The 57,101-nt window shown below is 41.5% G+C and overlaps 2 protein-coding genes and 1 pseudogene across 2 annotated transcripts; 1 reads left to right on the top strand and 2 right to left on the bottom strand.

Annotated features, from left to right (window-relative positions):
• Nucleotides 1–6,979: 6,979 nt before the first annotated feature.
• On the bottom strand, nucleotides 6,980–7,942 carry LOC117887477 (olfactory receptor 14A16-like). Its single transcript, XM_034790121.1, has one exon. The coding sequence runs from the start codon at nucleotides 7,934–7,936 to the stop codon at nucleotides 6,980–6,982; it is 957 nt and encodes a 318-aa protein (XP_034646012.1). The 5' UTR covers nucleotides 7,937–7,942.
• A 20,349-nt stretch (nucleotides 7,943–28,291) lies between these two features.
• On the top strand, nucleotides 28,292–29,235 carry LOC117887645 (annotated as a pseudogene).
• A 12,823-nt stretch (nucleotides 29,236–42,058) lies between these two features.
• Nucleotides 42,059–42,982, bottom strand: LOC117887391 (olfactory receptor 10A4-like). Its single transcript, XM_034789968.1, has one exon. The coding sequence runs from the start codon at nucleotides 42,980–42,982 to the stop codon at nucleotides 42,059–42,061; it is 924 nt and encodes a 307-aa protein (XP_034645859.1).
• Nucleotides 42,983–57,101: the final 14,119 nt, after the last annotated feature.

Below are 57,101 nucleotides of genomic sequence, written 5' to 3'. Positions count from 1 at the left end.
ACCAATGCAAATCCAAATTAACTCCATGGATGTCAATGCACTTGGGATGATTTACACCAGCAGAAGTTCTGGCTTAATAATGGAGTTAAACTGGTGTGCATTTTGTGGGAGGGAGGAATTGGGCTTTCATTCTGTACCAAAGCAATGCCTATTAAACTGCTTTGCTGCTTATACCCATTTCAGGGTTACTTAAAAACATGGAGCTTCTTTCCCTTGTGTGCTTAAATCAGGAGTGGTGTCAAAGGAGTCAGACTGGTGTAAATCTGGTATATGGGAGAGCAGAGTCTGACCTTAACTCTGACCTCTGCAAACCAGTGTAATGCCATTGACTTTGATAAAGCTTAACCAATTTTCACCACCTGGAGATCTGACCTCTTGACTTCAATGGAATTACATCCATTTAAACCAGGTGGGGACTGGGCTCATTGAGTCCAATGCCATGACGCCAATTGACACAAGCTGTGGATCTAACATCAACATTTTAATATCAAGGAGCTCAATCTATTTAGCTTAATAAAGAGTCGGTTAAGAGGTGACTTGATCACAGTTTACAAGTACAAACACAGAGAACAAATATTTGAAAATGTGCTCTTCAGTCTAGCTGAGAGGGTTGTACCAGAATTCAATGGCTGGAAGTTGAAGACAAATTCAGACTGGAAATAAGGCATACAATTTTAAACTTTATTTTTATTGTATAAAATATAAGCACATAACAAAACAAAACATATAAATACATGCACAAGATGGAAATACAATATGCATAACAAAATTCAGTGTTCATTATTTGTAAAATCCGGAAAAAACAAAACCAAACAAAACAAAAACCCTGAAGCCATAGAGATCATGCTTCTATTATTAAAGTGACTAAATAGATAAATAAATGAGTCATTTTTTCCCATTAACACAGTTGCAGAGAGCTCACCAGAGTAGTCTGTGTATGACGGAGGAATTGCAGATTTCCATTTTCTCAAAAGAACTCTTTTGGACACTAAAATAGTTATTGCAATCCATTTATTAATGTTAACTGGTAATAACAACACATCCAGCACCCCTAAAATACACAAGCTTGGAGAAGGAAAGATAGCAATACAGTTTTTGAGAGAACACTGAATATGGTGTTCAGAACACATGCATTTTTTGATAGGTAGAGACAATGTGTGAAAAGTTGGCATGTGGCTGTTTGTATCTCCAACATTCACTGCATGTTGCCAATCTCAGCTTAAACAAATGTTCTGCAGTCCAGAGGTATCAGTTTACTATCTTTTTCTGGAAGAATCACAAGGATAAAAAACTTGAATTATCTTTCACGTTAAGCTAGATATCCTCCCAGGCTTCTGATGTGATAATAAGGCTAAGTTCTTTTCCCCATTTTTCTTTGAGACTGCAATTGAGAGGGTAATGCAAAACATTAAGCCAACCTGTGGCGGGGTTGGTCTCACCACCGCAGCACCTCCTACTGGTTTTCTCCGGGAATTAGCTCAGTCCAGTGGAGCGCCCTCTCCTGATGGTGTCCCGCCTGATGTCTCGCCCTTGGTTGGCGTCGGAGCCCGCGTTTCTCACCAGCTCGCGGCATTCTCTTCAGGACCACTGCCCTCCAGCAGTGCCCCTTAGTCCATCCACACCCCCTTCCGGGGGGGGGGGTGTTGATCAGCAGTCTCTCTGCACCCCAGCCACTATGTCCAACCGTACACCCCCAAAGTCTAATCCCTCCTGTCAGGGATCTGGCGTAGTCTGTGATGGCTGCTCCCCACGGCTGATGGCTGGGTGTACTGCAAGGGGGGAAAGGCGGGGACCCAGGCCCGCCCTCTACTCTGGGACCCAGCCCAGCGACCCTCTGGCGGCAGCCTCGCTGTCCTCCTTCTCTCCCCTCATCGGGACGCTTCCCCTACGGTCCCTTGCACCCGCTAGGCCCTTCCCTTCAGGGCTTGCAGCCTGGCAGGCTACAGGCTAGAGCTCCCTTGTGCTCCCCGAGCCTGTCCAGCACTGTGCTGTCCACAGTGCTAGTCTCCCAGCTCTGGAGACTGACCTTCCACTGTTGAAGGTCTGGGACAGACTGATTCTTCTCTCCCGGAGCAGCCTTTTATAGGGCTGAGACTGGCCCTGATTGGTTGTCTCCAATCTGTGCCCCGATTGTCTCCCAATAAGCCCTTCTCTAAGTGGCTGCCCATCTGCACAGGCACACTGGCCTGCTGCAGCCCACACTCTCAGGGAGTAGGGCAGCCGCCCCACTACACACCCATATGTAATTCCTACAAAATGACCTTTTCCCCCATATTTCTTAACATGTTCTTCTAGAGGTGAAAGAGTTGAAACAAACTGATCGTCCCCGATCCTAGCATGAATCCTTCATCATAGCCACTGAAGGAAAGAACTGTAATACAGTAGTAGCTGATATTTGTTACACTTGTAATCGAAGTCTATCATCTTGTATTATATCTTCAATTTTTGTTAATCCTTTTTCTATCCAAATTGTCTTAAGCGTGGAATTGACCTTGATCCTGAGGCAGGGGGTATCCCATAGTGGTACAAAAAGAGAATTAGTAAGATCAGATGCTGTAATCATCTTAATGCATTGCAGGATGCCCCATGTAGATACAAAGATTGGATTTTTCCCTAAGGGTGCGGGTAGCCTAAGGTATATGAAAGAAGTGAGGGACCCAAATGGCATGGCTAAGCTTTTTCTGATCTCAAACCAGGCCAGTGTGTATACAGAGCTACTGGAGGAGAACCGACTTACAATAGGATGCATTTGAAATGCTAGATAATATAGATACAAATCTGGCAACCCCATACCTCCAGTTACCCAGGATTTTTTAAGGATCTTCTGTGACAAGTAAGACTGGTTTTTATCCCATCTAAATTGCATGGTAAGCCTATTTATTCCAGCAAAGAGCAAGAGAGAGACCTTGAAAGACAATAAGCTAATGATATAAGTAATTGTTGGCAAGATATTCATTTTGGATATTTCTATTCTCCCCAGCAAGTCTAGAGGTAGGAGACGCCACCTCTCTATAAACTTGGAAATTTCTTTAATATGTAGTCCACATTTATAGAAACAATTCTGGGAAGATTAGGACAAATTTTAACAACTAAATAAGTTATTTCCTTACATATTTGAAATGGAAAATGCCGACATTGAGAAGAATCTGGTCTTTGGATATATCCATTGCCTGTGATTTATTCCAGTTAATGCAAAAACTGGAGATTTTTCCAAAAATATCAACTACATTCAATAATGATGGGATTGATGAGATGGATTCTTCAGTGGTACAAGAATATCAGCATATAAACGGATTTTATATTCTTACCTGTTTATAATCACACCTTCAATGGCTGAGTGCTGATGTATGTACATTGCCAGTGGTTCGAGAGAGAGATTAAAAAGGAGGGGTGTCCTTCTTTCTACATGGACTGGACACTGCAGTGTGTTTGTGGGCTGTGCAGTACTGTGTGTGTTTGTGGGCAGTACAATATTATGCATAACTGTAAGTTAACATCCTGTGTAGACAGTGCTAAAGGACAAAGTGCACAAGCAATAGCAAACTCATAAGCTGCTATACAAAGTCTGACCACTAGAAGGGGACGATGAGGCACATTGTGTTAGGCTGGGTTACCTGTACATGGGGAAGTGTGAGAGACTGAGTGACTGTGTGGGAGGGGAAGGGAGAAAGGGACCAGACAGAGAATAAACTGCAACAGAGGCAGTGGCATTGGATTAGTTCAAATGTCTGTGAGGCCTGTCCTCGTGGCTGAGAGAGGTGACTCCAGTTCAGATAAAGTGGCTGCACAGTGTCACACATACAAATGTCACCCACCAGTCTGTGTGTGTTTCAAATCTCCTCTGTGCCCAATTACAAGAGCTTGTAAGTCTGTCACACCCCTACCAGGGAGCCTGGCTGTTTAGCTCAAGCTGCAGGGACTCAAACCCTTAGCTCTTGGGATCTCTAGTTCAACCACAAGGTGTCACCCAAGATGGTGACCATCATATGAGCTCAACTTAGGCTCTATTTCTGCATTAATGAGGTTCAGCTGTTGGCCTACCACCACGCTGCTGTAGCGCAGGAGTGAGGCCTATCAGGGGAGTGAAACACTAGTGTGATGAAGGGCCAATTTATGCCCACATCATCTCAGACACCCACGTTCCGAGACCCCTGCACGCTCATGACCTAAGATACATTACATGGGTGGTATGTATTGAAACTGAGATTGATAGAGCTGGTCAAGAAAACTCCACCAGGAAATAGTATCCTCAGTGTGTTCATGGCAGATACTTCTACTATTCTAGCTGAGTGAAAATTAATCTGCCCATGGCTTGGAAAAATGTTGTCAAGCTCTACCCTTGACGCACCTTGCTCACTCCTGCCAAACAGCTCCTGCAGAAATTCTTGGGTGTCTCATCTACCTGGAAGCTGTTCCAAGCAGCTGGTTCTCCTGCATTCTCTCCCAGAGGCAATGATGACAGGTTTATTGTCTGACAGTGAACATCATGTCTGGCCCTTGTGGAGCAGGGCCTAATGGAGTGAGAGGGGTCAATCCACGGGAACTTGTGCTTAACTCATTCAGCCTCTTTGAAATCCCAGCCCTCATCCTAGATAAACATCCCCTCTTCTCCCTAGAGGTGGTGCCTCCAGATTCGGTGTCAGATACATTGACTGGGGCAAGGGCACAAATATGTGCTGCCCTGATGGTACTTGGTTTGTGGATGAAAGGAGGATTTCATTCTCTAGGGCTCTCAACCCAGTCATGTGTAATTCAGAGCAGGGCTTTGAACCTGGCTCTCCCACATTTTAGGTAAGTATCCTAACAAGCAGCCTGTAATGAGACTTGTTCTCTCTTTTGGTTTGACCTGTTGGAGCTGTTCCTCTTGATATAAATTATTAAATATACAGTGGGCCAAAGTCAGTGACTCTGGCTCAATGGGTAGGACACTTACCTGGGCTGGGGGAGATGTAGGTTCAAGTCCCTGCTCTGCCTAATTCAGAGCAGCCCAGTTGAGTACCCTAACACCTAGGCTATTTGCTACTCAGAGTCATCACTCTCTCTCTAATTTTGACCAGAAATTCCATCCTGCACCTGAGAAACGTTCTCGATCAAAGTTTAATTGAAACCAACATGTTCCCAGGAAAAGGTACAGTTTCAATGAATCAGCATTTTTGGATGAAAAAAAGTGTCTTTGAAAAATTGCTGATCAGCTTTCCCCAGGCAGCTGCCTCCCTGGGCTACCCAAATCCCAGCTAGCTGGACAGTTGGGCAGTCCAGGGAGGCAGCTGCCTGGTGATCTGTGGTGCCTGGAGGATCCATCTATCAAGCTCCCTAACAGGTGAGCTTCTGAGGAACCGTGAGCCTGGGAACCTGGCAGCCAGCCAGGTAGGCTGCTGTGGGGCCTGGGGTGCCTGCCTGATGGCTAGCTGGCTGGCAGATGGACTGGCAGGATGCCAGGGGGAGACATGCTGGCCAGGCAGTCTGCCTCCCAGCCTGGTTTCCAATGAATGTTTTGACTGAATTGACACATTCCCACAGATAGCTTCAGCTCTGCTGTATCAGCATGATCTGACCACCTCTAATCTGGATATAGGCAATCATGAACAGAAAAATCAGAACAAACTTTCCATGGATTATCTATCTATCTATCTATCTATCTATCTATCTATCTATCTATCTATCTATCCCCATACACACTCATCTATCCAGCGAATGATCAATCGATCTGTCCTAATAATTCACAATCAAACAGAAATCTGTCTTTATGGCAATGTGACATTGTGTGTTAGATAAGCAATGGTCCCATCCATCTGTCTGTCTTTCTAATCATAGTACTCTGCTTGGCCATGTCTAGATTTACACAAGATGGTGGATAGAATGCCAGGTCAATGCATGTACTGGTACTTTGCCACTTACACCAATGTTATACCAAAATGATCTAACACAAGTAAATCAGACCAATGTTTCTGTCACTGCTGCATTCAACCCAGAGTTTTTGGCCAGAAACTCTTCAGAGTTAATCTGCTGATGTCCATGGAGCTACTCTGCATTTGCACTAGTCCAGCTAAAATGACTACAGAACCCTTACATGCATTGCACTCTCTTTCTCCAGGCTGCCTTTAGCCATATTTGGATCCTTGTGTGTGCGTTGACTGTTGGCCAAACCCTGATCCCTTCAAAGTGAAGAGGCAGTGAATGGCATCAACATTTGGTCTCATTTTCATGAGTCTGCTTGTCTTTAGGAAACACTGCAAAACCTTCCCTTCCAAAAAGTCTTTCCTCCACAGCAAGAATGACACAGCATTATGTATTCTGGTATAAAATAATACAAAGATACATATCCACAGCTCTAGGCACCCTTACATATCCTTAATAACACAATAAAATCTTAGCTGCACTAATAATCATTTCAACAGGAGTTCAGCTTTCCAGACACCCTCTTCAGCGCCCCTCTCTCATTGTGGGGAGCAAACCTTCAGCTCCCTCAGAAAACCCCATTCAAGAGATGATACATCAGCACCCCCAAGAGATGACAAAACATTAACTACTGCATGTAACCAAACATTTCCTTCCCCAAATATACCCACCCCCTAAAAAAACAACAAATATCTGGAACAAAGGAACAAACCACCCAACAAAACAAAACAAAGAATGCCAAAAAACTATAAAACTCCAAAATTTCCATTCCTAAGCAGGGCTTTTTTTACCCCAAAAAGGAGAAGGACCAGAGGTTCCAACAGGGACTATGTTATGGCTACTGATTTTGTGTGGAAACTGCTCAGATAGCATGATGAGTGGTAGTACAAAATCCTAAAATAGCTAGCTAGCTAGATTTTGATCTTATGTACACTGGGGTAAAATTAAAGTGGGGTTAGGGCTTTTTTTTACCACTGTAAATACAGTATTTTTCATGAAGACTCTGCACATCATGTTCAGATGGAGCCAATATAGTCATCTGTTGATTAGGTTTATAAAGAAACACAGATTTAAAAGACAATCACGAGATGAAGACAGACATTTTATTCTTGGTCAATAACCTGTGCCAAGTCAGTTTCTTCAGGGCAGCTTTGATCTCCTTGTTTCTCATGCTGTAGATGAGGGGATTCATCATAGGATGGACCACAGAATAGAGAACAGTGAGCAGGAGATCTAGGCCTGATGCTGAGTTGGAGGTGGGTTTCAGGTAGGCAAAGGTGCCAGTGCAAACTAACAATGAGACAACAATGAGGTGAGGAAGGCAGGTGGAGAAGGCTTTTTGCCGACCCTGCCCAGAGGGGATTCTCAGCACCGTGGTGAAGATCTGAATGTATGACACAATTATTAAAACAAAGCAGCTTAAGCCCAAGAACGCATTAAAGGCAATAACCCCAATTTCACTGAGATAGGAGTCAGAGCAGGCAAGCTTGAGTAGCTGAGGGATTTCACAGAAGAATTGATCAACCATGTTACCTCCACAGAAGGTTATTGTAAATGTGTTCCCAGTGTGCAGAGCAGAATTGAGAACACCACTGATCCAGGCACTGGCTGCCATTTGGACACAAGCTCTCCTGTTCATAACTCTCTCATAGTGCAGTGGTTTGCAGATGGCAACGTATCGATCATACGCCATGACTGTGAGTAGGGCAAAGTCAGCCAAAGCAAAGAAGAAGAAGAGAAAGACTTGGGCAATGCATCCAGAATAAGAAATTGACCTGGTGTTCAATAGGGAATTTGCCATGGATTTGGGGACAGTGACGGAGATGAATCCAAGGTCTAGAATGGACAAATTCATCAGGAAGAAGTACATGGGGGTGTGAAGGTGGTGGTCGAGGGCTACTACAGTGATAACGAGAAGATTCCCTGTCAGGGCTGCCAGGTAAATCATTAGAAACATCACAAAGTGCAAAATCTGGAGCTCCCGAACATCAGAGAATCCCAGGAGAAAGAACTCGGTCATGGTGGTTCGATTGGACATTGTCCTTCTCAATACACCATGTGCTGCCTGTGAAGGGAAGGACAAGGCAATGTCAGGATTAGAGTGCTCCTCCCCTCCAACAATCAGACCCCTAATCAGGTGTATTATCACACCACTGTAAATTGCCACATCTCCCTTAAAGTTAATGGATGGCATCTGCTTCCATCATCTGAGGATCTGGTCCAAGATATGGCTTGATAAAATGCAGTGTAAATATGAAACAAATTACAACCCAGACCCAACAATCTTAGGAACGATGCTCATCCTATTGACACAATGGAGGGCTATTTCAACTGGAAACCAAAACAGTTCAGCTTGTTTAGCCTGGAAAAGTGCAGAATGAGCAGGGGTCTGGTCGTTCTTTGTAAATACATCAGGGGGGTAAACATCAGGGAGGGAGGAGAGCTATTGCTGCTAAAGGACCATGTTGGCACAAGAACAAATGGGATATACTGTCTGTGAGTACATTTAGGCTGGAGATGAGAAGAAGGTTTGTCCCCATCAGAGGAGGCAGGATCAGGAACAACCTCCCAATTTGAGAAGTTTGGGACAAACAACTTAACTAGTGTCCACGCAGGGCTGGATCAGTTTTTGATGGGGATTATATAACAGGGTTGCCAATGCGAGCTGGGGATTGGACTTGATGACCTAAGAGGGCCCTTCCAGTCGTATGTTCTTATGACAAACAGCAGGATCACAACTTGGACAGTAAACTAAACTTCTGAAACACCAACACATCCTGATTCCCTCTTCCCAGGGAAACACCAAAGAGACACACCCAGAGCCTTGAGCGCTAGATTGCCTGTGATGATTCCACATTGAATTCTGTGCATATACGGCCTGCTACTTGCTTACAGATTGATTCATGGTACCAAGTCCCAGTTGCAGTGCCATCTCTGTGTGATGATGGACTAGGAGTATCATTCTATTACTTCCATGTTGTATCATTTACCTCTGTGACTTTATGTGTGTGCTGTGCGGGTCAGTGGCAGTCAGAGACTTGGGTTTGTTCTTAGTTCTGCCACTGACATTCTGTGTGACCTTGGGCCAGTCACTTCCCCTCCCTGTGCCTCTGTTTCCCCTCCCTCTCTTTCTCTGCCTTGTCCACTTGATTGTGTGCTCTTTGGGGGACGGACTGTGAGGCCTTTTAAAACTAAGGGCTGGGGGAAAGATAACAGATGTAGAGAAGCACACAGTTCAGGTGGAGACATCCCTTAGGGATGAATTTATTAATGGGGAAACTCTATATCCTAGTATAGAGGATTGGAAAGATATTGGTAAAGTAAAGGCAGGAGCTAGTGAGGAACAGAGTCCCATTTAAACATAACATATAAAGGCAAGCAACATTGACAAAATGTGCTCATATTCAAATGGTAAAACTGCAAATAATAAGATGTGTGAACTCCAGTGCCTGCCATTAAACGAGGATATTGATATAATATGAATTATGGAAACTTGTTGTAATGAGGATAACCAATGGGACACGGTAATACCAAATTACAAAATATATAGAAATGACAGAGTAGGTCACGCTGATCGGGGAGTGGCACTAAACATTAAAAAAAGCATAGAGTCAAATATGATAAAAATCTTAACTGAATCAAACTGTGCCATAGAATCTCCATGGATAGAAATGCCATGCTTGAATAATAAGAGTACAACAGTAGGAATATACTACAGACCACCTGGCCAGGATGGTGGCACTGATTGTGAAATGCCAAGGGAGGCTTGAGAGGCAACAAACTGGGAACACACAAAAATAATATTAACACAGGGTAGCCATGTTAGTCTGAATCTGTAAAAAGTGACAAAGAGCCCTGTGGCATCTTCTGGACTAACAGAAGTATTGGAGCATAAGCTTTCGTGGGTAAATACCCATTTCATCAGTGATCTACAACCCGTCGTGGACAACGATCCCTCGCTTTCACAGGCCCTTGGGAGGCAGGCCAGTCCTCGCCCACAGACAACCCACCAACCTTAAGCATATTCTCACCAGTAACTACACACCGCACCATAGTAACTCTAACTCAGGAACCAATCCATGCAACAAACATCGATGCCAACTCTGCCCACATATTTACACCAGCAACACCATCACAGGACCTAACCAAATCAGCCACAACATCATCGGTTCATTCACTTGCACATCCACCAATGTAATATATGCCATCATGTGCCAGCAATGCCCCTCTTCTATGTACATTGGCCAAACTGGACAATCCCTACGTAAAAGGATAAATGGACACAAGTCAGATATTAGGAATGGTAATATACAAAAACCTGTAGAACACTTCCGCCTCCCTGGACATACAATAGTAGATTTAAAGGTAACCATCCTGCAGCAAAAAAACTTCAGGACCAGACTCCAAATAGAAAATGCTGAACTACACTTCATTTGCAAATTTGACACCATCAGCTTAGGATTAAACAAAGACTGTGAATGTCTAGCCAACTACAAAAACAGTTTCTCCTTCCTTGGTGTCCACACCTCAACTGCTAGAAGAGGGCCTCATCCTCCCTGACTGAAACTAACATCGTTATCTCTAGACTGATTCTTGCCTGTATATTTATACCTGCTGCTGGAAATTTCCACCACATGCGTCTGACGAAGTGGGTATTCACCCATGAAAGCTTATGCTCCAATCCTTCTGGTAGTCTATAAGGTGCCACAGGACTCTTTGTCACAAAAATAATGGGTGATTTCAACTATCCTCATATTGACTGGGTACATGTCACCGCAGGGCGTGATGCAGAGATAAAATTTCTAGACACCATAAATGACTGCTTCTTGGAGCAGCTAGCCTAGGAACCCACAAGTGGAGAGGAAAGTCTTAATTTAGTCTTAAGTGGAGCACAGGATCGGGTCCAAAAGGTAAATATAGCTGAACTGCTCAGTAATAGTGACCATATTTAACATCCTTGTAGGGGGGGAACTATTAAAAAAACCTCATCAAAGAAACATTCAATTTTTTAAAGGGTAATTTACATAAGAATGAAGTGATAGTTAGATGGAAATTTAAAAGGGAAGTCACAAGGGTAAATGCCTGCAAGCAGCATGCAGATTTATTAAAAACATCATAATAAAGGCTCAGAATAAATGTATACCCCAAATCAAAAAAGACAATAGGAAGACCAAAAAATAAATAAATATCACGATGGCTAAAGAGCACAGTAATGGAGGCAGTTAGAGGTAAAAAGGAATGTTTAAAATTTTTGAAATCAAATCCTAGGAACACAAACTCTGACAAATAAAATGTAAAGGTATAATAAGGCAGGCCAAGGAAGAATTTGAGAAGCAACTTGCTAAAGATGCAATAACTAACAGTAATTTTTTAAAAGTCAGAATCAGGATGCCTGCCAAACAGGCAGTGAGGCCACTAGACCACAATGGTGTTTAAGAAGCACTCAAGGAAGACAAGGGAATTGTCAAGGAGCTAAATGAATTCTTTGCATCGGTCTTCACTGCAGAGGATGTGCGGGAGATACACATATCAAAGCTATTTTTTTTAGTGACAAATCTGAACTACTGTCCCAAACTGATGTATCGATAGGAGACGCTTAGAACAAATTGATAAACTAAACAGTAATAAGTCACCAGGACCAGTTGGTATTGACCCAAGAGTTTTTAAAGAACTCAGATATGAAATTGCAGAAATACTAACTGTAATATGTAACCTATCTCTGAAATCAGCCTCTGCACAAGATGACTGAAAGGTAGCTAATGTCATGTCATTTTTTAAAATGACTACTACAGGCTGGGGAGCCTGACTTCAGTACTGGGCAAATAAGTAGAAATTATAGTAAAGAACAGAATTATCAGACACATATGAACACGATTTGATGGGGAAGTGTCAACATGGGTTTTATAAAGGGAAGTCACTCCTCACCAATCTATTAGAATTCTTTCAGGGTCAACAAGCATGTGAATAAGGCGGATCTAGTTGATATGTACTTGGATTTTCAGAAAGCCTTTGACAAAGTCCCTCTCCAAAGGCTCTTAAGGAAACAAGGTAGCCATGGGATTACAGGGAAGATCCTCTTATGGATCAGTAGGATAGAAAGATAGGAATCAAAGGGTAGGAATAAACAGTTAGTTTTCATAATAGAGAGAGGTGAACAGTGGAAACCCCCAAGGATCTGTACTGGGACTAGTGCTGTTCAACATATTCATCAATGATTGAATGGGGAAGTGGCAAAGCTTGCCGATGATACAAAATTATTCAAGACAGTTAAGTCTAAGACAGACTGTGAGGAGTTGCAGAGGGATCTCACAAAACTGGGTGACAGGATAACAAAACGGCAAATGAAATTCAATGTTGATAAGTGCAAAGTAATGCATTTTGGAAAAAATAATTATATATATATAAAATGATGGGTTCTAAATTAACTACTGCCACCCAAGAAAGAAATTCACTATTGCCATCAGGCAAACAGAGCCAGAGGCAAAGGCAGACACAGAGAGTCAGAGCCAGGGGGAGAGGCAAAGAGTGCCAGATCCGGAGGCAGTAAAGGGAAAGAACTGGACTGTGTTCCCCGAAGGGAGCGGGGGGAGTAGGTTGTGTGACTCGGCCGGAGGGCTGGGTCACAGAAGGCCCGGCTGGGAACCATCAGCCAGAGTGGGGGGGTGCACCCCGTTAACAACAACAAAAAGGTTCACACCCCCCAACACAAACAATAGTAAAGGGGGCAGCAGAACCAGGAAAGGGGGCACCCATGGAAGGTAGGTTTGGCCCAGAAGAATGGAGATAGGAAGTTGTGTGCAGGCATGCCGGAGGCGAGCATAGGGCCTCGTAGGCAGATGGGTGCCAGAGGACGCGCGACTTCGCTACAGGGTAGGTTCATGGAGGATATGTCCATCAATGATTAGTAGCTAAGATGGTCAGGGATGCAACCCCATCCTTGCGGCAACCCTAAACCTCTCACTACCAGAAGCCAGGACTGGAAGACAGGAGTGGATCACTCCAAAATTGCCCTGTTCTGTAAACTCCCCTGACACTCTGGTATAGACCACAGTTGGAGACAGGATACTGGGCAAGATGTACCGTGTCCTGACCCAGTCTGCAACTCTTATGTTTTTGTGTTCTTATGTCTTAATATGTGTATGTTCTGTGTGCCCATTTACAGCATTTGTGCTCATCTGGCAGCAATGTTATTCACTAGGTATGGTGCTATATCAGTAAGTCTGGTTTCTAAACCCATTGCACTCTCATATGTCCATGGGTAGTGCCAGGATATATTGGCTGCTTCGTTCATCTCTGACCCTGGGTTTAAAAATGCTAGTCTGTATAAAACATATTATTTGGCTTTCAGCTTTGCTTCTTATTCAGTTTTGCCATCCTGCAGCTATACCTTTGAATCAAAAATAAAAATGGATGCAATAGAGTGAATGGGTTTGAAATTATGGTATCATTGGACAGTATTAGTGTTCCCCAAACTTGCTTAAAGTTAAGTTTGCAATTAGGGGTGGTCAGAAATTTTCTACTTAAATTGTTTTCAGAGAAAAAATGGGTTTTCAATTAAACAAATTTTCATGGGAAAATAGGGGAGACTTTCCATGAAAATTTGTTTAATTGAAACCCAGTTTTTGGGGCAGATTTTCAATGAAAATATTCAGCCTTCAATGGTTTTTAGCTCAAAATTTTTGTTTCTCAGTTGCCAAAAAACCAAACTTGGGGACTTGGGGGACTTCTAAAAAAAGTCATTTTTTCTATTGAAAATACTTTGACTCACTCTAGGTGTTAGATGAAATTGATAGTATAAAGTATTTAACGAGTTCCAATTGCAATTCATATTTATGATCATAAATGTGTCCTGTGCATTAATACTCTAACATAGTTAATTGAAATAGCAAACTTACTGTGTCAGTCTTTGTGGAATTTTTCTCAGCTTGTGATGCATTTGATCTTCCAGTTCTAGGAATCATTGGTCATTATCTATCTATCTATCTATCTATCTATCTATCTATCTATCTATCATGCACCCAACACAGTGTTATCCAACACTCGTTTCCATGTCACTCCACCAGATTTCCTGAGTTATTGAGTCTCTCTGCAGTTCCTGCAGACAGGGATCCACTCCACAGAGGAGCGTTCCCTACTTCTCTCCTTGGGCAGGCTTGGCTGAGAGATGGAACTAAATGGGATCAGGGACTGAAAGTCCCTCCCAGCTCTAGAACTGATCCTCACTTATGCAGGCTTTAAACATGGTCACAGCCCAGGATGTCCCTGATCTGGGGCTAAATAGATGACTCTAGTCTCCAGGTCTGTGAGCCCAGCTCTGTCTTCGCCGCTGGAGCAAACCACCCTGACAACCTACCCTAGCTGACCCTAACCCTACAGAAGGGGAACACGATGCCCCTGGATCTCACACAGTGACAGCATCCCTGGAAAGACCCTTGGCTAAAAGCAAGGCAGGGCTGAGGTTCAAGGGGTGTCCCAAGCTGTTTACGGAATAATATATATATATTTATAGCACAGACATGTGACCTACAATAGCTCAGAGCCTCGTGGCACCAGAAGCTCAGCTGGCCTGGAATAGCCTGTTCCTTCATTAACTCCACATAATTACCTCTGGGTGAACAGAGATGTTTTTTCTCCCGTATTGCATCAGCAGCTCTTTGGATGCAGCCACCAGAGGAACCTACAGCTCAGGCTGCCTTGGGTGTTTGAAGTTGGTCACTAAGAGGAACCCAGAGGCAAAGACTAAAAATGAAGGGCCAGGTCCTGAGCTGGTGTAAATCAATCCAGTTCCTTTGATTTCAGATAGAGTGTAATCTGGGGTGTTGGGGGCAGCAGGAGGCCCCTAGTGGAAGTGAGTGATGGTGGAGCAGCAGGGAGATGGGTGAAAAGGGAGATTAGGAGGAGGGAAGTGGTTTGAAGATGGGGAATTAGGGTGATTCTAAAAGATGGGTTTAATGGGAAATGGAGCTTGGGGTGATGGTGCACAGTGACAGGGAAGGTTTCAGGGATGTGGGGCTTTGGGGAGTGCAGGGGGCAGGGTTTTGGCAGGGTGATTTTTAGAGGGGTGTTTATTTGCATTGTTGTGTGACAAGTGGTTCATTTGGAGAGATGGGTGCCGGTGTGGTAGGGAGGTGGGATGGATGGGGGCTGTGGCAGGAGAACATTTTTAGTTTATTTGGGGTTAGGGATGTTTGGCAGATGTTTATTTGGGGATGTGGTAGCAGGCATTGGATGGGTTTAAGCAAGGACTGGAGGATTATTTGGGGTAGGGTGGTGGCCTTGGGAGGGAGGTTGAAGAGAGTTGGGTGGGACAGAGACCGGCTTGTTCAGTGTGAAACTCCAGAGTGGTCAGACATAAATGAAGATGGAAGGGCAGAAAATAAAGCACACAACCATGGTCTGGGCATGGATGATGAACAGAGCCTTGCCCTTCCTTTCTGTGATGTGCATCCTTATTTTGACCAAGATGATGGTGCACGAGAATATCAAAATAATGAAGATGACTGTGCTGATCAGCCCCTTACTGGAGACCTTCAGAAGCTCCACCATAAAGGTGTCTGTGTAGGCCAGTTTGAGGAATTGAAAAAGATTTGGGGGTTGTGGTCAAAAATCAACTGAACATGACTTCCCAGGGTGATGCTGTGGCCGAAAGAACTAATGCAATCCTGGGATGCATAAACCAGGGAATCTGGAATAGGAGTAGAGAGGTTGTTTTACCTCTATATTTGGCACTGGTGCGACCACTGTTGGAATATTATGTCCAGTTCTGGTGCCCATGAATCAAGAAGGATGTTGATAAATTGCAGCGGATTCAGAGAAGAGACACAAGAATGGTTAAAGCATTAGAAAACATGCCTTTTAGTGATAGACTCAAGGAGCTCAATCTATTTAACTTAACAAAGTGAAGGTTAAGGGGCGACTCCAGTTTGTAAGTATCTACATGGGGAACAAATATTTAATAATTGGCTCTTCAATCTAGCAGAGAAAGACGGAACACAATCCAATGGCTGGAAGTTGTAGCTAGACACATTCAGACTGGAAACAAGGCAGTCCCCCCCCCACCAATTCATTATTGTCAGGTAGCGCATGGGTTTGTTGATGGTCACATATCAGTCAATCACCATCACCACAAGGAAAAAGACCTCCGCAACACAGTGAAAGGGAAGAAGGACATCTGGGCAAAGCAGCTGGCCAAGGAGGTGGCCTTGTGCTCAGAAAGAAACCCTGACAATTTGGAGGGAATGGTGTTGAAGTTATAGGTGACATCTGAAAAGGCCAAGTTGTTCAAGACAAAATATATAACTGTGTGAAGATTAGAGTCAGAGACTACAGTGGCAATGATGGTGATGTTTACCAGTCAGGTCATCATACAGAATAACCAAGAAAAGAAGGAATTGCAAACTATATCTCTGGCAGAGACCCAAGAAGACAAATTCCATCACTGTGGTGGCGAGTCTCTCTTGTTCCGTTCAGTGACTTTACAATGTACCTGCAGAGAGAAGATTAACAACAACATCAGTGCTAGAAATAATATTCAAAGATTTTTTAAAAATAAAAACTTTGTGGCTGCTGTAGTGCAGACAAGTACTACAGGAATGGAAGGGGTTCTTCCATCACTGTAGTAAATCCTCCTCTGCAAGAGGCAGTATCTAAGTCGATGGAAGAATTCTTTGGTCTACCCTGGGGCTTAGTTCGACTTAACTGCATCTCTCACACCCCTGATCTTAGCTCAGTTTAACTACATTTTTCACACTATTGAGTGATGTAGCTAGGCTGACTTAACTTCCTAGTATAGGAAAGCCCAGATACAGAGGAAACATTAATGACATAATATTCTTGGAATTATTGTAACTCTAGATGGGTTTGAACCCCCACTTCTCCTCCCCAAAAACCATGACAATTTTGATAATTTCTAAATAAATTTCTGTCCATTATTTTTCACAAGGAATTGGTTATGTTTTCCATTGTTCAAAATTGTCCACAGATTTTTTTCCTTTTTCCAATTCTTTTTTTGTCATTTAAAGAATATGTTTTTCGAAAACAATTATTTTTAAATTTTGAACATAATCTCAGCATTGGCACAAGGAAATCAATGAAAATTGATAATGCAACCTCGAACATCAAAAGCAAGAACCCAAAGGTGGTGACTGAGCACAGAGAAAGATGAGATTCCCAAAGATGCCTAGAGGATTCAGAAGCCCAATCACTACTCATTTTGGGTGGCCACAGCTAATTTCCTTTATTTCTTTTGTTTTCTTTCTCAGCTTTTCCCTGGGGAGGGGGGGTGAAAGGGCTTGAGGGCACCCCACAGGAAGGAATTCCCAAGTGCTCTTTCCTGGGTTCAAAGGGGGTTTTGTTGCATTTGGGTGGTGGCAGCATTTACAAAGCCAAGGTCAGAGAAAAACTGTAACCTTGGGAGTTTAATACTTGCCACTCCAGGCTACCAGCTAATCAAACAACATGCACAAACCTCTTAGGACACCAAAAATCCAATCCTGTTCTTAAAAAAGGTACATTTTATTAAAACAAACAGAAAGAAAATCTGGAACTTAGGCTTTTGCTAGATTTTAAAAGAGGAATTCCAAAAATCAAGCATCCAAAATAGTTTTATTGGGAGTTCAGTTTAAAGCTTACAAGCAAACAAAAGCATCCGGGGTTAGCACAGAGGAGTCCACAAGCCAATAAGAAATAAAAGAAATAACCCTAATCACATCTAGCTAAAAATTCTGATCTACTTACACATTGGAGTTCAGATAAGTAGTTCTAGGCATGATCTGATGACTTATAATCATACCTGGCTTAGCTGCTTATAGCATGGCTGCCCTGTCCCTTCAGCCCAGAGAGACAAAGGGAAAGTTTCTTTCCCAATTTTAAAAAGTTCTACCTTCCCATTAGCTCTTTTGGTTAGGCGCCCACTTTTTTTTCTTTATGTGGGAGACTTTTAACCCTTTACAAGTAAAGCAAGTAAAGAACAGCTACCAAGAGGGATTTTACACCTAACTGGCTGGCTGGTTGTCCATCAAAGGGAGCTATCCCCCTCCCTTTTATTTATTACAGCATCCATAGAGATGAGGCATTTAATTAACAATGAAGCATTATTCACATATCCAAATCTTCAACCTTTATAATGCTGTGTTTGTACCATACCTGTGAACCTACTCCACACTATTTCAGAGGAGGTGAAGCTACTCCACCAATGGAATGGCCACATTTGCAACCTTGGCTGGAATCAGGCATCTTCCTACATCCTACCACTAAATATATGGTGGAAAAAGTGGGATGTATGGATGTGCCACTCAAGTTAAATTTCTCCAATATGGTTATGTCAACTCAATGCCCCCACCAATATAATAATTGGTTTAATACAAAAATTGAAGTACAGCTACAATTTTAGAAAGGTTTCCAAAACCCTTCAATAAAGCAACAAGGATGAGAGAAAAGAAGCTCAGGCCTTGACATGTCCATATGGAATACAGCAGACACTGAGAACCTTAAAATTAAAATAAACAGCATCATCAATGGGGTAGGAAAGGCAGTCAAAACTGTGGGAGGTATTAGCAACCTGTTGCTTAAGTAGCATACAATAACTATTGATAACATACATTTGATTGCTCAAGGGTTTGAACATCTCAGTGCTATTATCCTTTCAATTATCAATAGTTTGGAAAATAATCATAGAATCATAGAACTGGAAGTGATCTTGAGAGGTCATCTAGTCCAGTCCCCTGCACTGGGCAGGACTAACTATTCTCTAGACCATCCCTGACAGGAGTTTATCCAACCTGCTCTTAAAAATCTCCAATGATGGAGATTCAACAACCTCCCTAGGCAATTTATTCCAGTGCTTAATCACTCTGACAATTAGTAAATATTTCCTAATGTCCAACCTAAACCTCCCTTGCTGCAATTTAAGCCCATTGCTTCTTGTCCTATCCTCAGAGGTTAAGAAGAACAATTGTTGTCCCTCCTCCTTGTAACAATCTTTTATGTATTTGAAAGCTGTTATCATGTCCCCTCTAAGTCTTCTCTTCTCCAGACTAAATAAACCCAATTTTTTTAATCTTCCCTCATAGGTCATGTTTCTAGACCTTTAATTATTTTTGTTGCTGTTCTCTGGACTTTCTCCAATTTCTCCACATCTTTCCTGAAATGTAGGACCCAGAACTGGACACAATACTCCAGTTGAGGCCTAATCAGTATGGAATAGAGTGAAAGAATTACTTCTCATGTCTTGCTTACAACACTCCTGCTAATACATCCCAGAATAATGTTTTCTTTTGTTGCAACATTGTTACACTTTTGAATCATATTTAGTTCGTGATTCATTCTGACCCCCAGATCCCTTTCCACAGTACTCCTTCCTAGGCAGTCCTTTCTCATTTTGTATGCGTGCAACTGATTGTTCCTTCATACGTGGAGTACTTTGCATTTGTCCTTATTGAATTTCAACCTATTTACTTCAGACCATTTCTCCAGATCATTTTGAACTATAATCCTATCCTTCAAAGCACTTGCAACCCCTCCCAGTTTGGTATCATCCACAAACTTTATAAGCATACTCTCTATACCATTATCTAAATCATTGATGAAGATATTGAACAGGACTGGACCCAGAAACGATCCCTGTGGGACCCACTTGTTATGCCCTTCCAACATGACCGTGAACCACTATTAACTACTCTCTGGGAACAGTTTTCCAACCAGATTTGCACCCACCTTATAGTAACTCCATCTAGGTTGTATTTCCCTAGTTTGTTTATGAGAAGGTCATGTGAGATAGTATCAAACACCTTACTAAAGTCAAGATATATCACATCTACCACTTTCCTCCATCCACAAGGCTTGTTACCCTGTCAAAGAAAGCTCTCAGGTTGGTTTGACACAATTTGTTCTTGACAAATCCATGCTGGCTGTTACTTATCACCTCTTTATCTTCTAGCTGTTTGCAAATTTATTGCTTAATCATTTGCTCCATTATCTTTCCGGGTACAGAAGTTAAGATGACTGGTATGCAATTCTCTGGGTTGTCCTTATTTCCCTTTTTATAGATGGGCACTATATTTGCCCCTTTCCAGTCTTCTGGAATGTCTCCCATCTTCCGTGACTTTTCAAAGATGATCACTAATGGCTCAGATATCTCCTCAGTCAGCTTCTCGAGTATTCTAGGATGCATTTTATCTGGCTCCGGTGATTTGTCTAACTTGTCTAAGTATTTTTTTACTTGTTCTTTCCTATTTTAGCCTCTAATCCTACCTCATTTTCACTGTCATTCACTATGTTAGACGTCCAATGATGTCTCGTTGGCAGTGGCCTGTGTAGCCTATGGAGACAGAGTAATTGAAAGAATCAAACAAAGTTTGCTACAAATGAGGCTACAAAATTGGCCCTGGCTATTAAATCTCACAGCTATTCTAAGACAGATATAGGAACAAGGCATAGAGAATGTGACCCCAGATTTCTTACAATTTGCTAAATTTGATAAGGTTTCAGTCCTGAACAGTGATAACAGTAAGAGTATTATTTATATTATGATGGCTATTATATGGTGGACTCAAGCCTCAGTTAAGGTATATTACGCTAGCAGTATGGGAACCTTGAGAAACAACACTTATGTGCAACATTATCCTAATGTGCACCTGGTAACAGAAACAGCTCTGGAAATCATCCAGGCCTGCTGTACAAAGAATAATGGGTGGTGGTTGTGTGAGTGCTATGCTACTATTGACATTAATAATACCAAAAAGAGCTGGGCTCGATTGGTACAAAAACAATTGGTCAATGAGGTAGTACAAGTAAACAATGTAGTTTGTGCATTGGGATATTCTAATTTCACAATGCATGGACAAAGCTGTCCTGGAAACATCACAGGATTCTGTGAAAAAGGTAACCGATACAGTCCAAATTGGAACTCATGCACTCTGGCCAGCAAGTGGCATAAGCACTCTCACTGAACTCATCACCCCTCCTGGTAACATCAATGATCTACTGGTCAAATTGTTTCCCCCTGTTATGCAATTACAGTCAGATATCCATGATTTGGTAACACGGACTAAAGAAGCGTTGATAACCATAGCTAACCTAATTCAACAACAAATAGAGGAAATAGAAAGAGTACAAGAGGAGAGGGAAACACCTTGGTGGGCAATTCCAGAAGATGTTACCCTGCACCCAATAGTCAGAGCACACAGCCCACTACCGATGGTGATACAGGCAGTAACTGTGATTGCCCTAATAGGAATGTGTGTGATATCTGTGATATCCAAATAAAAGGGCTAGATTACAATATCAGATCAGAAAAGGAATGGCTTTGGCTATTAACAAACCCATGGTAGTGGATAAGATTTATTTATTAGGGATTTCTATGTTATTCGATGCGTTTTTATATTTTTATGTTTGAGTATAGGCATTATATGCGGTGCCACTTATATCACATATATGTAACTCATATAACACACACATATATAACATATATACTATGCATATATTACTTCTATACTAATTATTTTAGGAATAGGGAAGTGCCTTCAAGGCTCGATCATAAAATTACATCCCTTAATCAAAGTCCTGGACCTAACATTCCCAGGCCCACTAGCATGGCACTAGCACAATTGAAAAAAGAAAACTGTCCACCGGTCATACGAGGGAATGTGCAGACCAAGGGACAAATGGGGCATGAATGTATGGATCTTAATGTAAGGTGACCATCTAACAGTGTTTAGCCCACTAGGTCATCTTCAGTTCATGCATTATGCTTTTCCGGGAGGATGGGTAAAACATCCTTCCCATAAAAAAGACAAAAAGTAGGGGAATGTAGTAGAGAGAGAGCCTGGAGCATAGGACTTGGTGCAAAGCCCAAGGCCTGAACCAAAGTTAGCAAAAACCATGCTATAAACCAAAACCAGGTCTTGTCATAAACCAAACGCTTGTTTAAAAGATCACTGTCCGATACATGAACTTGGCAAAAACATGAGTGGCATTGCAAAACACAGACACTACTAAGAAATCCTAGGCATTGAGTATTTATGAAAACACATTCCAGAAAGCTAGTACAGGTGCACCCCAACCTAGAGTTATGGCATGAACATAATTCTGGGAGATGGCACAGGAACACAATGACCTTGAATAAGACAAGGATAGGAGGACAGGATGATGGGTGGAGATGTTTTGTTTGAACCCAAAGGTACAAGGTGTAGGGTCAGTAATGATGTCAGGAGTGTAATACGTAACTTGTTTGTCAATGTATAAAAAATAAATCATAGGAGAGGCACCTTTGTCCAGCTGAGGGGCCAGTGGAAAGTCCTGCTGCTGATTTAGCTGGTACCATTGTGACAAGAATACATGTTTTACTGTACCTGTAGACAAGGATCCAGGGAGCCATGCTTCGTTGACAATAAACCTGGCAGAACATCTTCACCACCGAACCGAGTCTGTGGTCTGTTTCTAACATTCAATGTTGTAAACAACTTGACCTATTTTTCATAGTTATTGTAACATTTTATGAACTTTCACATACATTTTACATTTGAGCTCACAATAGGGGTATATTTTGTAGGACTAATAGTCACAACAGACACCACAGCAGAGTATCCTTTAGTCCAGTGACTAAGTCACTCTTCTAGGGTCACTGAAGTTCACATCCCTGCTCCCCATCAGGCAGAGGGGGAAATAAACACAGGTCTCTCACATCTCAGGTGAGTGCTCTTACCACTGGGCTAAAAGTTATGTGCTTGGCATACTGTATCCACGGTGTGAATCTAGCCCTTTGTTTCCTTTGCTTTTCTGTGAAAAAGCGCCCCAAAACAAAAGTCTGTGTTTTGGGTTGAATGCAATATTTGGTCGACTTTTTAAATTTGCTTAAATTATTCAAACTTTGACACAAACCAATTTTTTTCTTAAAAAATTGGAATTGCCAATGAACTGAAAAATCAGATATTCACCTATTTCTATTTATTAGCCCTTTATCCTTTCATAATGTTTCCTTTTGTCCTTCATTCCTGCTCTCATTGCCTTCTTAATCTTATCCCTTCCTTTGCAGGAATAAATCATTGCTTAACCTTATCTGTTGTTCCTTGATTTCCTGTAATGGTATAGATGTCATAGGGGATGTGTATTAGTTTATGTACCCAGCCAGTAGGTGGAGGTCTCAAACACAAATAACCCAGGCCCCATTGCTCCTAAAGTGGATGACCAAGCCCGTAAAGAGGGAGGAATAAGTAGCCCAACCACCCTTTGGGATCAGGTTGCCCCAAGAAAGGCTACATTTTAATGTAGTCAAAAACTTTATTTTCCATTACCACCCCCCACACACAAATATGTTTTCCACCTGTCCTAATCATGAGTCAAATTACCTTTGTACTTCCTCCAGACTTTGACCAGTTTAACTCCAATGACTTCTCTGGAGTTTCTAATGATCTACATGGTTGTAAAAGAGGAGAATCAAGCAATAGACTTGGTTTGGGCCCAGAACTGGAGCTGGAAGAAATCATTGTAACTTCATTAGAATCAATCATCCAGATCCCCAGATGGTGTAAATCAGTCACAGTTTCACTGGAGTCAGTGGATTTGATCCACAGCTGGTGTCAATTGATGTAACTCAATTACAGTGACTGAAGCTACATCCATATGCACCAGCTGAAGATCTAGCACAGTATATTCAAACATGCCACTCATACAACCTCTGCCCCCATCTTTGTCACTGATGGAAGAACCAAAGAAAGAATATCTAGAGAAAGAGAGGGTTGGAGAGAAGACTCTTGTCAGCCATAATTCCCGTTCTCAAAATGTCATCATCACAGCAAACCAAACTCTGCTCTCAAATCCAGCAGTAACTCCATTCACTTCAGTAATGAAGTGTTGCTGAGACCAAGTTTCCCTACCACTCTTAGGGCAAGATTCTGCCCCATGGACTCGCTAAGTCAGATGCCTAGGTGGGATAAATCAGGGTAGCCCCACCGAAGTCAATACATGCACATGCATTTCCATGCACTATCTGGTTCAGTGGAACTTCATGTGGACTATGGCATTAGTCATTGTGAACAGAGCTATTTGGGGATTTTTTTGTTGTTGTTGTTCCTGTGCACAACTTTGACCCCCAAAAAGTATTTGTTTTCAACATTTTTTTCTTCAAATGTCCCCATGGTCTTCAGCCAAAATATATTGGATTTTGGGCTTCATTTTTTTTGGTACAAACCAGCCCCCCTAAATCACTGAGACCAGATATTTTGCTCAGAAAATTCTATTTTGACTAAAAGCCATTTTTCATCTAAAAATGTTTCTAGCAAAAGGTCTCCACCAACTGTAATTGCCAATAAAGGTTGAAAACTGGCCCATAGGGACACGCCAGCTTTACACTGGTCTAACCTCTTTCATTTCACAACTCCTGATTTATTCCAGTGAGGACAGAACCTGCCTTGTACAAATGTGTCCTCCCACTCCCACCATCCACAGGTGCGAATGGCTGTATGAGACACACTTTTCATGGACTGGGATTGGAGCAAGAGTTCCTGTACCTCCCATTTTGCCAATGTGCAAAGTGGAGATTCAGTTCAACATGCAGGATAGCTCCTGCTGCCAGAGGTCAAGTGGACAACTGGGTTGCCTCTTTCCCTACAAATCTCTCGGGACCCAAAGCATACTGGACTAGAAATGCTATAGGCCAATTTCATATGGTTTTGTAACCTTTCTTGTGGATGTCAAGATACCATGTTGATAAATGAGAGAGAGAGAAAGAGAGTCAGAGAAAGAGAGAAAAAGATTGTCTATGGAGATAGATAGATCAATAGATAGATCGATCGATAGACTGACCATCTGTATAACATACCGGGAAGCACACCTGTTTCGCTGTGAATTCCATGCTTGGTTCATAGTTTGAGATTCTGACAAGGTCCCAGGGAAACACTGAAGAGAATTTAAAAACATCTGCTCTCTCCGCTCATAGACATTTGGAACTCTCAAAGAGGCCAGTCCACGTGCTCCAGAAGAAGGTGAGGCATATCTGCATTTCAAAAGGGCTATGAACATTTCAAGTGCTAGGTAGGTTCCTCTCCTGTTGAGGTGAAAAGGAACATTCTGCGTATGCCAAATTCTGTGCTGAATAACAGCAGTGTTAATCTTTTGTATCTTCATAGAAATCAATACAGTTCCTCCAGTTGAACACTGCTATTACTCCTGATTTACACCACTTCAACTCCATTCTCTTCAGTGGACAGATTTACAATTCCTCCTGATTAACAAGTAAGTATCAATAGGGTCAGAATCTGAATTATCACTTTGAGTAGGAACTGGAATGTTCCTTTGTATTTTCGTCCTACTTGTTAGGCATTTTGGGAAGCAGAAGTCAGAAATTTTCCATTAAAACATTTTTCAATGGAAAACAAGGGTTTAAAAAAAAATCACTTTCCTCAAAAACAAATAGATTTTTTTTGGCCAGAAAATTGATTTTTTTCAGGTTTTTGATGAAAAGTACAAACATGTTTGATAACATTTTAGATGAGAATAGGGTGACCAGATGAGAGGAGGAAAATATCAGGACACAAGCAGGGAGGGGTAGGATCTCCAGCAGAGGAAAAAAAAAAGCAGAGTCCTGATTTTATCGGGACGTCTGGTCACCCTAAATGAAAACTAAAAATGTTTTTTTTAACTAAGCTTTCCATGGTTTTAAAAAAAAATCAAAACATTTTGTTTCAAATGCTCTCTTTTTCTCTCTTTTCAGCTGAAACTATTTGCCAAATTCTATATGAATTCGGCAAATAGGTTTGGTTGACCCAAAACTGCATTTTTCAGTGAATAAAATATTCAGCTGAAAAGTTTTGCCCAGCTCTGCTCATGAGCAGGTGCTACTCAGAATTAGTGAGGCTTTGCAACTGAGGACTTTGAAACCACTAGTCCAAATCATCAGCTGGTGTAAATCAAAGTTGCTCCACTGACTTTAGATTATACCTCAGTTGCTCAAATTAAAATCTACTGATGATGTAAAAGAGGAGAAAGGACAATCCCGTGGTTAGAACTCTGGCTTGACCCTCAGGGGACATGGATTCAGTTGCCTCTTCTGCCTTAGATTTGTTGTGTGACCTTGGCCTGGTGAGTTACAGCCCAATTTTCAAAGTTACTTAGGCTCCTAATGATGCCAATAGGTACCTAGTTGGATTTTCAAATGTGCCTAAGCAGATTAGGTACCAAACTCCCATTGGTTGCAATGGGAGGTGGATGCCTACCCTGCTCAAGAACTGTTGAAAATCCTACTGGGCACCTATCCACATCTCTAGGTATCTAAAAGACTTTAAAAACCTGGCCCTTAGTCTCTCTGTGCTTCAATTCCCCAGCTGTAAAAAGAGGATAATAGCCTTCCCTGTGTTGCAGGGGTGTTTTGAGGACAAATGCATTGAAGACTGTGAGATGCTCAGATACCATAGCAATGGGGGCCATATAACTGAGTGGATGCATGGAGCAAAGCACAGGAGACCATGGTTCATACTGCTTGCACATCATTTGGTTCCAATCCTTTCCTTTACTCACATGAGTCATTGCATTGAAGTCACTTGACTAAAGTGATGTACTTGAATACATGTTTAAAGGATCAGGCCCTTTGGCTCCTCATATTTGGCAGGAGAGAGAAGCAGCAATTTCATTGTTGAAATCACTAGTGGAAATCTACTAAAAATGGATTCTCTGTTTTAAACAACTTAAGGCACCCATCCTGAAAACATTTACCCAGGTCGCTTAACACATATCAGCAGCCTTCGGAAACCAGGGCCAGATTTTAAAAGGTATCTAGGCATCTCCAGTTGCAGATAGGCACCCAGATAAATCAGATAACTTGTGTAAGTAAAATTACTTAAGTGTTTGCAGGAACCTGAATAAGAATAAGAATCTGATTACTGTGTGGCATCTACACAGTATAGTTAAAGTTGTTTGAGTGCTCTGACTGTGCATTTCCATGCCTTAATATATCTGGATTCCTTTTCAGCAGAATCTTAATTTCCTAGTTTAATTTCCTAGGTTTGCAATGCTTTTTTGCAGGGATAATTATAACATACCTGTGATGTTTGTTACCCTTAAGTTGCTGACATATATTCTAGTGGTAACTGCATATTTTATTATTATTATTTGAAATGTTTATATTTTGAAATGAGAAAATCTGTACTTTCTCTCATATTTTTCCCTTCCCCTCCTTTTAGTCCACTTGAAAAAGCAGGGTAATTTAACTTTTAAGGAAAGCAACAAAAAGCTCCTTTTCTCTATTCATTTACGTTTTCCCACTGGAAAAAAAATTAAAAAATAGCGAGAGAAAAGATGGGGAAAAGTAGAATGCTTTAGTTTTCTTTTGTTTGGTTTTCTCTACAGGAAAGGTGTAAAAAAGTTTTCAAAGGGGAGGGAAAATATTTTTCCCTACCACTTCCTCTCTTTTCAATTTCCACCAAATTCCTAACTGGAAGAAAAGGGTGAAAAATACATTTTAAAAGAAAAAGAAAGGGGTGGGTAATATGGAAATTTGAAATGAACATTTTCCAAAGAAAAATAATGTGGGCAAAAAAAAATAATGAAATGAAAACTGCCCATTTTATTTCTAATTTATTTGGAAGGCAACTGACTAACTAACTAAATTAACCCGCAATGGAATACATACATTTTCCCCCAGTATTTTTTATACATTTCCTTGAATATTTGGTGGATTATCTCTCTCTCTCTCTCTCTCTCTCTCGCTGAAGTTCCAATCTGCATGTCACCATGTGTAGTAATCTGGAAAGAATTACTCCTTTGATTTCACATTACTGAATATCTTCATATACATACTTTTTTCTATGAGGGGGTAAAGTTTATTCTTATTTTTGTTATTATGTTGTTATTATTATTAATTATTATTTTATTACAATACAATATTAACTATTATATACTCAGAGCTTTAATTGCCCCAGGGCTTTTACAAGACATAAAAGAAACAGAGAGTCATCTCCTCAATTGGTGTAAATTGGAATTGATAAGCCAAGTCCCCAGCTGGTGCAAAATCAGTCATAGCGCTATTGGCGTCAATGGGGCTGGATTTGCAGTTGTTATAATCAGAGTATCTCCATTGGAATCAGCTGGGCCAGCTCCCCAGCTGACGTAAATCTCCAGTAGTTCCTTTTGAGTCAATCAGAGAGATGCTAAATTGGTATAAATCAGCTTAGCTGTCAGTCTGGCCTCATTCAATTCAATTCACACCAGCTGAATATCTGGGCCAATTAAAAGAAGGCACAGTTCAATACCTAATCAGGGAGAGGCAAGTAGAAACTGAATCAAAAGCAAGGATTCAGATTTGGGAGTGTTTGAAATCTGAACCAGAATTAAGATCAATATTTTTGAACATTTTGCCCTATTGGGGTTGCTTCCTCCTTTTTTTCCCTGCAGGATGGAGTATATGAAAGGATCGGCAGGAGGAAACCACACAGTACGAACCAAATTCATTTTCCTGGGATTTTCCAACCTTCCTAGACAGAAATACTTATTATTCTCTGTGTTTTTATCTGCCTACTTGATCACCCTCGCTGGAAATCTCCTCATCATTGTCCTCACATTGGCTGACCCTGCCCTTCATATTCCCATGTATTTCTTCCTCAGGAACCTGTCCTTCCTGGAGATCTGCCACACATCAGTTAACATCCCTAAAATATTGGCCAATCTTCTCTCAGAAGATCAGACCATCTCTTTCATTGGCTGTGCTGTGCAAACCTATTTCTTTTTTTTCCTTGCTGGGTCAGAGTGTTTTCTCCTGGCCTCAATGGCCTACGATCGCTATGTTGCAATATGCAAGCCTCTGCACTACTCAGTGGTTATGAGCAGGAAGGTATACAGAGGGCTAGCTGCCGGATCCTGGCTCAGTGGACTCCTCATATTCTTTGGTCTGACGGTCATGGTGTTCACCCTACCCTTCTGCCATTCTCATGAGATTAACCATTTCTTCTGTGACATCCCTCCACTGCTGAAACTGGCCTGTGGAGACACCTCCGGCAAAGAAATGGCTGTCTTCACCATGGCTCTGTTCGTTGTCACCTTCCCCTTCATGCTGATTCTCATGTCCTCCTTTGCATCATCTCCACCATCCTGACGATGCCCTCTGGGGAGGGCAGGAGGAAGTCCTTCTCCACCTGCTACTCACACCTCCTGGTGGTGATGCTGTCCTATGGCTCTGCTTGTGTTATGTATCTGAAGCCCAAGTCATCCTACTCACCAGATACAGATAAGTTTTTCTCTCTGTCCTACTCCGTCATCACAGCCATGATAAACCCCATTATCTACAGCCTGAGGAACAAGGAGGTGAAGGGCGCTTTCCGGAGAATGATGGGGAGAAGAAGGTTCTGTTGAATTAAAAAAATGGATTAATTGTAAATGTCTCTGGTTCAATTCTTTGTCTTCAACAATGAAACTCCTTAAGGTGCGGCTTCTGATCTCGTAGAGATGAGGTTACTTCTGAAGTAATATCACCAAACTCAATGGATTTACTACAGATGGGTGGGAAATGCTTTTCCCGGTCCATTTTTTTAATTAAAAAAAATGAAAAAATTCCATCCTGAATCGGGAGGAAAAGTTAAATTCTCACAACATTTTGAAATAATAATACTAATAATAATAATTAATAATGTGCCAATTGAAACATTTCATTTTGATAATATAAACAATTTTTGTTTTCCTTTTGACCTTTCATTTTTTTAAAACTTTTTATTTTTTTGGTAAAAAATAATTAAACTTTCTAAATGAAAAAAATAATTTTGAACCCATGAGAACTTTTCATTTTAAAAATATCAAAATGGGACATTCTAACAATGTTTAAATCTTTTTTTTTTTTCAAATTTGTTTTCAATCAGATGTGTCAAAACTGATCCTTCCCCAGTTTTGGTTTTAACAACTAGGTGTTTTCTGACAGAATTTTTTTGTTGGAATATTCCTGGCCAACTCTAGAAGTTCCATTGGTGTAGATTTGAAGGGACACTAGTAACAATGTTCAGGTAGAGAGGGGAATTGAACCTGGGTCTCTTACAACTCAGTGGAGTCCTATAGTTACTGGGCTAAAGATTATCAGAGAGCTTCTCTTTCTCTGGGCTTTTTGGGAGTCCTTTGCCTTGCTTTTCTCAAAATGCTGGGAGATTGAAACAAAATAGATTCATAGATTCATAGATTCTAGGACTGGAAGGGACCTCGAGAGGTCATCGAGTCCAGTCCCCTGCCCGCATGGCAGGACCAAATAGTGTCTAGACCATCCCTGATAGACATTTATCTAACCTACTCTTAAATATCTCCAGAGATGGAGATTCCACAACCTCCCTAGGCAATTTATTCCAGTGTTTAACCACCCTGACAGTTAGGAACTTTTTCCTAATGTCCAACCTAGACCTCCCTTGCTGCAGTTTAAACCCATTGCTTCTTGTTCTATCCTTAGAGGCTAAGGTGAACAAGTTTTCTCCCTCCTCCTTATGACACCCTTTTAAATACCTGAAAACTGCTATCATGTCCCCTCTCAGTCTTCTCTTTTCCAAACTAAACAAACCCAATTCTTTCAGCCTTCCTTCATAGGTCATGTTCTCAAGACCTTTAATCATTCTTGTTGCTCTTCTCTGGACCCTTTCCAATTTCTCCACATCTTTTTTAAAATGCGGTGCCCAGAACTGGACACAATACTTCAGCTGAGGCCTAACCAGAGCAGAGTAGAGTGGAAGAATGACTTCTCGTGTCTTGCTCACAACACACCTGTTAATACATCCCAGAATCATGTTTGCTTTTTTTGCAACAGCATCACACTGTTGACTCATATTTAGCTTGTGGTCCACTATAACCCCTAGATCCCTTTCTGCCATACTCCTTCCTAGACAGTCTATTCCCATTCTGTATGTGTGAAACTGATTTTTCCTTCCTAAGTGGAGCACTTTGCATTTGTCTTTGTTAAACTTCATCCTGTTTAACTCAGACCATTTCTCCAATTTGTCCAGATCATTTTGAATTACGACCCTGTCCTCCAAAGCAGTTGCAATCCCTCCCAGTTTGGTATCATCCGCAAACTTAATAAGCGTACTTTCTATGCCAATATCTAAGACTTTGATGAAGATATTGAACAGCGCCGGTCCCAAAACAGACCCCTGCGATACCCCACTCGTTATGCCTTTCCAGCAGGATTGGGAACCATTAATAACAACTCTCTGAGTACGGTTATCCAGCCAGTTATGCACCCACCTTATAGTAGCCCCATCTAAATTGTATTTGCCTAGTTTATCGATAAGAATATCATGTGAGACCGTATCAAATGCCTTACTAAAGTCTAGGTATACCACATCCACAGCTTCACCCTTATCCACAAGGCTCGTTATCCTATCAAAGAAAGCTATCAGATTGGTTTGACATGATTTGTTCTTCACAAATCCATGCTGGCTGTTCCCTATCACCTTACCACCTTCCAAGTGTTTGCAGATGATTTCCTCAATTACTTGCTCTATTATCTTCCCTGGCACAGAAGTTAAACTAACTGGTCTGTAGTTTCCTGGGTTGTTTTTATTTCCCTTTTTATAGATGGGCACTATATTTGCCCTTTTCCAGTCTTCTGGAATCTCTCCCGTCTCCCATGACTTTCCAAAGATAATAGCTAGAGGCTCAGATATCTCCTCTACTAGCTCCTTGAGTATTCTAGGATGCATTCCATCAGGCCCTGGTGACTTGCAGGCATCTAACTTTTCTAAGTGATTTTTAACTTGTTCTTTTATTTTATCTGCTAAACTTACCCCCTTCCCATTAGCATTCACTATGTTAGGCATTCCTTCTGTCTTCTCGGTGAAGACCGAAACAAAGAAGTCATTAAGCATCTCTGCCATTTCCAAGTTTCCTGTTACTGTTTCTCCCTCTTCACTGAGCAGTGGGCCTACCCTGTCTTTGGTCTTCCTCTTGCTTCTAATGTATTGATAAAAAGTCTTCTTGTTTCCCTTTATTCCCGTAGCTAGTTTGAGCTCATTTTGTGCCTTTGCCTTTCTAATCTTGCCCTTGCATTCCTGTGTTGTTTGCCTATATTCATCCTTTGTAATCTGTCCTAGTTTCCATTTTTTATATGACTCTTTTTTATTTTTTAGATCATGCAAGATCTCGTGGTTAAGCCAAGGTGGTCTTTTGCCACATTTTCTATCTTTCCTAACCAGCGGAATAGCTTGCTTTTGGGCCCTTAATAGTGTCCCTTTGAAAAACTGCCAACTCTCCTCAGTTGTTTTTCCCCTCAGTCTTGATTCCCATGGGACTTTACCTATCAGCTCTCTGAGCTTACCAAAATCTGCCTTCCTGAAATCCATTGTCTCTATTTTGCTGTTCTCCCTTCTACCCTTCCTTAGAATTGCAATCTCTATGATTTCAAATGAAGCAGTCTTTTTTGGTTTGCACAAAATTATTCAGCAAATTCAGTGGGACTATTTGTGTGTGGGTATCTATTCACTAATGTGACCAAGGGGTTCTGCATCCCATTCCCTGAGCCATGCAGCATTTAACTGTTCTGATGGTTCTGCTAATAGCACATGGGACAAACTTATCCCTGGTATAATCCCACTGCCTAGAGTAGCATTATTCTGGTAACAAATCTGTCCCCCTGATGTTTACATAGAACTGGCTGGTTTCCCCTTGATGCCCTTTGGAGTTAATAGCTGTTTTGTTTCTACTGAGGAAGAATTGCCTTGGCCCCAAAGATATTTCCACCACTTGCTTCTCTGGGACCCAGTGGGGATGAGTTTTGGGGATATTCGTCTTATGAGAATGAAGTCATGCATCAATTCTGCTACACATAATGGAACCAGAGCCTCAGCCTGTGAAAATCAACATAGCCCCATAGACATGCATGGGGCAATGCCAGTTTACACCAGTTGAGGATCTGGCCCAGCAAGTTTTGTTCCTGCTGTTGGGTGAATCCTGCAAGGTCTCATTTAGTTGCTATAATTTAACATTACTTTTATTTTAGCTTTAACCTCTACTGAGAAGTCCGTAAGCACCTCCTGTCTCTAGGCATTTAGTGCAATGGGACAAATTCTTCCTGAGTGTAATGTTGTGGTGCTACACCAATTGAATGCTATGAATTTTAACAATGCCTTCTGCAACCTGTTTGAAGTTGAAACTCTTTTCATGATCATTGCAAAGAGTTTTTAATAATGCCCAGTGGGACCCATTAACATTAACATCCTTTCATTGTTAGCTGATCAGCAGAGCTTAATTCTGAAGGGATAAATCAATAAAAATAAAGATCAATAACATTATTGTATAAAAGTCTATATGGTCACTAGATCAGGTAGCTATCAAGGTGCTTAGATATTAACATGCTGGACACGTGAGACACAGCTAAAGTGAATATATATGGATATTTTTTCCAATATATTGATCCCAGTTTCAAGCTGACTGCAAAGCTAAATTTGATATCTTCCATTGTTGTTTGCAGTGTTATTGTAGTTGTATTTGTCTCAGGATATTAGAGAGACAAAATGAGTGAGGTAATAGGTTTTTGTTTGACAAGCTTTCTAGCTACACACAGCTCTTCTTCAGGTCTGGGCAAGATACTCACAATTTCCCAGCTAAATACAAGATGAAACAGATTGTTTAGCATATGTAGTTAACATATATTTGAAGGGACCATTCAAGGTGAACTGGTCCATTAACACCTCTGTAAGGACAAGTAAGGGGGATTAGTGAATTACAGATTTTTGTAATAAACCATAAATTGAGTGTCTTTATTAGGACCATGATTTTTAGTGTCTAGCAAAGTTACGAATTTAAGCTCCCAGGCTCATTTCTTGAAGGTGTGGTGCAGGTTTCCTTTGAGAATGAGGCCTGAGAGGTCAGATATGGAGTGATGGTTTTGTGAAAAGTGTTTGCCCATGGGTGATATGATGTTTTTGTCTTTAATCATTTAATCAACAGTGAGGTGGCAAAATTTGCAGATGATGTAAATTGCTCAAGATAGTTAAGTCCAAAAGCTGACTGCAAAGAGTTACAAAGGGATCTCACTACACTGGGTAACTGGGCAACAAACTGGCAGATGAAATTCAGTGTTGATCAGAGCAAAGTAATGCACCTTGGAAAAAATAATCCTGACTAGATATACAAAATGATGGGATTTAAATTAGCTGTTATCACCCAAGAAAGGGACCTTGGCATCATTGTGGATAGTTCTCTGAAAATGGCTGCTCAGTGTGCAGCAGCAGACAAAAAAGCTAACAGAATGATAGGAACCATTAGGAAAGGGATATATAATAAGACAGAAAATATCATAACACAATTATATAAATCCATGATACCCCCACATCTTGGATACTGGGTGCAGTTCTGGGTGCCTCATCTCAAAAGAGATACATTAGAATTTGAAAGGTTCAGAGAAGGGCAACAAAAATGATTAGGGGTATGGAACAGCTTCCATACAAAGAGAGAATAAAAAGACTAGGACTGTTCAGCTTAGAAAAGAGATGACTCAGGGGGGATATTGTAGCGATCTATAAAATCATGAATGGTGTGGAGAAAGTGAAGAGGGAAGAGTCATTTACCTCTTCACATAACACAAAAACTAGAGATCATCCGATGAAGTTAGTAGGTAGTGGGTTTAAACAAACAAAAGGAAGTACTTTTCCATACAACACACAGTCAGCCTGTGGAACTCATTGCCATGGAATGTTGTGAATGTCAAAAGTATATCTGGGTTCAAGATCCTGGAGGATAGGTCCATCAACGTCTATTAGCCAACATGGTCAGGAATGCAGCCCCATGCTCTGGGTGTGCCCAAATCTCCAACTGACAGAATCTGAGACTGGACGACAGGGGATGGATCACTCAATAATTGCCCTTTTGTGTTCATTCCCTCTGAAACATCTTATACTGGCAACAGTCAGAAGAAAGGATACTGGACTAGATGGACCATTGTTCTGACCCAGTATGGCCATTCTTCTGTTCTTACTGCTACCATTCTAGCTCATAGATTCTAAGGCCAGAAGGGACCACTGTGATCATCTAGTCTGACCTCCTGTATAACACAGGCCACAGAACTTCCCAAAATAATTCCTAGAGTGGATCTTAGAGAAAAAATATCCAATCTTGATATAAAAAGTTGTCAGTGATGGAGAATCCAGCATGACCATTGGTAAATTGTTCAAATAACTCTCACCATTAACAATTTAGTCCTTATTTCCAGTCTGGATTAGGAGATCTCTTGACCTCTCCAGAATCAAGGCCATAGAGGAAGATTGACACAGCCAATGTCTTATATAAGGACTGAGAATAGAATAGAATAAAATAAAAAGAGCAATTCCTTCAGGATTCAGCCCATTCGTTTCAATGGAATTTATGCCCTGAGGCCTGATCATGGTCTCAATTACTTTGGAGTAAATGCAAAGCAGCTCAGTTGAAATCAATGGGGCTGTTTCTCTTCTCAGCACTCCAGTGTAAATCAGGGGTAATTGCATAGGTCAATGGGGTTGATTCACCTTTCAATCATTTCTAATTTGGAAACAGGAGTAAAACCACAGAAGTCAATGAGGCTCATTCTTCTCTCACATTCACCAGTGTAAGTCAAGAGTACACAACACTTTGGAGACTGATGGAGTTCCAATGGCTTAAAGCCAATGTAAGGGATCTGCCTTGGAAAAACAACTACTATTGACAAGGATGAGTACTGCAAATTTTTCAGTACACCCAAAACCAACTGCCAAAGGGAGCTTAGGGTGCTCATAGGCAGTACTCAGCACTGCAGATGCTAATTAGCCTTCCTGTTGCCCAAAGATAAACATAAAGTAGCAACAAATGCCCTTCACTCTCAGGGCACTCAGAGTTAAGATTTGGATAACCCCTACATAGCGGCACAAAGGGTGGATACTTCTTACTCCCTCGTACTCTCGTTCCTGACTGAATAAGGTTCAGGAATAATGCAGTGCTAAAGGAGGAATGAGGGAGGGTTGGAGGTTGTGTCTTTAGGGTACCTAAGGAAATCTGAAATAGTCCTCAACCCATCCATCACTAAATGAGTTGGAGCTAGTGAAGGTAGAACTACTGGTTCCATAGATAGGTGAGAATCTTGATCTAAAATCAATGCTTCTTTCATTCATTCTTTCTTATATGGACAGATAAAATTATTAACATATTAAAACTGCCAAGAGCTAGCTAGCTAGATAACTTAGTTTGTAGACACTGTAATTCACTAGACTTACTTTGCCTATCTGTAAATTTCCATTGTTATTGATGGAAATATGTTTTCCTCAGTTTGCGTGTTTGCGGTGAAATCAAGATTGATCGACATTTACTGATAAAAATGATCCTTCCAAATGTACTTATGTCTTGTGGGAAACTGACCATGTCTCTGATCCACAGTTTACTCATCTGTAAATCAGGTTTGAGGGAATAATAATGATTGATTTCATAGAATCATAGTAGGGCAAAATTCATTTGTATGTGTAAAGTGTAATGATAACTGACGGCCCTCAGTAACATAGGCGGGACAGGAATTCAAGTCCTCTTATTTCGAAGCTCTGTAATTTCCTTTAAGTCCTGTGGCAATTAATGAAATGCATCCTTCTACTAGTCCAAAATTTGCATGTAGACCTTTTTTAGTGAAAGGGGCTTCTTGAGTTTTCCCTGTGAAAAATATATATCTCCATTTTTTAAGAATGCAAATTTAATTGTTTGCAAAACATGGGCTCATTCTAGCTTCTCCATATTAGCCATCACAGCAATATACAAGTATTTAGGTCTAGGTCCTCATACACATTAATCAATGAATCCTCAAAACACTACATAATTTAGTATCGTGATCTACATACTGTAGTATAATTATCTACATAATGATAACATGGGGGGACATGATAACAGTTTTCCAGTACAAGAAATGTTGTTACAAGGAGGAGGGAGAAACATTGTTCTCTTTAACCTCTGAGGATTGGACAAGAAGCAATGGGTTTAAATTTCAGCAAAGGAGGTTTAGCTTGGACATTAGGAAAAACTTTCTAACTGTTAGGCTAGTTAAGCACTGGAATAAATTGCCTAGAGAGGTTGTGGAATCTTTGTCATTGGAGATTTTTAAGACAGGTTAGACAACACCTGTCAGGGATGCTCTAGATAATATTTAGTCCTGCCTTGAGTGCAGAGGACTGAACTAGATGACCTCTCAAGGTTCCTTCCAATCCTACAATTCTATGATGCTATAATGTAGATAATGGCATTTACCTCTTTTGAAAAGCACTTTAAGATCCATGGATGAAAGTGCTAAATAATAACTAAGGGTAAAATCCTGGCCCGACTGAAATCGGTGGTTCACTATCAAACTAGAAGAATGTATCAAGTGGGGCCTTTTTCTGGTACTATTCAATGTTTTCATTAAAAATTTTGAAGATGGCGTGGAGAGTATGTTACATTAATATTGAGCAGGAGTTGGATGCCTAATTACAGACTAAGTGTATGAAAGTTTCCTCATCAGTAAAATCAAAAAAACACCATATGATCACTCCATACCTGTCCTCTCAGGCCTCAACCTCAAAGAAAACCTGCCCAATACATTCAAAGGATGAGTCTGGGAGCTTAAATTCATACTTTCCTGCACACTAAAAATCATGGTCTTAATAAAGACACTGGATTTATGACTTATTACAACAGCCGGTAACCCACAACCCCCCACACCCCCTTTTTTTTTTTGTCCTATGAGCGCAGGGAGAAAAATCAATGAAGGAAAATATTATATCTTCAAAAACATGGAAATACATTTTTTCCAAGAAATTTAGTACATTTGTTATGCTCTGCTTTGATCAGTTAATAGAATTGTTGATATTTTTCAAAATTTTCATGACATTTTGACCAATAAAAAAGATTTAAAAAAAAATCCCAAGAATTTTTTTTTGCATTTTTTCACCAATTCCAGGGTGTGTGTGTGTGTGTGTGTGGGGGGGGGGATTAAATGAATACAGGTATAGGAAAACAAATCATTTTTTTTAAATCCTGTTTCCCAGTTCAGTTTCACCACTTTTCTCCCAACACTAACACAGATGATTATAATTATTCCCTAAAGTAGTTCAGTTGACTTCTGAGGTATCAATAAACATTTGGTTTTTGCTCTTTTATGAGTACAAGGCAAAAGACAGTCCATTTAAACTTGTTGGGACAGAATCTGCTGAAGAGTTAAGTTGGTCAGAAAATGGACCAACAAAAAAAAAATCATGAAAGTTTGCTGCAATCAGTTGCACACATACAAAATGGGAAAGGACTGGCTAGGAAGGAGTACTGAGGAAAGGGATCTGGGGGTCATAGTGTATCACAAGCTAATATGAGTCAACAGTGTAACACTGTTGCAAAAAAAGCAAACATTATTCTGGGATGTATTAACAGGAGTGTGGTAAGCAAGACACGAGAAGTAATTCTTCCACTCAACTCCACGTTGATTAGGCCTCACCTGGAGTATTGTGACCAGTTCTGGGCCCCACATTTCAGGAAAGATGTGGAGAAATTGGAGAAATTCCAGAGAAGTGCAACAAAAATGACTAAAGGTCTAGAAAAAATGTCCTATGAGGGAAGATTGAAAAAATTGGGTTTGTTTAGTTTGGAGAAGAGAAGACTGAGAGGGGACATGATAACAGTTTCCAAGTACATAAAAGGTTGCTATAAGGAGGAGGAAGAAAAAATGTTCTTTTTAACCTCTGAGGATAGGACAAGAAGCAATGGGCTTAAATTGCAGCAAGGTATAGGTTGGACATTAGGAAAAGCTTCCTCGCTGTCAGAGTGGTTAAGCACTGGAATAAATTGCCTAGGGAGGCTGTGGAATCTCCATTACTGGAGATTTTTAAGAGCAGGTTAGGCAAACCCCTTTCAGGGATAGTCTAGAGAATACTTAGTCCTGCCATGAGTTCAGGGGACTGGACTAGATGACCTCCCGATGTCCCTTCCAGTCCTATGATTCTATGAACAACAACAACAAACAACAACTGTTACTACATTCTGGGGGTATTTTCAAATGTGCATAAGGGAGTTAGGAACATTGACTTTTAATGGGATTTATACTCCTAATTCTTAGGTGTTTTGGAAATTCTTTCCCTTCCTCCATAACTTTTGTAATTACACCTCTACCCCGATATAACACGACCCAATATAACACAAGTTCGGATATAAGGTGGTAAAGCAGTGCTCCAGGGGGGCAGGGCTGCGCACTCCAGCAGATAAAAGGAAGTTTGATATAACGCAGTTTCACCTATAACGCAGTAAGAGTTTTTGGCTCCCGAGGACAGCGTTATATCGTGGTAGAGGTGTAAAATGATTAGAAAAGCTCTATGCAGCATTAATATTTTATTTTTACAGGGAAAAAAATCAGCTTTCTTATCTATCTATCTATCTATCTATCTATCTATCTATCTATCTATCTCCACACTAGAGATGTGGAAAAAAAATGAGGTTTCAAAATTTGGTTTCAGGCTGCGATTTTAAAAATTTCCCATTAAAAGTTTAGTCAATACATTTTTATGAATGTTTCGGTTTCAACCAATCTGAATTTTCCAGTGAAAGAAACTTTCATCAAAAAAGTCCTGACTAGCTTTAGCCTATACTTATCTATCAATCTTGAATTGTATGTAAGGGCTGCATGAGATGATGTAAAGTTTACAAACATGTGTATCCCCATTCACATAATATCAACAAGATTACTTGCATGAATTAAGTTACTCATGGACACCAGTTTTGTAGGCTCAGGTCATGAAAGATAACTACTTGAAGCTCCGTCAAATCTGTCAGACCAGATATTTAACTGCTTGATGGAGATTTAAAATGACCAAGGATGAGAATATTAAAGTTACTGCACATGCCAGGCAAGCTCTCTCAGCCTCTCAGTAAAATGAATGAGAGGGTTTTACCTTTTTCTGGATCAAAGACACAATGGGAGCAAGGCCTATTAGTCCACCATTCCAGTAAGACATATTCCTCAGCCCTACACACTCTGGCCTCCTCCCGGCTTTTACATCTTTTGGAAAACACTTGGATGCCTTTAGAAGAACTTTCCATCAGTCTTTCCCCACTTGCCTATATACTTGTAGCCAGTCATCTCTAGCTGAGTGACAGAGCAGAGAGAGTCAGTTACATTGTTGCACATCCATTTTCCAAAGGTCATTGTTAGCAATGTTAGAAACTGACTCGGGATGCTACCAGGGGAGTTGGTCTGATCAGCTGCATCTGAGCAGTATCAGAAATAGTTCTAGCAACTGTACATTTACCCTGGACGAATTCAGAAATGAGTGGAACCTTCTCACTGCTCCACAACCAGCACTGACCCCGATGCCCCAATCACTGCACTGTGGGTGTGAAATTCTAAGTTTCAAATGTTGCATAGGTTGCATGTGGTGGTTGTTAATAGTTGTACATGATTGGAAATCTCCTATCTGTCTGTGGTTGAGCAGTGGTGTTGGTCAATTCAAGGTCATTGCAGGGCAGATAACACACTGGCCTGGAGATTTTGTGGTCCTGATCCAACAAGACACTCAAATATGTGCCGAACCTTTAGCATGCGAATAGTCCCATTGACTTCAGTGAGACTAAACACATGCTTAATGTAGGCACATGTTTAAAATCTGTGATGAATTGGGGGCTATATTTGTTCTTTCTTTCTTTCTTTTCCTTCATCCGAAAGAATTATCAAATGGATTGAAAGCACATGGTCTGTTCTTCTTGTAGGGAAAAAAAAAATCAGGAGATCCTAATTTCACAATTGTCCTTTACCTTTGTGTTGAGAGAAGATGAAACTTTCTATTCAGCACCCCTCAGCATTTGGAGATAGTTCTCAAAATCCTCATTGCACTGTTTTGGCTCAGATCTAGGACTGTTTTGAAATACTGGTCCCCCATCTCCCCCCGCCAGAAAATTTTGAAAACACTTTTTCCATATGTTTTTTCAGGAGAACATGTTGAGGGTTTTTTTGGTCAGAAACACAAAAACCTTGAAAAGAATTTTTTTCCCCATTTCCTGTTGAAACCCCTCAAGGCAGCTTTGAAAATCTCAGCCTCCGTATCTCAGTGCGTGTCTAGAGGCGCATTTAGTTCACAGCAAGCTGGAACATAAATCTACCCTGCACTAGCCTGCTGAACACTAAGTGTCCAAGCGCAACCTTCTGTGGTGCAGTAAAAGTTCCCTAGCGTGCTTTAATTTACACCCATTTCAAAGTGGGGTGAAAGAGAATGAAAATGCACCAAAAAAGAGTTTGTCAGATTCATTAAACAACCTCCCCTTAAAAAGGAAAAGAGAAGTGGGAGCAAAGGAGGAGAGAAGAAAAAAGGAAAACAGAAAATAATGGAAAAAATAGAAAGAGGGGAAAAGAGAGAAATAAAAAAAAGAAAAAAGAGAGAGAAAAGGCAAAAAGGTCAGAAGGTAGAGAAAAAATAAAAGAATTGTCACAGTCCTCTGAGTGCACCATCTCCAGGTGTCAAGGCTTGAGCCTTCACCTTTCTGGGGTGGACCCTGTGATTATTTCATTCCCAGACTGGATCCCAGGCTTCAGCACCCTGTGTATCAATCAGTTTCCCTCAGCAGGTCTGACTGAACTCAGTACCAGCACATGTTCCCTCAGGAAGCTGTGACCAGAAGTGAATACAGTGACCCAAACCAGCCTTCTTAAAACAAAGTATTGTTTGACTTGAACAGTAGGAGTACAGCATAGCGAGTGAAAATGATTAAGACAACAAAAGGCCTACATGCTTGTTTATCTTACCCAAAGCTCCTGGGCAGGCTAAGCTTCCTCGAGGAATGTTCGACCTCTGGAGGTCTGGGGGGGCAGTTTCTCCACCCAAATCCTCTCACCCAACTACCTTTTCCTTTATTCAAGGAGTATGTCTCTTTAAATCCCCCTCAGTCTTTTGATCTCCCTCCCTTCATTGGGGAAGGGATTCAGTACTGGGAAAACTGGTCTGGCAGGCCCACCACAGGTGGAGGAAGGATATCACAGTTAATTGTCCTTGGTGTTTGCTGAAGAGCTTTTAACTGGGCTGTCATCCATCTTCCTGCGTAGTTTCCTGACCACCCAACCTCTGAATTAACCCAATATTCGAATACAAAAATACCTTTAAAAATGTTCAGGCAAACATACAGATCATATGGTATTTTCATGAATTACTATAGGCAACTCCAAATCCACCACAAGAATAAGTTTTTAATTTTTTCACACGTTTCAAATAAATATTTATCTGGCCATCACCCTTCTCAAGGCTTTCTTCACCTCTTTATTCCTCAGGCTGTAGATCAAAGGGTTCAACATTGGGCACACCACTGTGTAGAACAGGGAAAGCAGTTTGTCAGTGTCACGTGAATAGCTAGATTTGGGCCTCAGATATGTCACGATGGCAGTTCCATAAAACAAAGTGACCACAATGAGGTGGGAGGAGCAGGTGGAGAAAGTTTTGCTCCTGCCTGCAGCTGATGGTATCTTGAAGATAGTGTAGAGGATACGGACATAGGACACAAGGATGAGTAGGAAGGGGACCATGATGAAGATGACAGCGATGGTGTAAACAGCTACTTCATTCCTGTAAGTATCTGCACAGGCCAACTTCAGCAGTGGGGGCAGGTCACAGAAGAAGTGGTTGATCCTATTGGGCCCACAGTAGGGCAGAGTGAATATGAAAGTTGTCTGTCCCAATGCCACCAGCACCCCAATGAGCCAGGACACAGCTGAGAGCTGGAGACACACACCTCTGCTCATCATGGCCGTATAGTGGAGAGGGTAACATATGGCCACATAACGGTCATATGCCATGGCGGCCAGTAGGCAACACTCTGTGATCCCCAGGAGGGAAAAGAAATACATCTGTGTGGCACAGCCCAGGAATGAGATGCTCTTGTCCTCGGAGAGGAAGTTCTCCAGCATCTTGGGGATGGTGGACGAGGTGTAACCGATTTCCAGAAAGGACAAATTCCGGAGGAAGAAATACATGGGGGAGCATAGGGCAGGGTCCACCACTGTGATCGTGATGATGACAATGTTGCCCATCAAGGTGATGAGGTACAAAACCAGCACTAAGAAGAAAAGGGAGACCCGCACCTCCAAAAATTCAGAGAAAGACATGAAGAGGAACTGTGTCACAACCGTGTGGTTCTCATTAGCCATGTCGCCCTGTTGTTTTCCAACTGCAGAGATAATAAAATCATTCATTGGTTTAGCTGGGAGCATCCTGAAATATATAAATGTATAACACATGACAAACATTTTCAATAGTGGCCACTGATTCTGGGTGCTCCCATTTTTGGACGCCCAATGTAAGACCCCCAGTAGTTGATGTTCAATGGTACTAAGAACCCCCAGCTCCTATTGACTGGAATTAGAACTCTACAAGAAACAGCTGGGCTGGGAAGAGGAAGAAGACTCCCTCATAGCTCTCAGCCCAGTGGTTAGGGTGCTCATCTGGGACGTGGGACACACTTGGTTATTTATTTAACCATATTCAACAGCTGTAACAGCTTCAACAGGGGAAATTGAGGAATCTCCACATCAGGATAGCCCAGGGGTGAGGGCACCCATCTGAGAGGCAGCAGATCCCTATTCAAAATCCCTTCTCTTCCTGAGCCGGAAGGGTAACTTGAACCAAGGATCTTCTCAGTGCAATTTGTAATGAAAGAGGGGCCAGCATTCAAGAAATTAGGGGCGGGGACTCAAACAATTTTTTAACATTCAGAATCAGTGCAGCAAGCCCAGAGGTACTGGGGCTTTGAACTGCCAAGCCTAGAGGTGCCAGGGCTCAGCACAAATTAGGCACTGGGTCTCCTGCATCTGTGGTGAGTACCCTAACTACTGGGCTAACAGTTATGAGCAAGGCCCTCCTCCTGCAAAACTGGGGTAGGCCCCTGACTGCAAGAGAGGGCTCACAGCTGAGACTCCCAAGCAGACATAGGTGCCTCCCTGCAGCCTGGACGTAAGTGCCGAACTCTGTGAGGGGTGGGGCTTAGGGACACACCCCTCTCCTTGGCATCTCCCATTGTCTAGCTTAGGCCAGCAGCCGTGCTTTTGTGAATTCCATTCTTAGGGGCCTACCTCTCTCCATTCATTGCATAGGGAGCCTGGGCACCAAACCCAGGCTTTTGGAATCCCAGTGATTTCCTAGGTGCCTAAGGCCCTCTGCAAATCGAGTCCGAGGTGCCCCAAATTGGGCACCCAAAACCTTAAGGCACTTAAAATCAGTGGCTAGTTTTGAGAATGTTAGCCTGGATCGCCCTGTCCTTTAACATGAGGGGAGAATTCCTCTGTCTAACATAGTTGCTAGTAGGTGACAAGAGGATTTTTTCAGGCATAGAACTAGCTTAAATTCAACGGGAATTGGGTACATAACATCCTTAGGTTCCTTTGAAAATCTATACATTATAATTCTCTAGTATTATTCCTTAAACTAATACAATGTCATGGAGAGAGGAATAACACTCAGGGAGGCTGGTGCCCCGCTCTCATATACCATGAGCAGTCATTCACACCAATGCAAAGTAAGTGCAAAATGACTCTATCCCAGTATTACCCATTCATTCCACTGGCTGGAGTGTTTTCACACCGGGTCGGTACTCACATTGCCCACATGTAAATGACAGCACAAAGGTGCAAGGCAGTGGAGCCATCGGACCAAGGTAAAGAAACGCACTGATGTGCCTGGGTAAAAATCAATAATGTAGGGGAAAACAATTACATTTAAAAAAAATATTCTAAGATAATCATTTTTTAAAATTTACTAGTAGCTGAGAGATTAGCGTGTTTGATAACTCTGAAGAAAGCATGCTTTGATGGCTATGAGTATTTAAGTTATTTTAGGTCTCTGTTGAGACAGGTTCCTTTGTGCATTGAATCTTTGCAACCTAAAAGAAGAGACAATAAAATTATTTGGGATTTGCGGAGGAGGAGAGGGGTTATTTTTCTAACCGAGGTAGAGAATGTACAGCTGAGTTTTCAATGATGCTAACGTTTTGGTGGAAAGCATCTGTTTCGGAAAATAGAAACCACAAACCAGAAAATTTTTGGCCGAAAACATTTCAGTTTTTAGCCAGAAATGTTTCAGTTTTCAGCCAAAATTTTTCAGTTGCCCAACGTTTAAAAAAAATCTGTTTTCTTGTTTTCAGGGGGGTTTGGGTAGAAAAAAAAGTAAAAAATTGCAACCAAATTTTTTAACAGAAACACAGATATTTGCCTTTGTCATCAAATTTCTCTTCATAAAAACCCAAAACAAACCATTTTCTCATCAGTTCTGCTCTGAACAATTTTGACCCGATTCTGTTCTCACATTATCTAAATCATGAAGGCATTAGCTGATATCAGTGTGCCAGATTCTGATCTCAGAAACACCTTTGATGTCAATAAGACAAATTCTGATCACACTTACTCCAGTGTTCCTCCAAGCTAACGCCACAGAAATAAATGGAATTGCTCTAGTCAAATTACAATGGTGTAAAATTGGTGTAAGTGAGGGTAGAATCACACCTTGGGTTTTCAAAGGAGCCTGTGGGAGTAATTCATCTAACTCGCATTGAATGACAATGATATTTAGGGGCCTTGACTAGAACTGGGGAAATAATTGATTTTTTGGTTTGGCCAAGACAAATTGGATATTTTGCTCTCAATCTCTCCTACTGAGGTTGTTCTGCTTTGCATAAAAAATTATTGGGCCAAAGACATTGAACATTTTTCTCTTTCCACCCCTCCACCCCATTTTTATCATTTTTCCTCTCATGCTCCTCTTTTCTACTTGCCCCATTTTGCCACTTACAAAAGGGGAAAGGAACTTATAATTGGAGAGAAACATTCCGTTTCAAAATCTGATGTTTTTGTTTTTCAGATTTCAGTTTTTGTCTTTGAAAAAATGGAAAATTTCTAAGAAAACCAGCATATGCCAGGGGAAGAATCAGTCTCATAGTAACTAGTTAATGTAGATTCAAGGAAACTACTGTCAAAAGACAGCAGCATGGGAAGGAACTCACATGATTGCAGGAGTCTTCTGTATTCTAGCTGTATCCCAAAGTTGAATTGCTCTCCTGTCTTGGCTACTGGGAACTGCAAGTGAATGAGACAGACAGTCTTGTTTCCTTGAATAAATCAATATTTGGGCCAGATTCTTCTCCCCTTGAAATCAAATTTCCCATTGACTTAAATGGAAGCAGTTTCCTACTGTTTCTTTTTTAGAAAATATGTTTTAAAAATAAAGTATCCTAAGCTTGATTCTAATCTTACTTTCACGGGAGAAGAGAGACAAGATGAGTGAGGTAATATCTTGTATTGGACCCACTTCTGTTGGTGAGATAGACAAGTTTTTGAGGTTACACAGAACTCTTCTTCAGGTCTGGGAACCTTACTGAGGCCTGATCTACACTACAGAGCTAGGTCGATGTAAGGCAGCTCACATTGACCTAACTCTGCAAGCGTCTACACTAAAATATAGCTCCAACCGATGTAACTCGCCCACTCACTGATTACGCAAGAGGCGTAGTGCTTAGGTCGATGTAGTTAGGTCAATGCAGTGTCCGTGTAGACACTGTGTTGCTTATATCGACTGGTGCTGCCTTTCAGAAGTAGTCCCACAATTTCCCACACTGACAGTTAAATCTCTGCAAGTACTCCCGGTGAGGATGCTCATCCCTGACACAAAGAACATAGTGTGGACATGCAAAAGCGATTTAATTACTGCGGTGGCTGTACATTGACATAACTTAGGTCGGCTTAATTTTCTAATGTAGACATGACCTCAGAGTGTCACTGCTAAACAGAAGATGGAACAGATTGTTTAGCATAAGTAATTAACACATATTTCAAGGGACCTTTCAAGGTGAGTTGCCCGTTAACACCCCTCCAATCATAGAGAGGAAAGGAGGGGGGGAAGCAACTGTGGGGGAGGGTTGTTAGTGGGTTATAGATTGTTGTAATAAGCCATAAATCCAGTGTCTTTCTTCAGTCCATGATTTTTATTGTCTAACAAAGTTATGAAATTAAGCGCCCAGGCTTGTCTTTGCATGTGTTGTGCAGGTTTCCTTTGAGGATGAGGACTGAGAGGTCAGATATAGAGTGATCGTTTTGTGAAAAGTGTTCACCCACAGGTGATGTGGTGATTTTCCTAGGGTTTTTCATCTGTAGACCTCAATGCAATTTAAATAGAGTGATGAGTAACATGATATCCATTTTCAGATGGTGAAATTGGCCCAAAAAGAGTTAGAATCACTAGCTCAATATCACATCAACAAGTGAATGATGTGAGAATATATCTCGAGAATCCTGACTCCCATTGCCACACCTCATTACCTGTGGGTGAACACTTTTCGCAAAATGATCACTCTATGTCTGACCTATCAGTTCTCATCCTCAAAGGAAACCTGTACAACATTTTCAAAAGACAAGTATGGAGCTTAAATTCATTACCCTGCTAGACAATAAAAATTATGGACTGAACAGAGACACTGGATTTATGGCTTATTACAACAATCTGTAACCCACTAACCCCCTCTTTTTGTCCTACGACTGCAAAGGTGATAACGGGCCACTCTACCTTGAATGGTACCTTATAATACGTGTTAACTACTTATGCTAAACAATCTGTTGCACCTTGTATTTAGCTATGACATTCTGAGTAAGTTTTCTAGACCTGAAGGAGAGCTCTGTGTGGCTCAAAAGCTTGTTTCTCTCACCAACAGAAGTTGGTCAAATAAAATATATTACTTCACCTACCTTGTGTCTCTAAAATTTTGGGACCAACATGGCTACAAGAACATTTCATGGGAGCAGGTGATCAGATGCCATGGTGAGGAGAGGAGAAAAGAAAAAGAAGAAATCAGGAGTATTTCCACAGAACGCAGTCAAATTAGTCTGGTGTAAACACAGTGTACTCACACTCTGGCCCAAATCCCCAGCTGGGGTTAATCAGAGAAGCTCCATTGATATCAATGGGCCAGATCTGCAGGTGGTGTGAAATGGCATAGCTCCATTGAAGATCTACACCCACTGATATTCTGCCTCTCTTTGCCATTAGTAAGGTCTCTTTGGCATGAATTGTCATTTCATCCTAACTCTTTGAAAACATCTCACCCAGCCTTCTCTGTACATTAAGAACAAAACTCATCTGGTTCTCTTTGTGGGTGCCTCTCTGGAACCCAGAATCATCCAGCCTCCTCTGCATAAACTGCATCAACTAATTAGGTATGAGGGTTACCAAATTATATTGCTACAATCGGACACCCAAGGGACTTAATTGCAAAGGGCTCAATCATGCACTCCTAACTCAAGCAGAACTCCTCTTTATGTGCATGGAGGAGACAAGCTTTTGCCTAGTGAGACCTCAATGCAATTTAGGTAGAGATATGAGAAACATGATCTCCATTTCATAGATGGTGAAATTAGGCAAAACAGAGTTGAAATCACTAGCTCAAGCAAGTGAGCCAGTGAATGACGTGGGAATAGATCCCAACGGGCCTGATTCCCATTGCCAGGCCTTGTACATCGCATTGTGCTACTTTCACCTTCCAAAGACTTGCTCACAATATTTGCGGGAGGTTCTGGGGCCACTTTGCCCAGTTTGTTAACATTCACCTACCAGACCAGAACAGAGCAAGTGACTCAACGGTCAGTGTCAGAGCACTGGAAGATGATCACCTGGCTGGAGGTCTCAAGTACATGAATAAGGACTATTCACTCAGGTGTTTAAAATTTGGGGCCTGATTTTCCTTTCAGTTGTACCAGTATAAGCAAGGAACAACTGCAATGAAATAAGTGGAGTTATGTTGATTATACCGCACCACCGAGTAGGCTGTTGGTGCAGGGATTAAACGTGGTCTTACAAACTGGCCCAGTACTCCACTGGGCAGTCACCAGTGTGTTGAGAGTGAACCCAATCCCTGGGCCCCAGTGCTTCCATGCTATCTGGGTCTGGATACAGTCCAGTCACTGCTTCTGTTCAGGACACACTCCTGGGGTCAGACTCTTCCTAGGGATGTTATGCCCAGGGCCGGCTCCAGGCACTAGCTTACCAAGCAGGTGCTTGGGGCAGCCACTTCCGAGAGGGGCGGCACGTCCAGCTGTTCGGCGGCAATTCGGCGGAGGGTCCCTCACTCCTGCTCGGAGCGAAAGACCTCTCGCCAAATTGCTGCCGCAGATCGCGATCATGATCGCGGATTTTTTTGTTTGTGTGTTTGGCTGCTTGGGGCAGCCAAAACCCTGGAGCCAGCCCTGGTGATGCCCACTGTCCTAGACCCCAAAACCTGTGCCATACATCTCCCAAGCCCCAAAGTCACTTACACATGCTCCCCCAGAGATCCACCAAGGCTGTGGACCCTCAGTGCCTCTACTTTGATGCCTTTGGATACAGTATGGCTGGAAAGCAAGGAACACAGGCTTAGCAGAGGAATTTCTTAGCCTCAGAGACTTTACTACTAAAGCACTTGAGAGTTATAGACCTTTTAAAAATAACAAGAGTCGTGAGATGCCCCCTCCCATAGTCTGACCTTACCCCTTCTGTGAGTCTGAGGCTCAACAGCACTTCAACCCAGGCAGAGTCCACCAGCATCTTGCCCTCTTTCTCCCGCCTTCCTTAAATATGGCCATGGTCAGCCCCCCTGCACAGAGAAGAACCCTGCCATTAATTTGTCATGCCTTCCTCACCTGCAGACCCTTGTGTGGACAAATCAGTGTCCCATGGGTATAGGCCAGGAGCTGAAAGACAATCAGGGTTGATGGCCCCTGATTGCAGTCTTAGGGGCTTCTCAGTGAGAGTCCTTCATTGAAGTTTCAAGCACTTTTCCTGGGCAGGGCAGAGAGAGCCAGAAAGCAGCTAATAAGGAAATACAATCCAGGAATCTAACTACTTGAAGTTTTCTTCACTGGACAAAATCAATCCCCAGTTTCACTCCTGGGAAATCAGTGGAGTCACCCCAGTGGAGAGTCTGGTCCTGCTTGTTCCAAGAACCCCTCCATTTCCTCTCCCTAAAATGTCAAGAATTAAACTGAATTAATAATGAAATCTGTTTAGTTGTTTATCTGAGTGACCCACACAAATCATAGAGTCATAGAAATGTAGAACTGGAAGGGATCTCAATAGGTCCCCATGTCCAGTCCCCTGCACTCAAGGCAGGACTAAGTAATAACTAGACCATCCCTAACAGGCGTTTGTCTAACCTGTTCTTAAAAACCTCCAATGAAGGAGATTCCACAGCCTCCCTAGGGAATTTGTTTCAGTGCTTAACTACCATGACAGGATGTTTTTCCTAAAGTCCAACCTAAACCTCCCTTGCTGCAATTTAAGCCCATTGCTTCTTGTCCTATCCTCAGAGGTTAAGAAGAACAATTTTTCACTCTTCACCTTTGTGATGCTGTAGGACTGAAATATGACCATATATATCATTGGTATTGCCACTGTTAGACTATTGCAACAAATCTTGTACAAAGTATATCATGTAAGGCGTTGATGGAAAAGTTATGATTCACTAAAGATGATTATCCTGTTTATATGCATGCACCATTTTTGTATCTGAAAATATGAATATTGTCTATATATCTGGATCCCAAATGTGTTTGTTCCTGGGGTAACACCCTCCAGGTAAAATCTATGTTGAAGCCAGACAGCTTTGTGTTGATGGCCCATCAAAGGAAATGAACTCTCACAATGGGTCAAAGAAGAAACTCATTTCGGCCGGATGACTCTTCCTGCAGATGCCTTAGCCTCCAAGTGGCCAATGGATATCCCCCGTGAGTCAGCAATCCAAGGGCAGGTGACTTGCTCATGTGGACCTGGACTCCATCTTGTGCAGTAAATTTCCACAAACCGTGCTGTGTGCTTTGTTTTGGGACAGTAAAATTCCAAGCACTTGGCAGAGGGTATAAAAGACCCTTGAATCATCTCCATGTTGCCTCTTTCCTGCTCTGATTTTCGGGACTGTGGATTTACAGCTAAAAGGAGCATTTGAACTCTGAACTGAGGACCTTCCAATCTATTAGAAGTTACCAGAGACTTTATAAGCCAGCAGTCTATAACATCACTGCTACAAACCTGATACAAGAACTTTGCAATTACCGTATGTATATGATCTGTTAAGCATTTGAACTCTCTTCGTCTTTTCTTCATTAATAAACATTTAGATTGTAGTTACTAAAGGATAGGCAGCAGCGTGATTATTGGGTAATATCTGAGTTACATATAGACCTGGCTATTGTGGTTGATCTCTTGAGATCAGAAGAATCCATTGTTTGATGAAACTGGTTTTCAATAACCACTCATCATAAAGTCTAGTTTCTGGGTGGTGAAATAAGGGCTGGAATGCCTAAGGAGACTGCCTTTTTTACTTTTTGTTTACCAGTGTAGTGACACAGAAGTTCACTTTTGTTACTGGCTTGGTATAATCTAATGGTAGAATGACCACCAGTTTGGGGTGAGTCTGCCCTATTTCTCAGTAGTTTGTCCAGAATCTGGTATTCTCAGCTGTGACCCACTGAGGCACAGTGACAACCTTGTAACAACCTTTTTATGTATTTGAAAACTTTTAACATGTCCCCCATCAGTCTTCTCTTCTCCAGACTAAACAAACCCATTTTTTTCCCAATCTTTCATCATAGGTCATGTTTTCTAGACCTTTAATCAGTTTTGTTGCTCTCCTGTGGACTTTCTACAATTTATCCACATCTTACTGACTTAAGAGAATGTCCCAGCTACATAATGGCCCTCAGAAGTTAAGAACTGTGAAAGGTCATTTTCAAAGTTTACCCTAAACTCTGCCCCCTTGTTTGTTATCATGGCACAGTTTGTGATGAAATGACCTCTTTCTGTTTCTAAAATATTGCAATGGAACTGTGTGAATAGAGAAATCTCCGGTAAATTAACCAAGCGCTAGAGTCACAAAATGACTTAATCACCTAACTACCACTTTACATACCTAAATACAAGAATCAAGCCTCGACATTCACAAAATCCCTGCCCAGCTGCTCCTCAATGCTATAGGTGCCTAAACTCAGTCAGCAACTAAATTTTTGAACAAAATGAAAATAGAGTTGATGTGTAGAGTATGTATGATTCCTTTGATATGGACAGTTGGCTAATCCTGGTGAAAATCAAGTAGCGGGGCTGAGTGAATAGTTTGTATTGATTTGCTTATTCAGTAGATGTCACCTCTTTTCTATATGTGAATTATTCATGAATAAATAGTTATCTTTTCAATTGTGTTTGCTATTCCACGTTATTCTCTGTAGGGTAAATAAGACATTTAGAGACAGACTTCCGAAAAGGCTCTGAATCCACAATTGAAGCCTTATATTCAGAAGAACCCAGCTCCCGCTTAAGCATCAGAATTAGTGAACAAACTTTCAAAAGAGTTAGAAAACACTGCCCTACAGCCAAAATGCTTCTGAAATAAATGTAGTCAAACTTTACTAATTCTAGGTCACTGAGAACGAAAATAATGCTTAAAATTGTTGATTGGCTCTAGTTTTCAAGATATGCTATTGGGTCAGTATATACGACCCTTGACTTGGGAATAGCGGAGGATAAGTGAGTTATAAAGGGAAAGGATCTCAATTTAAACCAGAAATGACTAAAATACATCTTTGATTGGATCTATGAATAAATCTATGACTGGGTTTGGACAGTACTTGCTTTTTAGGCAAAACAATGAATGATGCAATCTGAAGCTGGTATTGCATCATACATGATATGAATTGAATCATGTTATTCCTAGAAGTCATGGATGATGCAATCATAAAGAAGCTTACATCACTCTACTGAACAAATTACCCTAGATCAGCTCTAGAAATCATACAGTGTCGTGCTCTCTTATTTGTCAGTGTTTGATTTTGCAAAGGGACACATTTCTGTTTAGCCAAAGTGAGCAGAGATGCCTCGTACTTGTGTGAACAGTGCAGATAACTTCTTCTATGTTTTTGGTGAAGTGACTTTTGCATCACAAAAGCGCAGTATAACCACTATGGTTAATAAAGCCTATCACCTTTCTTTTGGCTGCAAAATTGGAGATCAGGACAAGAGGTGCGCCCCACACATATGCTGCAACACTTGTGCAACAAATCTTCACCAGTGGTTGAACAGGAAAAGGAAATCTATGCCTTTTGCAGTGTCAATGATTTGGAGAGAGCCAACAGATCATGCCAGCAATTGTTACTTCTGCATGGTGCCTCCAGTTGGGAAAGGTGTGTCAAAGAAGAAAAAGTGGACTGTGCATTATCCAAACATTCCATCAGCTATACGCCCAGTACCCCATGGAGAAGGACTGCCGGTTCCTGATGCACCAGAATCATTCTCACTTGAGTCAGACGAGGAAGAGGAAGAGGATGAAACTTCTGGTCCTGAACCATCAGTGTCACAGGACCCACATTTTCTCCCATCCTCCTCCTCTGAACCACACCTCATAACACAAGGTGAACTGAATGACCTTGTCAGGGATTTGGAACTACCCAAAAGTAAGGCAGAGCTGTTAGGCTCCAAACTACAGGAGTGGAATCTCCTGGCAGGTGATGTTAGGGTTTCCATGTTCTGTTACCGTCAAAAGGATCTTGTCCCATTCTTCTTCATGGAAGGTGATCTTGTAGCCTGCAACAACATCGATGGTGTGATGGCAGCCCTCAACATCGTTCATGATCCAGATGAGTGGCGACTGTTCATTCATTCATCGAAGACGAGTCTTAAAGCTGTTTTACTGCATAATGGCAATGTTTTGCCATCAATTCCTTTTGGTCACGCAATCAATATGAAGGAAACTGCTGTTTTCTCTGCGAATGGGATAGTCGTGCAAGAGATTCCCACTACATCAAGAAAGTACCGCTCCGACAGTCATTTGAGCCTGGGAGGAAAAGTGTTCAGCAGCCACCACTTGTTGAATCAAGGAAGATTTTGTTACCACCCTTACACATCAAGCTGGGTCTGATGAAGAATTTTTTCAAGGCCATTGACAAAACACAAGCAGCTTTCAAGTACCTCCATGGAAAATTTCCAAGGTTAAGTAAAGCTAAGATAAAGGAAGGTGTCTTTGTTGGTCCTCAGATTCGTTAACTTCTTCGAGATGATGCATTTGACCGTGCACTGGGCGGCAAGGAAAAGATGGCATGGAAAGCCTTCCATTTAGTGCAATAAATTTTCTTGGAAACAACAAGGCAGACAACTACAGGTTGTTGGTGGAAAACCTCCTCAAGGGATACAAAAGCTTTGGTTGCAACATGTCACTAAAATACATTTTTTGCACTCTCATCTAGATTTTTTTCCACAGAACTGCAGAGCAGTGACCGACGAGCACAGCGAGCGATTTCACCAGGACATTGCAACAATGGAGAAACGCTATCAGGGCAAATGGAGCCCATCAGTGCTTGCAGACTATTGCTGGACAGTGACAAGAGATGCTCCATTTAATGAATACAAGAGACAAGCCAAGAAGCACCGAGTAGACACTGAATAGGACTAACCTATGTACATAATAGTTTATTGCCTTTTGTTTCATAATAAATTTTATTTATATAACCCTTTTGCTGATTTGTAAAGTGTTCCATAAACAGGACAGGTGAAATATTATCATGTAAAGCAACCATAAACACATGAAAAGACCTAGGTTTACAGTTTATGATTAAAACTCTACTATCTCCACAATATACGTAGACATAAAATGTAAAAACTTAAATATCTTAGAAACAGTAGCCAATCAGTTGTTTTAATTGTCATATTTGAATTCAGCACATCAAAATACAGAATAAATAGCACATTTTATCTCTGAAACAGACGACTTCTCAAAAATTGTAGACCAGTGAAACCAGTGCTGCAACAGTAGAAATGTCAATGCATGCAACTTTATCATGCATCTTTTTGATATTTGTTTAAGGCAAAGCTGCAGTTCCTAGAGTCATACAATTACATTAGAACCTCACCAGGGAGTTGGGAAACAACCAATTCATATCCTCTTTCTGTGCAATATAGAGAAGGGTCATGACCAGGGGTCTCCTGCCTCTCAAGTGCATGCTCTAACCATTGGGCTGTAAAGTCACTCTGGCTTTTGGTCTAGCCCAATGAATATTTAATATTTTATACACAGCTTTAGCAGGAGAGGCTGAGAGACATCCACATCAGAATATCCCATAGCCCGGTAGTTAGGATACACACTTCCCTGGCTCAGTTACCTGGATGGTGTATCTCTATTTGCAATTAGAGCTGCTAGTCTATATAATCCTTCTGTTTGGCTTGGCCTGATCTAGTCTGCTCTTTTCCTAGACCTGGTGCACTTGCCCCATTTCCCTGTTAGTTTACTGGCCTGCTGGACTCTGCAAACTCTGCAGCCTGATGAGCCCTGACTCTCTGAAAAGGACTACTGATCAGCAGGAGGGCCACAAAAAAATCAACAGTCACATCAAAACAATTTTAATCGTGCTCCCTGGAAGTCCACTTCTCCAACCCCAGCAGCTAGCAGTATGCAAAGCTTGTGATTGATAATGGTTGCATAATGCAGTGGTTTACATATGGCTAAATATGTACGTGATTCATAATGTGATTCATAATGACTGCATAATGCAGTAGTTGACATATGACTAAATACCAATCAGAAGACATTGCTGCTAGAATATAGTGTTCTACACCAACCAGAAAAAGTAAAGATATAAAATTGTGTCATGCAGCTGCTGAGAACTGGTCTTGTCCCCAGTCAGAAAACTGGCCAGCATCCTGAGCAGGATGGTTGAGATGTGTCAGGCCTCCAAGCTGGACAAGTTCCCCTGGAAGAAGTACATGGAGGTGTGAAGGTGCTGCTCAGCCACAACTAGCACAACAATGAGGATATTGCCAGTCACAGTCACAATGTAGATCCCTAGATACAGTAGGAAGAGAAGATCTTGTAGTTCAAGGAGATTCCCAAATCCCAGGAGAATGAATTCCCAGATGGTCATTTGATTTCCCCAGTCTTTGATTGACATGGGGTAAACCTAAAGAAAGAAAAACAAACTCTATCATTTTATTTATAGAAGTTAAACCTAAATATTCATGTAGCAGCCTCTGCTTAATTTCATAATTATCCATAACCCTTCTTGGACACCCAATTTACAAGTGCAAGGTTTAGTCCAAGAATTTAAATTTGGAAGACAGGTATTTTTCTTTGTTGTTTTTCTTTTGTTTTGTTTTGTTTTGATTAACCCATGTCTCCAGCGTTACTCTGCTGCAAAGACAGGTCTGACAATTGGTTCATCTCTAAAATTTATGCTCTGAGGATTACTTTGTGGACGTTCTATGGCCTGTTTTATACAGGAAGTCAGACTAGATTATCATAATGTTCCCTCTGGCCTTAGAATCTATGACTGTATGAATCTAGGTGGTATGGAAACAGTGGGGCCAGAGATGTATGCAAGGCCTTTTGTGATAATTGGGCCTACAAATTTACCCTAATTTTCAGATCAACTGTAAAAAGTAAGTGAAAGTTCATAAACTGTCACAATGACCTGTCATATACAATTATTCAAAAAGATGTAAGAGGGAGACAGTAAAACTGAATTAATTTAAACAGAAAGGGTTTTACTGATACCACTCAAGAACTGTTTTAAGATTATGACCGGTAAACAAGAGGAGTAGAGGACAGGAAATCAGTGAACCAACATTGGTGTGTCATAAATTAGGCCTAATTGGTGGACAAATAATGAGAGGATGGAATAATCTGCCCATAACTCCCTTATGGGGTCCTCAAAAAGAACAGACTTTGGGGGTGGGTGGGGAATAATAGAAGAAGTATCAGCAGTCTGCCAACAACTACTGCAGCAAGTTTGAACATCATGGCTGCCAGCCCAACCATCTCCTGGGGACCCCGGACCCTCTTTATCCTAATCCTGAGAGATGTTCCAGTCAGACTGGGTCAAAGAGAAGGACCTAGATGACACCACCACTTCAGTGGCACCAGCTAAATCCCAAACACCACACGGGATGTGAGACTTCATCTCTCCCTGCCCATCCACGTGTACTTTTTGTTCCCCACCTTTTTTTCTTTTCTTTCCTATCTCTCCTATCCTTTTGTCTTTGGTTTAATAAGAGTTTGGCCAGCAGACAGAAAATTACTTGTCACTACAAAAAGTAATTTTCCCTCTGCTGATACTCACACCTTCTTGTCAACTGTTGGAAATGACTGACGTCCACCTTAGGGTGACCAGATAGCAACTGTGAAAAAACAGGACAGGGCGTGGGGTGTAATTGGCACCCATATAAGAAAAAGTTCCCAAAAATGGGACTGTCCCTATAAAAATGGGACATCTGGTCACCCTA

Source organism: Trachemys scripta, chromosome 14 (genome assembly GCF_013100865.1).
Source record: "Trachemys scripta elegans isolate TJP31775 chromosome 14, CAS_Tse_1.0, whole genome shotgun sequence".
Taxonomy (NCBI): domain Eukaryota; kingdom Metazoa; phylum Chordata; order Testudines; family Emydidae; genus Trachemys; species Trachemys scripta.
Note: the sequence above shows the minus strand (reverse complement) of the source record. Positions and strands in the feature narration are given on the sequence as shown.

What these genes read in the sequence shown, in the direction of transcription:
- LOC117887391 (XM_034789968.1), bottom strand. Translation starts at nt 42,982, where the DNA reads ATGGCTAATGAGAACCACACGGTTGTGACACAGTTCCTCTTCATGTCT.
- LOC117887477 (XM_034790121.1), bottom strand. Translation starts at nt 7,936, where the DNA reads ATGTCCAATCGAACCACCATGACCGAGTTCTTTCTCCTGGGATTCTCT.